Source organism: Vigna unguiculata, chromosome 7 (assembly GCF_004118075.2).
Source record: "Vigna unguiculata cultivar IT97K-499-35 chromosome 7, ASM411807v1, whole genome shotgun sequence".
NCBI lineage: Eukaryota > Viridiplantae > Streptophyta > Magnoliopsida > Fabales > Fabaceae > Vigna > Vigna unguiculata.
The window spans coordinates 1,615,661-1,687,749 of record NC_040285.1 but is presented as its reverse complement, the minus strand read 5'-3'; the positions used below and the strand labels follow the sequence as shown (position 1 = coordinate 1,687,749).

General features: G+C 29.7%; 7 protein-coding genes and 1 non-coding gene across 15 annotated transcripts in view; 5 read left to right on the top strand and 3 right to left on the bottom strand.

Moving 5' to 3' along the window:
- The window catches only part of LOC114191812 (calcium-dependent protein kinase 20-like), a 6,470-nt gene extending 4,484 nt beyond the window's left edge, over positions 1–1,986 (bottom strand). The window contains exon 1 of the mRNA XM_028081216.1: positions 667–1,986. Coding sequence (XP_027937017.1) covers positions 667–1,513 — 847 coding nt within the window. The 5' untranslated portion in view covers positions 1,514–1,986. The remainder of the gene's footprint in view (positions 1–666) is intronic.
- Positions 1,987–3,568: 1,582 nt separating this feature from the next.
- LOC114190210 (APO protein 3, mitochondrial-like) lies at positions 3,569–6,371 on the top strand. The gene is made up of 5 exons (XM_028079006.1): positions 3,569–3,731; positions 3,825–3,920; positions 4,351–4,752; positions 5,058–5,488; positions 5,582–6,371. The coding sequence occupies exons 3-5, from the start codon at positions 4,379–4,381 to the stop codon at positions 5,989–5,991; spliced, it is 1,215 nt and encodes a 404-aa protein (XP_027934807.1). The 5' UTR covers positions 3,569–3,731; positions 3,825–3,920; positions 4,351–4,378; the 3' UTR covers positions 5,992–6,371.
- An 11,104-nt stretch (positions 6,372–17,475) lies between these two features.
- LOC114189657 (ABC transporter G family member 22-like) lies at positions 17,476–26,849 on the top strand. 3 transcript variants are annotated; one of them, XR_003605713.1, is made up of 12 exons: positions 17,476–17,584; positions 18,140–18,538; positions 22,113–22,180; positions 22,610–22,845; positions 23,034–23,189; positions 23,363–23,546; positions 23,757–24,065; positions 24,358–24,645; positions 24,945–25,229; positions 25,594–25,701; positions 25,895–26,179; positions 26,593–26,849. XR_003605713.1 is itself a non-coding variant. In XM_028078288.1 (11 exons), the coding sequence occupies exons 2-11, from the start codon at positions 18,154–18,156 to the stop codon at positions 26,114–26,116; spliced, it is 2,241 nt and encodes a 746-aa protein (XP_027934089.1). In that variant the 5' UTR covers positions 17,476–17,584; positions 18,140–18,153; the 3' UTR covers positions 26,117–26,408. The 3 variants fall into 3 exon arrangements, 2 of the variants coding, with proteins under 2 accessions (XP_027934089.1, XP_027934090.1); XM_028078288.1 differs by lacking the exon at positions 26,593–26,849 and having other exon boundaries at positions 25,895–26,408; XM_028078289.1 differs by lacking the exons at positions 24,358–24,645; positions 26,593–26,849 and having other exon boundaries at positions 25,895–26,408.
- Positions 26,850–28,731: 1,882 nt separating this feature from the next.
- Positions 28,732–34,615, bottom strand: LOC114192437 (prolycopene isomerase, chloroplastic). 3 transcript variants are annotated; one of them, XM_028082152.1, is made up of 13 exons: positions 34,018–34,615; positions 33,285–33,491; positions 33,092–33,191; positions 32,151–32,233; positions 31,766–31,822; positions 31,128–31,280; positions 30,966–31,044; positions 30,689–30,837; positions 30,460–30,594; positions 30,237–30,350; positions 30,020–30,130; positions 29,804–29,912; positions 28,732–29,143 (listed from the first exon to the last, which is right to left on the bottom strand). In XM_028082152.1, the coding sequence occupies exons 1-13, from the start codon at positions 34,465–34,467 to the stop codon at positions 29,070–29,072; spliced, it is 1,821 nt and encodes a 606-aa protein (XP_027937953.1). In that variant the 5' UTR covers positions 34,468–34,615; the 3' UTR covers positions 28,732–29,069. The 3 variants fall into 3 exon arrangements, with proteins under 3 accessions (XP_027937953.1, XP_027937954.1, XP_027937956.1); XM_028082153.1 differs by having other exon boundaries at positions 33,269–33,491; positions 34,018–34,292; XM_028082155.1 differs by having other exon boundaries at positions 34,014–34,070.
- Positions 34,616–43,432: 8,817 nt separating this feature from the next.
- LOC114192146 (sucrose-phosphatase 1-like) lies at positions 43,433–47,690 on the top strand. 4 transcript variants are annotated; one of them, XM_028081766.1, is made up of 10 exons: positions 43,453–43,548; positions 43,920–44,074; positions 44,189–44,271; positions 44,465–44,764; positions 44,886–44,987; positions 45,143–45,337; positions 45,437–45,718; positions 46,506–46,692; positions 46,866–46,912; positions 47,387–47,690. In XM_028081766.1, the coding sequence occupies exons 3-10, from the start codon at positions 44,212–44,214 to the stop codon at positions 47,462–47,464; spliced, it is 1,251 nt and encodes a 416-aa protein (XP_027937567.1). In that variant the 5' UTR covers positions 43,453–43,548; positions 43,920–44,074; positions 44,189–44,211; the 3' UTR covers positions 47,465–47,690. The 4 variants fall into 4 exon arrangements, with proteins under 4 accessions (XP_027937565.1, XP_027937567.1, XP_027937568.1 ...); XM_028081765.1 differs by lacking the exon at positions 43,453–43,548 and adding an exon at positions 43,583–43,756; XM_028081764.1 differs by lacking the exon at positions 43,920–44,074 and having other exon boundaries at positions 43,433–43,548.
- A 1,395-nt stretch (positions 47,691–49,085) lies between these two features.
- Positions 49,086–49,157, bottom strand: TRNAC-GCA. Its single transcript has one exon. It is a non-coding gene; the product is annotated as a tRNA-Cys (tRNA).
- Positions 49,158–52,006: 2,849 nt separating this feature from the next.
- On the top strand, positions 52,007–53,158 carry LOC114189984 (F-box/kelch-repeat protein At3g23880-like). Its single transcript, XM_028078716.1, has one exon. The coding sequence runs from the start codon at positions 52,007–52,009 to the stop codon at positions 53,156–53,158; it is 1,152 nt and encodes a 383-aa protein (XP_027934517.1).
- A 10,210-nt stretch (positions 53,159–63,368) lies between these two features.
- Positions 63,369–64,043, top strand: LOC114189507. The gene is made up of 2 exons (XM_028078087.1): positions 63,369–63,658; positions 63,758–64,043. The coding sequence occupies exons 1-2, from the start codon at positions 63,526–63,528 to the stop codon at positions 64,009–64,011; spliced, it is 387 nt and encodes a 128-aa protein (XP_027933888.1). The 5' UTR covers positions 63,369–63,525; the 3' UTR covers positions 64,012–64,043.
- Positions 64,044–72,089: the final 8,046 nt, after the last annotated feature.

Sequence of the window (72,089 nt, the reverse complement as noted above, 5' to 3'; positions counted from 1 at the left end):
TGTTTCGATAGAATAAACATAGTTGAGCAGGGAGACTCTGCTAAAAATGGTAAGTCGAGTTCTCCCTTAGAGATTAGTCATTTTCAAAACCAGTTGATACATCATATCATTAACAGAATTACCCAAAAAAAATCAACTTACAGACTTGAACTTTGTTAAATGCTTTAGGATTATTGTACTTCTCTTCAAAGTCAAGGTTCATAAGTTGATCTTAGCTCATACAAAAAGTTTAATATATTTTACTTATTTCTTTAATAACTATTTATTGAGGAATTTATCCAAAACTAAACTGAAGCTATTACATAATAAGTTCTTACGGACTTTAGTTTAACTATTTCCGCTTAAGGACAAAACTTAGATATTTTTAGTATTGATCTCTGATAAAGATTGGAGTTTCAATAACCTTCGTAAATTATCATGATTTGATGCGAATAATCCACTAGATATATCAGTTACTAATATCTACTAGAAAATTTGACTGAGCATGTAAAACAGGATCTAACAAATCATAATTTTTTTCATCTATGTTAACATTTAAGTTAGACCTTCATTATACCAACATGAAACTAACTTTAATAAAATAAACACACTTCCTAGATGTAAATTTTGTCCCTAAAACTGTGATTCTTAACACCAAGGATCCACTTAGAAAAAGGGGGGGAATACCTGGTCTAAAGAACACGGAGAGTCCAAAATCAATGGTCTTAAGGGGAGATTCTTCCTGCTGATTCATGAACAAAAAATTCTCGGGCTTCAAGTCCCTGTGCATGACCCCAAGAGAGTGACAAGCCTCCACCACACTAACAATCAACCTAGAAAGATCCGCGGCCTTCCTCTCGGTGTAATGCCCCCTCTGTATGATCCTGTCAAAGAGCTCCCCTCCTGCGCAGAGCTCCATCACGAGGTGAACCGCAACGGCGTCCTCGTATGCCCCAACGATCTGAACCACGTTGGGGTGCCCCGCCAAGTGGTGCATGATCTGAATCTCCCTCCTCACATCCTCCACATCCTCTTGCGTCGTCAACTTCCGCTTCGCGATGGACTTGCAGGCGAACTCCTTGTTCGTCCCCTTTTGCACGCACATAAACGTCGTCCCGAATTGCCCCTGCCCTAGCTTCCTCCCCAAGCTGAAGAACTCTTTCATATTCTCTGTTTTTCGACCCAGCACCGAATCCACTTGTAGTCCCATACTGGAATTCCGTTTCACGTGCGTGGGTTTCTTAGCCTTGTCAGGGGTCGACTCCGGGTGGCTTGACGCCGGCTTCTCGTGGTCCAGGGGCTCGGGCATTTTGACCGGCTCGGGCGGCGTGTTCTGCACCCGGTTCGGGGGATCCGACGGTTTTGAAGGCGCGGGTTCCGAGGCTTTCTGGGCGTTTGCTACCGGAGTCGAGGTTTTGGAATCGGCGGAAGGCGGTGGAAGGCGGGACTCCGGCGGGCGCGTTTTCCACACCGCCGCCGTAACGGACTGGAGGAAGCCGTTACCGACGTTCGGTCCCACGCAGTTGTTGCCCATCGGAGTAAAGAGTTCTTTCACCAACGCGCGAGATTCCACTCTCGCCCCGACGACGCCATCAGCGATGTTGCAATCGCGAGGGAAACCATAGCGTTTTGTATTCAAACTCCGAGATCTATCTCCTAGCTAATGCGAAACCCTAACTTCTGCTCTATTCAAACTCCAAGATCTATCTCCCACGGAAAACGATCCTCGAGGTTGAAGATTTTCCAATTTCGGATTTCCACATTCGAGATCGCCGTTGGCGCGTGGATCGAATATACCAAATGCGAATGGTGAGGTTAATTTGTTGAATCGGAATTCAGAATGGCGAGAATGATGTTTGTTTAGTGATGAGTCGAAGATGAAAATGGCCGTGAGATTGTGATGTTATTGTTGTTGTTGTTCAGAGATTGGAATTCAGAAAAAGGAGAATTCAAATCAGAACGTGGTCATCACGTACCTTGGTGAGAATGAAGAGAAAAACCAGATCGCATGCATGCATGCATGTAATAATCAACAATGCATGCTTGCTTTTGAGTTTTTCCTTTTCTTTCTTTTGTTTCAAGTGTAAAATAATCATTTTAATAGTGCAAGCCAAATTTTTTCTTTAATAATAAAATTATTTGTTGTAGGTAAATTTAAGTATGATATAACAACGGGTATCATAATATATGTTTTATATTTTAATAAATGGGAACCGAATATAGCACCTCAATTAATCCTTCTTGTTATGTAAAATTTTTATGTATTTCGATAAAGATTTTTTAAATAGTATTGATTTTTTAAAGAGGATTTAAAATATTTTACCATAAAATATATTTAATTTGAATAAGGAATTTATGAACTGAAGTTCAATAAATTTATGGATTATTTTGACCAATTAAATTGAATATACCTAAATTTTGTCAAAAAAAAAATTGAAATGTTCATAATTTCTCTTTTTTTAATATATTCATTTTTTTTTGTTCATAGATTTTTTTTCTCAGAAGAATCATTTGATGTTAATTAATATTTTTTGTATTCATACTTAGTTAAAGTTTTTTAGTTAACACTTAAGAGTATTTTAATAATGTAATAATTTTTTTTAATAGTACAATAGTTTATTGTGGATAATATATTTAAGCGTAATATAAAGCATAACAAAATATATTTTTAATGTATTAAATGCGGACTTATAATAGTTCGTGAATGAATCCTTTTCATGAAAGTAAAACTTTTAAATATTTGGATGAAGAATTTTTAGATAGTATTGATATTTTTTGAGAGTTTTTGAAATCTTTTATCATAAAATATATAGTTTGAATAGAGAATATTACAAATTAAAATTCAATAAATTTAAAGAGTATTTAAAATTAGGTAATTTTAATTTTTTAATAAAATATAAGAATCCAAATTTTTTATAATATTTGATTTTTTATATTTATTTTCCTTTTTCACGTTTTTTTTCTTATATTTGAGCAATTTAGGTCAATTAATTTTTTAAGATTGATATTGATTAAAGTTCTTTTTATGTTAAAGTTGATTTTTTTTTTCCAATTGTCGTTGCTTGTCAATATAGTTTAGTGTTATTTTTGAGTGGTTGTTACTTAAAGTTATTTTGTTAACACGAAAAGTGTGTTTACAAATAATGTTAAACACAATTTTTTACTTGACACTGTTAATTAATTTTTTCTATTGACACCAATACATTTATTTGTTGATATAATTTTTCTTTTATATTTATATTTGTCTTTTTTTCATTAATGTATTTTTTTTTATTTTTTTTCAAAAATATCATCTTCAATATGTGAATTTTGAGCTTATAGTCTCAGAATTACCATTATCTGATCAGTTTCAAATGTGAAAGGTTCTTTAAAACCAGGAAATATTAAAACATATGTTGTAGTTATAAAAATGGCGCATTGCCAGCAACAAAATCAAATACATAAGGGATGTGGGGTTAACAATTATGGAAGTGAATAAAGTAAAATAAAAATAGACGGGAGGTGTGGGATGAAACCAGGTGGTGCAAGGAGCCATAAATTGGGTTGGGCTGGCCCAAACCCTATCTTCATCTTCTCAACGTGTTTTCTCCTCCATCAGGAGGTTTCTTCTTCTTTTCTCCCCTGTACAGGTCCAGGGACACCGCTCCTTCCGCCGCGTTGCCGGTTGATGCCGCCCCCGACCTCGCCAGCGCCGGTGCCGCCGCAACGCACTAACAGGATCGACGCCGGCGCCACATGCTTCTTTCTCCCACGTGAGGATTTCACGCTGCCTCTTGCCTTCCATAGTCACTCACGCTTTCCCCTTTGTTTTTCTCTCACCATTTTTAATTTGATTGGGCTCACAGGGCATCAATGTTCGTGCAATTGGAGAACGCAACATCAGCACCAAAACGACAGAAACTTGCAAGAGTGAACCAGTGAGCCACGCAATTGTTACCTAGGTGCGTTTTGCATAAATAGTGACCTAGAAATAAGAGAATGTTGGTGCCACAAAAGCCGCGTGAGTAAATGGTTTCGATCCAAGCATGTGAATAATAATTGCTTGTTGATTGAGTTTACAATTTTTATGAGAAACTGAACTAAGTAGGTTATATGTATGAAGTTAACTGCTCAAATTCATATTTGTGTGGGTGTTGTGGGTGTTTTTTCGAGTGCAGTCATGAGTATGTTCCATGTGTAACTTCAGCCGTAAAGATTGGATTTAACAACCTTCTGTTTTGTTGGAAAACCAACATGAAAACGTTAAATCATAATGCATTTTTTTTCCAACGAATTGGATTATGCTCATAAAAACATAACATAAATAATTACCACAAATTTTCAGTTTGCATACAATATATCTAAATTTGTCCATGAAAATGTTGCAAACAGTGTGGGTATCCTCTTCTAATGAGCAGTGATGCTTCCAAGACATGCTCAAACTCTTGGTAATCTCCTAGAGAGAGTTAAACTAGTTCATTTTTCAACACTCAGAGGTATACATGGACATTTTTGTCTTTGGTACTCGACTTTGTCGACGTGCAATGAGATGCCGAAAAAGCTCAACAAGTTTGAGCGGAAACCGCTAGTGACAAGTTTTAACGAGCTTAAGCGAGAAGCTAGACTGAAGAAAAAGGAGAGACAAAAGGTGCATGAGATTGTATTACAACCTCCTGAAAATGGCTTGCTGGTTAAGAATCTGATTCCTGTTGCTCATGAAGTTTTTGCTGCCAGACGTGAACTATTATCCTGTGTTTCAAGACTTGTCAACTATACTGCTATTTATGTGTGCAGGTAATACTGTAACTCTGGTATTTTTCATTATTGTTGTTTAAGCATTCAGCATTTTGCCTACAGAACTTCCATTCAAGTACGATACAGTTCCAATCAGAGTTTTTTTTTTTTTTTTTGTGGTATTTTTGGAATTGACTTGCATTTTGAACTTGTCAACTAAGTGATATTATACCATTTTTCAATGCATTATGGGTTTTAGAAGAGTTCATAATGTGAACAAGATTTATAACATGAATAGTGTTAAAATGTCTTATCACTTGGTTTAAATGTGCATTATTGTTGCTTTAATGTTAGATGCTTTGCAGCTTATGTGGAGAAGTTCATGTTGGTCACCCGCCACATAAAATTAGAACATGTGATGTCAGAGGAAGCCCATCAAGCAAAGAACATAGTTGGGTCAAAGGTGGTGTTGAACATGTTATGCCTCTTGTAGAATCATTTCATCTGTATGATAGAATGGGGAGGGCTGTTTCACATAATGAAATGCTTGAAGTTGACCGAATTCCAGCTATTGTGGAATTGTGTGTCCAGGCAGGTTTTGACATACCAGAGTACCCTACCAGGAGAAGGACCTTCCCTGTTTACTCTGTTGCTGGTAGGATTATAGATTTTGAGAAAAGATTTCCGAAAGAAATTTCTCTTGGGGAAGATATAGAAGCACATGGATTTTGGTGTAAGAAAAAAAAGTTCAATAAAGACACAAATTCCATGGTGATGCATTCTGATGATATCCAAGGTTGTTGGAAACAAATACTTTTTTCTTCTCTCAGACATTACTCACGTTATGTCCTTTGTTAACTATATTGACTATGTGCCTGCTTCTGTGCAGCTATTGCTGTTTTAGGCATGAAAGCCTGGGAAAAAATGTGCACAGGAGCTTCAAAACTTATGGAGAAGTATGGTGTCCAAACTTGTGGATATTGTCCAGAGGTACAAGTGGGGCCCAAAGGCCATAGAGTTCGAAATTGTCAAGCTTTCAAACACCAGATGAGGGATGGACAACATGCATGGCAGAAGGCAACAATTAATGATCTGGCACCTCCAGTGTGTGTCTATCACATTCGAGATCAGCAAGCAAAGAAACCTTTGGTAAATGAGTTGAAAAGGTACTACGGTATGCTGCCTGCAGTGGTTGAGCTATTTGCTCAGGCTGGTGCACCAGTTGGAAAGAATTATGCAGGTATGATGAGGGAAGATGTTGTAATCCCTGAAATGGATGAGGAAAAGTTGGTTGTTTAAATCATTGGATTCAATGATTTCTTCTGCATGGAGGAAGCATTTGGGTGCCAGAGGAGTCTAAATATGAAAAATTAAGGTTTACCCAGCCCGCCGGCTCATCGTAAGAGGATGGATCGTAATTTTTGACCTGTTTTTGTGACGGACTAGCCCGGTTCTGGTGATGGGTGTGATGGACTAACCCGGTTCGGCTCGATTTTTTTGAGTCAAAGACGAATTGGACCAAAACGGTCGCAGCGAGACGATACAGGGAGAATAGGAATAACAATTTGAAATTTGTTTTTCCACTAACTTAAACTATTTTGTATTAATTATTTGTGAGATTTTTCTTACACAGTTTCTTTAATTTTTTTGACCTATACATAAACTAATTTTAATTTGTGAAAAAGTGTATTTCATTTTTTTTATTTCTTTTTAAAAATGTTTATACATAAAATTTCCCAATTATATCCTTAATTTTTTATCTCTAATTTTATGTACGTGATCTTAATCTACAAAGTTTAACGAGGTTTGAATCAATGTTCTTTCATCGTTTGTGTCGCACATTGCGAACCACACAATAGAACATTTCTTAATCCTGTTTTACTACACTTTTTGTAAGAATTGAGACATGAGTTGGTGATATAGTCCTACTCTTGAAGTAAATGTTGCTTTGTCCTAAGTGTGTGTAGTAGATTGAAGGCTATAAACACTTTTAATTAAGTCAATAAGAACTCTATTAATGTAATAGATTAATTGTAAGAATTTTAATAAGCACTACAATTATAAGTACTTTAGTGCTATCCTTTCTTATCTTATCATTTGGATTTTAGTTCTAAGAGCATGGTTTTATATTTTCAAAGTATTTTCTATCAAGACACCTAATATAATATGTCAAGCTAAACCAAATCAATCTTGTATATTGAGGGTTCAATTTGTTTAGTCTATAGGCTTATTTCTCTTTTTCTTTTCTCTTCTAATCTAAATATTAAATAACTAACTTCCACATTAAGGATGTGTTCCTTTGGGGGTGGATATAGGAAGAGTGTGAAGATGAATTTGTGTAAATCTGAGTGAATGAATTTTTGTGCTTTTTTAGTAGACTTAGAGGGTAAAGTGAGTGGATTTGGAAATAAGTTTTATGAAAGTTAGTGAAAGATTTGATTGATATGATTGATAAAATAAATTGTAAAAATAGATAGAATTAGAAAGTTATCAACTTGTAAATTTATCTTTTGTAATTTATGCTTTAGTAATTTCTTCTTATGCGAACACAAGCTAAGTTAGCCTAACTATGTTACAACTCAAAATAAATAAAAAAAATAATGTATAAAAGTTTTGTAATTATCCACATAAATGCTATAGATGGAAGTTGAATACTAGAAATACACAGCAGAACACTCTCACAAGACATATCTTTTTTAATACGTGTGTATGTCACTATGTCAAAGCTTTATCTTTTGCTTCTCATTTGTAATTATTTTCTGATCAATAAATATTTTTTCTTGATAATCATACAAACATCGCTTTCGCGATTAAGTGTGAAACTATCACGGTCCTTCATGCTTTAAGAATTATGACCTCTTCATTTATATTGTGAAAAGATTGTAGTATTAAATATAAGTCCAACTGATAAAAAAAAATTCCAACAAATTTCTACATGCTACCACATTTAGTCAAATTCGTTGAATTTTTCTCTGATGTTGTTGGTATTATTTCCAACTTTTGAAAAGACTTTTCTCATGTTAAGCTTCTAGACAAGTTTTGTAAAATTAATCTAAATGAAATGTAAGTTTTAAAATTAATTTGATTTAAACAATAGAGTATTCGCATTCATCGTCTATACATATGAATAAATTATAATATATAGATAAGTTTAAATTACCTTGCAAAGTTGAAATTATGCAAGATTTAATTAAATTTAAAATTTGTTACTTTAATATACTATTAAGGTGTTTTTTAGAATAGTATTAGAGAAGTTTAACCTAATCTACATTATTTGAGTTTATTGTATTCGAATGAGCAGAAGTAATGTTATTTTATTTTTTTTTAATAATTATTTTATAGAACATAACTCAAAATTATTTACATTGAAATTAAACATATACAACTAAAATTAATCCGATTCAATTTAGGTTAATTTTTTTGATCTAATATAATATTTGTGTTTTTTAACTTTAATGTAGGAAGGCCATTTTTATATCTATAGGGTAGTAATAAAAATAAGAGAGGCTAAAACCTAAAAAGCAAGTTATATTAATAAGAGGTAACACGTGGAAGCAAAAATGGAAAACTGTTGTGCCATGTGTCAGATTTTAAGGTGGTGGCTTCTGCATTATTTAATGACAACTTAAGTTGTCCACACATTTTCTTTAAACTTATAACATTTTTTAAAACACTTATAACTTCATATTTTGGCCATTAATAATAATAATATTATTAAAAATAAATAAATAATGATACCCACATGCTTTAAATAAAATATTTTATTCGGTTCACTAAAATATCACGAAAGTAATCATTTGGTGGAAGTTATAAAAAAATTAATAAATACTTTTCCATAATTAATCGACTGTTCTGAATATTGTTGACTTTATTATAATAAATATTACTTGAAGTTTTTATATTTATTATAGTAAAACCTAATTAGTTCTATGTCATACAATTTTGATTTCTCTATTTTATTCGGTTCGAGCGATTTTGATTATAATTTTAAATAATAATTAGTCACCTATGTCATACAATTTTAAATAATAAAGACATTTAGTCACCTATTTCATAGAATTCATAATTTTGGTCAAATCCCAAATTTTTCCTACATATTAAATGAGTATCCGGGTTCCAAATTTAATTAATTGAAAATGAAATAACTATTTTCTTTTACAATTTGAACACAAAAAATTAAATACCTTTATTTAGAATAAATACAATAAAATTACAAACCCGAAATAGAAAATACGAATGTATTTGAATAAATTGTCATGTAAAAACTTTTACTAGAGACAAAATAAGAAAAATAAAATAAAATATATTCTTTTGTACTCAACTTAAATCAAAATTATTTTAGACATGTTGGATATATGAGAAAACTTTTACAAATTAGTCTTTATGATAACATAATTCTGAAAAGTTTATTTATTTATTCTTAAAACCAAAAAACAAAATCCAAATTTTATATATAAAAAATTTAACATAAACATGCTCATATAACATAATGAAAGTCTTAAATTTAAATTTTAGAATATTGTATTAGAGATGATGTTATGAATAAGCTTGAGCAAGTAATTTGTATGAAAGAAATATAAATTTTCATTATATATAAATTAGAATAAAATATAGTTTGGTATTTAAATGGAGTGGACAAGAATGGAGTGATTATGAGTCTGAGCATGAGACCTTTTATGAGTCAACATCATCTTCATCTTCATCTTCCATCACTTTCCCTCTTACTTAGGGCACCGCCCCTTTCAACTTTTCATTTCATTGTTCTTATTATTATTATTTTTTATTATTTTTCTATAAACCACCACTCTTGCCATTTATGAGATTTCAGATAACTCACATTAATACCTTTTTGTACTATTTTCAGAATAATTTCACCTTTTCAAACAATGCCTATGTTATACTTTTATGGTTTTTCTCTTCGGTATATTAGTTAGAGCAGGAAATAATTGAAGTAGAAGTTAGAGTAAATAGAAGACAAAAGATGAAAAAATAGGAAATATCATTCCCTTTTTTTGGTATATATATATATATATATATATATATATATATATATATATATATATATATATATATATATATATATATATATATATATATATAATCTAAGAGGAAAATAATGAAAAATGATTGAATTTATGTAGTTAATATTTTAAATTAATTTAAAAGAATATTAAATAAGACATCAATATAACTCATGTGGTAGGATCATTCAAAAAGATAAGATCAATAAGATATCAGTTCAACTCACACTCACACAAAATTGATTGACATTATTTTTGACTCAAAATTTTAAAGTAATGGATTTATGGATCTTCATTTTGATATGATGTTCAACTTTCATATTTTTTTATCAATGTAGAAGCAGTGGTGAATCTTGACCAAAAGTTTTGGAGGGGCCAGAATAATATAATTTTTTGATCATTTGATTGAACCATTAGTATAACACTTTAAAAAATGACTCTTCTATAAAACAATTGGATCCTTAGATTAGATTATTAGTATAATGTTTTAAATACTTTAAAAGATGTGAAGAAATATAATTTAACTTGTTTTCATCTTTACGTGTAGCTTCTTTCCTTTTACTACTTCTACAAAATAAATTCATTATTTTATTCTTCATCAATATGTTTTTTTTAAATATATTAAAAAATAATTTATCATAATCTAATAAAATATTGAGAGACATAAGTATTAGAAGAAAAATATATTATAATCAAGTCACAATTAAAAATCGGTTATAAAAAAACACATAATACATTATTTTTTTTCTTCTATAATCATAAAAAGTAAGTATACAAAAGGCTCATGAGATAAAAAATAATTTTAATAACTATTAAAGTAATATTTCATCATCAAGTAAGACAAGAGAGAGTACATTTTTTTTTCGAAAAATGAAGGAAACAGGTGAGAAATGAGAGCAAACATAATGAGTATGTGTCTAACTTTATTTTTCTTCAAAAAAAAACATATGATAGTGAGAGATGAGTACAATTTTGTCAAAATTTAAAAAGGCAATGACAGAAAAAAATAAAAAATATTTTAATAAATGTTTGGTTTAATTACTCTTTTGATTATTGTTTCCAAAAATGTAAGTTGATCTTCCAGTTCTTTTAGTTTCAATTTAGTGGCAATTTGATATTTTTAGACGAAAATAGATACTAGAAGACTAATTAAACCTAATTTTTTTTTATTATTTTGGATTTTATGTTTTATTATTTATTAACATTAAATGTTGTATTTTATAAAAGAAATAAAGAAACACAATTTAATTATCATCAATTTCTAAAATATACTATTTAAAATTTTAAAATTTTCAAAATTTTTAAAAATTAAAGAAATGGATATATAATTTTGAAACAAATCAAAAATATTGGAGGACCTAGGTTCCTCCCTGCTCCTATAATGCTCCGTCCCTGTGTAGGAGTTAAAGCGACACCTAAATTTCTAACACAAATTTATAATAAATACAGTTTTAATTTATCAAAACATATATACATATTAATATATAAAGATATTCAAAGTATTTAAAGATTTACTATTTTATATATAATATTATAAATACTAAGATTTAAATTTAAAACTTTATAGAAACTATCTAAAATTTTCATTATTAAACTTATCTACTTGTACATTTTTAAACTATGAAACAATCATTTTGTAGTGAAATAGTATGGATTTTGACTTTTGACATTTAAGTTGGAATCTTTTCGTTAATGATGATGTTGAAATAGTTGAATCCTTGGATAACTAATTCAGACTTGAGAGTAATGACAATTATCTCTAAGAATTGGACTAGGACCTTGAGATTTGTATTATTAGACTTACTAAATATAATTTGAGTAATTATTTATAAGGTTAAATATATTTTTTTCTCTTAATTTAATTTTTAATTTTTGGTGAAAATTAAAAATAGTTTTTCATCGAAATATTAGACTAATTTAATCTCTTAATGTTGAAAATGCGTGTATTTAATTTCTTTAACCCAGTTTTTTTTAAGTTTATTTAACATTTTAAACGTATTTCATGATAGTAGTTAAGTTGTTTATATCGTTTAATTCATTTTTGCTTCAATGTTTACTTGGAAATTAATGTCAAATAAATTTAACAAAATTTGGTTAAAAGGATTAAATTCATCTATTTATTAAAAAATGAGAGACTAAATTGGTCTAAAGTTTCAAAAGAAAATAATTATAATTTCCAGTAAAAGTTAAAGATTGAAACATATTTAAGTCTTATAAGTAATTCTCATTAATTACAAGTGAAAAATTAAGCTTGATTAATATTATATTAATACAACTAGGACACCTGAAGAAGCTCTAGAAATAAATAATTGTACTTCTACCCTGGTACCACGGAAATATCAGACACTACTTTTAATAATTTATATTATGATACTAATGACTATGCATACCTTATCCTCATAGTGCATTATTAACTCCAATAACTTGTGATTCTTAATTATTCCTTTTTTCACATTAAAATAATATAATACCATTATTTGATTAGACATTCAACTTAGCTTCAAATCATAGTTTAATGTATAGGTACATATAATTAAGATTCTCATTGACGAAAAAAGAAAAAAAATATCAGTTAGTTTATGGCTACATTTTTTACACTTATATTTTTTTTATTAATATTAAAAAAGTATATTAATCGAGAACATTTGAAGTGTTCGATTTCTTTAAAAAAAAAGTCTAAAATGAAGTTTCAAACAATAGAATTACACACAGAGAAGTTTAGGATAGAAAAAACAAATAATCGATAAACACACTTTTATGATAATCAACTAAAAATGTTAAACCTTTTAGATTTTGTTTCTTATTTGATTTTCTTTTTTCCATTTCTATTATGCTTCATATTTGCATATTAAAACCTTAAATAAATCTCACTTAATCAAATTGAATGTGAGCCGCTGTATCAAAAAAAAACATTCTAGACTAATAGTCTTTAAGTCCAATAAAATCGTACAATCAATTGATATTCATTACTTTTATAATATTTTTGTCTTTTCTCTATAAAACAAATAATATTTTCACAATCTAATAAAATTATATAACTAATTAGTCTCGATTATGGTGTCACTTTTTCTTTCTTTTCTTTATAATTGTAAAAAAAAAAGTAAATTAATGACTATAATGCCCTTAAGAATAAGTTAAATAAGTTGTTAAGTGATTGCTTGAATGTTAAAATATCATTTATAATTATAAAGAAAAGATAGAAAAAATGACATAAATAATGAATGTCAACTTATTGTGTAATATTATTTTATTGTCAAAATATCATTTCTCTTTATATCTATATCTATAAGAATATATAAAGATATATTTTTTTGTATACACATTTGTTATTTCAGTTTTATTTTAATTATTATTTTAAAAATTAATTATTTTATAAATATTTTATTTTTAACCATTATTTTAAAAATCCCTTTTTTTTTAATCATTATTTTAAATTTTTTTTATACATATTCTATTTTTCTAATTTTACATTTAACAATTATTTTAATAATTAATTATATACTTTTTATTAATCTTGACATGAAAATAAAAAATACGAACACACAAATGTATGTTTTTGTTAGTATATATAAACCAATTAAATGTGATGTGATTTTAACCATACATGATTATCAGAGTGATGTATTTATCCAAATTAGTTACTAAAATAACTAACTTTCATGACGGAGATATCATAATAATTCAATATTAAATATTTGTAGAAAAATGTATCTAAAATATTACCATATCATCTAAAATCTTGAAACAATAAATTAATAGATATATATTTTTAATTTTTTTTGTCAACTTTTATCCAATACAAAATTCAACTCACTGAAATTCAATTATACAAAAATATTTTGTTATCGTCGAATATTAGTGGTTAATATTACGTTAGCAAAAGGAATTAAACCTATAGTCTCTCTTATATTTTTCAAGTCTTTCAAACCGAGAGATATTAGTGTTTGATAATTGAAGTTGAAAGTGATTTTAAAAAAAAGAAGATATAAAATATAAAAGAAAGAGAAAATAGAAAAATTAGGATTGGAACAAGTGTAAGGGTTGAAATGGAGAATTGGGGTATTACGTGGCGATGTGTCGTTGATCGAACAATGCCAAACATAAAGACAGTTTGTAAATCGTCATCATCCACCAATCCAAACAACTCCTTTTTGGCTCACTCTTCTTCTTCTCCACAAACCACAAACTTCGAAATTTTCTCTTTTACCCTTTTCTCTCTACTCAAATTACTTCTATACCCATCATTTTTTCTTCATTTTCTTTCTCTTTTTTTCTTACCAACCTTATCCTCCTTCTACAACAAGTTCACACAATATGATCAAATTATTGTGTTCATCATTCACAATTTAATCATTACATCTCTAATATTATGTTTCAATATTTGTGTTGTAAATGTACTTTATATAATGAATATCTTAGTTATGTTAATGGATTCCCAAACCTATTTATGAAAAAAAAAAGAGGAGAGAATTAAAGAAAATTCTAAGTTAAGAAAAAATATCTAAGTTTTTGTGACAAAAAATGTAACATAATTTGGTACTTCAAGACTTATATCCATTAAAATGTATTTTTGTGACAAAAAATGCATACCTTTATTTATTTGCAACTTTTTTGAAAAAAATTACAAATCCTCTTATACAACTTCTATGGTAAAAATTGAAAACCCTCATCTTATAACACAACTACCAAAATCTCTCATACACCTAGTATAGACTTATTTTGTAATAACAACACTTAAATCAACTCCTAACTATTATAATAATTTTCTAATTTTTCCTTCTTTATATTTGATATGAAATTTTGATAATTACTTGAGAAGTCCATATTAAAATTATGTTTGATGACATTTTTTGTTGACGAAAAAGAATAAAATAAATAATATAAATGTCCTAACCCCATATATAGAGTTTCAACATACTAAAAAAATACTTACAAACCTAAAAAAATAGTACACTATAGATTATATAACACATTCAAATGAATAATATGATAATAAAGTTCATTGTCAATCCATTTCTAATTGGGATACACATCACGTGATTTGCAGACACGTTTTACAACTTTATGCATTGAATATATTTTTGTCTTTACGCTTAAATTTTCTACTATTATTGAGTGATTTGTATTGTATGATTTTCATGAATAATAACCTACTATACCTAAGCAAGTGAGTGACCCAGTTCAATATTTTAGAATTTTGTACTTAATAACTTATTTTATTTAAGGGCAACCATGTATATACATGTTAGAGAGAGTGTACTTTAAATTTAACTCAACTTTACAAAATCGGTTTGTAAGATAAGGTTTACACTACACTTATATATTGTGAATTAATCTTATCTCTAGTCGATGTAAGATTTCTAACAATACAACATAAGAAATCAATTTATAAACGTAAAGAAATTTTGGCATATTGTAAGTCTATGTCTATACATAAACCTATTCTATAACTTTTTTCATGAAAATGTTCTTTCTTTTTTCCCACAAGTTTCAATATCAGAAAGTTTTTTGCGGTAACCCGTGGAGATTTGTACTGCAATTCTTGAAGGTACGAGAACGACAATGAAATTTGTTGAAGGTACAAGAGTGTAATGACAATGAAAATTTAATTTTTGACAAAGTACATGCCACCAATATATTCGAAGGAAGCTTCGTAGAAACTTCATAAAACACAGAGTACAAGTGAAACTGATCCATAATGATAATAATTTGTCCTTAATACACTTACTTTTTCGCTCACTAAAAACAAGTTAGGGTTTTCGCTTCTTTTGCTCTATTCTTTCTATCAATCAGACGTATCATAAACAAGGTAAAAAACAGATGAACAAGAATTATATATGTGAAAATTTGTATAATTTTTTTTTCTTATATTTGAGCGTTTATAACTTCTGGTATTTGTAAAACAAAAAAGGTAAATTCACACACACACACACACACACATATATATATATATATATATATATATATATATATTTATAAATATGGCAAAAAAGAAATTAAAAAGATGTTAATAAAATATTTGCAGGGTTGAAAATTTGATATATTTAGAGATTGGGAAAAAGACAAAAGTAGTATTTAAATAAATATATATATGTAGATGTAGTCTGCATCAACATGGTTGAATTTCAGAATGAAAAGGTACTAGACATGATATCTTTCCAGCATAGAAAACTCCAAAAACCCTACACTTCCCTCTTCTGCAGGTAATCTCTCATGAAAGCAAGATCTCAAATAGTTAGCTACAGGTCCCTCTCTAACCCAGCAAACACCACTTTTTTACTAAACATCATGCTTTCAATTTAAATTGCCATCCTCAACTGCAATTCCTACCTATCACACTACTGTTACCGTTACAAACTCATTATAACTAATTGCAACTTTAGCACGTAAATTTTTAAACTTAACTCAGTCTCACAGACTCAGAGTCTGTTTGTAAAGTAAAATTTGCACTCACTCGTATATCGTGAATTAATCTTAGATTTAACAGATAAATTTTTTTACTAAAATAGACTTTAATTCATGATTCTGATATACCATATTAAGAAATAAACTTTTAAATCTAGCTCATCTCTACATAATCAACTTATAAAGTGAAATTTGCACTTATTTATCTATTATTGTTGAAAGTCTCATATCGACGACTAGAGATAAGGCCAATTCACAATACATAAGTGAGTTCAATTCTCACCTTAAAAGTCGGTTTTGTGGGGTTGAGATAGATTTAAAGCTCACTTCTAACATGGTATCAGAGTCAAGTTAGAGTCTTTCTTGGACATTTTGTTCCACGCACAAGATGAATATACCTCGGCGTGAGGGGGTGTGTTGGAAGTCCGAATGATCTAAAATAATCTAAATAAAGTAGAAATATTGAATCACCGTACCGTTGTTCTATTTCACTTTTTATAGACATTCATGTTTCATTTTAACTTTATGGATCCACTGTCGAACGTGACTGCATCAGATGTTGAAAGAGCTTGTATTACTGAACTTGTATGAAGAGTGACTCTTACTTAGAATAAACTATGATTATTATATCTGTAAAATGAATTGTAGACAGAACCCTACAAAATACATACATGATTACATGATTATGCTATTATCATATAATGAAAGTTTTGTCCTCATTAGAAGCACTTAATTAGCCGGCACATGAGCCATGAGTTGCCACCCTCACTCCTTTCATCACAACAAATATGGCTAAACAGCTTCATTAATACCAAAACCCTGATCTTTGACACCATTTTCAACCTCCACCCAACTAGTTGACACAACCCTCCAAACTCTGAGGAATTTGCATGAACAATAATCATAATCAGAAAAATAATAAAATAAAATAAAAGGGTTTGTTAGGGTTACAGAGAAAATTTCATTGGGAAGATACAACATTAATAAGACCTGAGTCCAACTATATAAGACATCGACACTACTTTTAATCCAAAATCTTAAGACAATGAATTTATGGGTCTTTATATATAATACTCTGTTTTTTTATTTCTAAACGATGTAGAACTTAAACTCACACTTAAATTTCTAATAGAGTTGTATTAGCATTACATGTTTGACGCGTGCAGGACAATCATGGCCTTACCTAGCGTGCATGGAAGCTCCATAACGTGCAATCATATCTTGAGGTCTAGTTCTTATCTAAAAAGATGGAAAACAAAACACATTGATATTTGCAGTGAAGGGAAAGGGTAGTTTCGTAACTTCATCGTTAGGGTCTTAATTGCCCTTTATAAGAGTGTGAGTCCTCTGCATGATTGGATGTGTTAATTCATCGATTGTGTTGTTTTTCTGAGTTGAGTTTTGGTCTCCTTTTCCATTTTGGGATCATCATCACCACTAAAAACAACTCTTTATTCTGCTTTCAGGTATTTTTTTCTGCTTTCACTTCTTAAACAACAAAAATAAAATTATACCTATTCCTGTACTATATAACATGTTTTCTTGTCTTCAATTATTACTCCTTCTACTCTTTGACTACTTTGCTACTATTACCCGATTCCCCTCCAAAATTTTCAGCTTTCAAAACAAAAAAACATACCAATATTTCTGTTATATACTATGCCTCTCCACTGTTAACATATATAGTTTTCATGAACTATATATATATATATATATATATATATTATAAAATTTCATTTATATACTGATAAATAAACTGTATTTGCTTTGCTACCAGAGAAATCTAAGGGTTTTATTTGATCAACTTGAATCAATACAGAGAAAGAAGATATAATTAATTTCTAAGAAGATATATTAAAAACTCTTGTGTTAGGGCAAATGGGGATATCTGTGTAAAACTTTGTTGTTTATGAGAAATCTGAAAACTGTGCTGCGGTTAAAAAACATCAGACATAGGTTATACCAAACAAATTTCTCTTAAAATATTGTCTGTTTAAAAACACAATTTTTTTGGCAAACAGTGGTGACTGAGAACATGGAGAAAGCAAACAACACATCATTAGTGAGAACAAAATCTGATCAGTTAGTGGAGTCTATGGTGGCGGCGATGAAGTCGCCGCCGTCGAGCGACCACTCTGCGAACGGGGTGGTGGAAGGTGGCGGCACCCTGTCGAGGAAGTCGAGCCGGCGGCTGACCGGCGCGTCACCGGGACGCGGCGGCGGAGGGAAGAACACTCACATAAGAAAGTCTAGAAGTGCTCAAATAAGCCAAATGAAGTTGGATTTTGATGATCTGAGCAGTGGTGCAGCACTTAGCAGAGCCTCAAGTGCTAGCTTGGGACTCTCTTTCTCCTTCACTGGCTTCACCATGCCTCCTGAAGAAATCGCTGACTCCAAACCCTTCAGCGATGATGATATTCGTAAGTTTCGATCATAATCATCTTTCTGCATCATGCATTTTCATACTCCAATGTTCTTTCAAAACCATGATTCAAGTTACATTTTTATTTTATCTTATGTTTTATATCATGTTTTAATAAAGGGTAATCTAAGAACATCTTTTTTCTTAATTTAATACTTATTTATGTAAAGTATATAATAAATAAAAACCAAATGAAATGAATTCAGCTTTTTTTGTTGTCTAGGTTGATCCTTCTGGAGTCAATCATTCAATGATGCTGAACTCTTAGGTAGTTGAAAATGATGTCACTTTTTATTTTTTATATTCAATGGATAAATAAATAAATAATTACAATAACAATTCAAATCATTTTCCATTTGTAAAATTAAGAACATGTCTGCATAAAGTTAAATTGAAAGAACAATTTTATATTATATACCTCTGGTTTAGGTTTGTGTCGTGCAGCTATAGTAACCACAGAACATAGATGGTGTGTTGTGTGATGCAGATTGAATTTAGAGATCTGAGAGTAGATTTCCTTTTTGTGATAAATAATAATGCAGAAGCATCTGCATTTATCAGAACGACCTTTTGGGTAGGGCAAAGAGAACAGAAAGTGAAGTACATGTGAAAAGTTAAAATCTCAAAATCTCATCACTTTCCTGTTAACTGCTATATTATCCAAACAAGTACAATCCCTATTGGTACCTTTCCGTAATCCACACCATGTGGCTAAGCACCACTCATACCTATGCTTCCAATAACCGACCTTTTTTACAGTAAAATCACATTTCTCGAAAATAGTTAATATGTGAATCAAAAAGTTTTATATTAGATATAGAATAGATAAAATTAAATATTATATAAAATAAAAATTCATAACATCATTATCTTAAAGTTTTAAAATTAAAAATGGTGTCTTAAAGTTTTAAAATTAAAAATGGTGTCAAAAATGTGTAAGATTTATATATATATATATATATATATATATATATATATATATATATATATATATAAAAGTTGATTCTCTTAAAATAAAAAGCGAGTGAAACAATATCATACTTAAAAATATAATACAATTAAAGTTTACACAATAGGGTTTATTTGAAAACACTCATCTTTAAGTAGAAATAAATAAAGGAAAAAAAAAGATCTTTTACAAGCTAAAATTAATTTGTGTTGTTAATATATAAATTATTTTTGGATGTTTTCTATAATTTTTTTTAATATATATATATATATATATAATTTGATTTTAGTTTATAGAAAAAAAATATTTAAATTTTTAATATGAAACTTTCTTTAATTATTATCAGTATGAACTTTCTTTAATTATTATGATTAAATATGATGAGATTAGAAAACAAATTTTGTGAGCACTTTTAAAAAGAGAATTAATATTTTTAAATTAAAATTATTATTTTTGGTATAAAAATATGTCTATTTGTATTAATCGTAATTTTTTTAGAAATAAATTTGAATTATCTAAATATAATATTTTTATTGCATGAGTTTCTGGTGTCGTTTATCGTATTGTTTGTGTTTATTTTAATTTATTTTTTATATCCTCAAAAAGCATACTATTATTAAGAGATGTGATTCTATATTGTTAAATTGTCCTTTTCTCATAACGATACTATCTTGAACGATGTATAATTTTGAAAAAAAAAATCAATTTATTTTTCGTATTTTTCTTATAAAAACTTATGAATTAAAAAGCATGTAATAATAAAAATAAAATTGGATAGATTTACCATGAAATAGGTTGTGGTAGATCTGAAAGATGGGTCCAATCTAAGCAACCACTTCTAACCACAAAGCCCGTGATTCACGATCCAAACAAACCCAACGCACTCTAGTGGGCCCCACATAACTGTCTCTTTCATTACACCAATCATACTTCTTCTCATTAATAATTTCATCATCATTTTCAGACACATATCAATATTTCTTTTTTTCTTGTCACATTGCTAACCTTTATACTTATATTAAACATTGATTAACATCATCCATTTACACTAATTATGTCGTTTGATGACTTTTTTTTAGATAAACAAACCAATTCAATCATTGAATTGGATTTTCTGTATAATGGATCAATTTTGTGAAAAGAAAAACCAATTGGTATTTCATTGGTCTGCTTTTTTTTTGTGTACAATATATTGAGTATAAATAAAAGTGGCTAAATAAAATATTAATTACGTGAAATTTGATATACGTAATTTAAAAAAACAAAATTGTTTAATATTGGTCAAACTCATGCTAACAAAACCCTATAAAAAGTGCAAGAGTAAAAACTTATATATAAATTGACGGTGACAGTAAAATAAGTTTATACAAGTGTACGAGAAAAATTAAACTTGATAATTTTATCACCTAAATACGCCTTTGTTATTAGTAACCAATTTTATTGACTAAAAATTAATAATTATATAATAATCAATTTAGATACTAATTTATAAAATAAAATTATTAATTATTAAAATAATTATTATTATAAATAAAGAATTATAATTGATTTTTAAATTAACAACTAAAGTTTAATTATCAAGATTTTGACTATCACAAAAATAAATTTATAAATTGGTCGCTAAATATTAACTATAATGATTTTAGCTATAAAAAGGTAGTTTTTAATTAATTATTAATCAATTATAATTTTTTTATTCATTACAATAACTATTTTAATAAATAATATATTTTTTTATTTTGTAAATTAGTATCTAAACTTTTGTGATCGTAATAAATAATATTTTTTTATCAATAAAATGGGTTATTAAAGATGGACAAAGGTACAAAGTAAGCTTAATTATTGTTATGAGATTATTAGAAGCATATTTATGGAAGATGAAAGTACAAAGTAAGTTCAGTTATATATTGTACTAATTATCTTGTCATATATTCATGCATGCACAGTTTTCTGATGTGATTCATGGGGTGGCTTTTCATTTTATTGGAGAAACTTCAAACTCAAGTTTTTGGTTTCTTTTTCCATGTTACATCCTCTCATATAAAGTTTCAAACATTTTTTTTCTTGAGGTACTATTATGCGGGGAACATGACACATTTTGTTGACTAATGTCTTTGAAAGACAATTTAGCTGTTAATTATGTCGTACCTGTGGCTCCACACACAAGTGAATCTGTCTCTTTCTGTGTTTTTTTCCCCTTCTTCCTTTTTTCTGGGAGAGCAAATTGCCTCATGTTTGGGTCCCTCGATTAAATTCAGGTTGACTTTTTCACTTTCACCACCATGAGGATGCAACTTCACTGGTTCATGTCAGTGCCTAATCATGGTCCATGCTACCCCACATGAGTTTTCATCACCAGCAAATGTTGCACCCTTTTAATGGATCATGTAGTGTCACTGACATGCTGACATGAGAAGCATCCATGCATAGTTTATATTCCGAATCACTTTAAAGATATTTACCCTCTCATGATAACACCACCACCACACACTTGGTCAAGATCAAGAACAACCATTTTTATTCATTTCTTTAGAGGTGAAACTGTAACAGTTGCATGCCTGGTGTTGCCTTCTGACTGAAGGAGCTTCTTTTTAAAAAGGGTTGTTAACTATGTGTGTTGCAGCTGAAGATATCGAAGCTGGACCTAGGACAAAGTTTCAAACGGAACCTACTCTACCCATATTTCTCAAGGTAATGCACATTTATTACTTGTATAAATGTTTCCATCTCTACACCAACCTCTGCCAGGATTCAAAGCTTCAAACTAAGTTTCTATTCATTAATAATAGAACATGACTTTGATCTGGTCCTGTGTATTTCACCAGGCATGAATCAAGCTTCCTTTAACAATCAACTTAACCAATAGAACATGGCTTATATAGCATGATCATCAGGTTCAGTCTTGTACTAAGTTTCATTTCATGCAGCATCAATGCACAGTGCTACCCCTTCTTCAAGTTAACCAGACAAATAAATTAGCAGTACTACTTACTTAACTATATCTTGAGCTTTATAACACGGCTATGTATATATTGTGGTGCATTGAGCATAGTTGTGATGATGTGTTAGTCAGGGAACACACACATATAATGAGTTTTGTTCTTACTGTGGAATGTGCAGTTCACAGATGTGAGCTACAAGGTAGTGATCAAAGGCATGACAACAACTGAGGAGAAGGATATCTTGAATGGGATAACTGGTTCTGTAAATCCAGGGGAAGTTTTGGCATTGATGGGTCCCTCAGGAAGTGGAAAAACAACCCTTTTAAACCTTCTTGGAGGCAGGTTATGCCATCCTATAAGTGGTGGATCTATCACTTACAATGATCAACCATACTCTAAGTTCCTTAAGAGCAGGTAAAACATAGAACTATAATAGCCAGATTTACTCTTATATGGTGGAGACCACCATCTTACTAAGTGCATCTGCAACAAACATGTTCAAAAGTGAAAATTAATAGGGTACTTAAAATTAAACTAAAGAAATTATCTTTAAGGTAATTATTCTAAGAGTTAACCAACTTATCATATATAACATGTGGCAGGATAGGATTTGTGACACAAGATGATGTTCTGTTTCCTCACTTAACTGTGAAAGAGACTTTGACATACGCAGCCAGGCTAAGGCTTCCAAAGACATTCACAAAGGAGCAGAAGGAAAAACGAGCTTTGGATGTAATCTATGAGCTTGGCTTGGAGAGGTAAATGGTTCCATTCCATCCTTAACAATGAATGTCTAAATTATTATGAGCACAAAGTCACATTGATAGAGAAAGTCATGGCAAGGACTGAAGAGTAGAGTAGTATAACCATTTTACATGTTATTGGTACTTAAATATGGAAGCCAATAGTTTATATTTTATGTATGAAAAAGGTGCCAAGACACTATGATTGGAGGTTCCTTTGTGCGTGGAGTATCTGGTGGTGAGAGGAAGAGAGTTTGTATTGGAAATGAGATCATAATCAACCCTTCTCTTCTTTTTCTTGATGAACCAACATCTGGTTTGGATTCCACAACAGCCTTGAGGATCGTTCAGATGCTACAAGACATAGCAGAGGTATTTGTTATATATATCATATCCTAAGATTTTAGACCACACCTAATATCTCATGAGAAATACTGGCAGACCCTCTTTAGTTTAAGATCTTTTGAGTGTATTTATTTATTTACATGCATGAACCATTAAGTTTATGCTTTGGTGATGAACCTGCAAGATATCTTAGCCATGACTAAACCTTTATCACTAGCTTGTTAATTGCAATTGTAGGCTGGTAAAACAGTGGTGACGACAATTCACCAACCATCAAGCAGACTCTTTCACAAATTTGACAAGTTGATCCTTCTTGGAAAAGGGAGCTTGCTTTACTTTGGAAAAGCATCAGAAGCAATGACTTACTTCCAGTCTATTGGATGCTCACCACTTATTTCCATGAACCCAGCAGAGTTTTTGCTAGACCTTGCCAATGGAAACATAAATGATGTTTCCCTACCCTCAGAGTTGGAAGATAGAGTACACATGGAAAATGCAGAAGCAGAAACACCAAATGGGAAACCATCACCAGCAGTTGTACACGAGGTAACCGTCACAGCTCTTTGCAGTATATCATTTGTAAAGAACAGGCACTCTAAAATTAGAAATTGGTCATGGTAGATATGAGATTTAAAGTGTTACTGTAGAAGTTATCAAACTTATCATGCATGCCAATTCTTGATTAAATGATACTGTACAAAAATTCTTTACATTAGTATGTAGGTTTTCATGACAGAAGCAAATTTTAAGTAGTTTAGTCTTGAGTTTTAACATCATTCAAGTATAAAGAATCTCAAGATGAGAAAACATTGATCTCATCAAAGATGAATTTTAACAGTATCTGGTGGAGGCATATGAAACTCGAGTTGCAGAAACAGAAAAGAAAAGACTAATGGTTCCTATACCTCTTGATGAAGCAGTGAAGTCTAAAGTGTGTTCTCATAAGAGACAATGGGGAGCAAGTTGGGATGAGCAATATTCCATATTATTTTGGAGAGGAATCAAAGAACGTAGACATGATTATTTTAGCTGGTTAAGAATCACTCAAGTTTTATCTACTGCTGTCATTTTAGGATTACTCTGGTGGCAATCAGACACTAAGAACCCAAAAGATCTGCAAGATCAGGTAAGCTATTTCTGCTAGTCCTAAAATGGTGACAAAAGTCATAAAAACAAAGGAAAAGAAAGAAAGTACAAATACACATCTAGAATATTGGAAACATCCCTTTTCTGACATATTCTCTATTATTAATTAGAATTCATTGAAACTTATATTTAAAGACATTTGTGAGTCTTAAGAAATTTTAGTCAATGATAACACCTTAGAAAAAATGTACCATAGAATGTGTTAGCTTGTATTTTTCTTTATCAGACATGCTATTACAAGCATGAACATTGTAAGATACTGATCTTTGTGGATTGCAGGCAGGATTGCTATTCTTCATTGCCGTTTTCTGGGGATTTTTTCCTGTTTTCACTGCAATATTCACATTTCCTCAAGAAAGAGCCATGTTGAGTAAGGAGAGAGCAGCAGATATGTACAGACTAAGTGCATACTTCTTGGCTAGAACCACCAGTGACCTTCCACTTGACCTCATTTTACCAGTGCTTTTTCTACTTGTTGTTTATTTCATGGCCGGTCTCAGACTCAGTGTTGCACCATTTTTCCTCACCATTCTCACTGTCTTCCTCTGCATAGTGGCTGCTCAGGTATTCATTTAGTTTCCAATCAATTAGGAAACACAACAAACATGAATGACAATGCAAAAAACTTCCATAGTATCCATATTATTTTCAAACATTTGAAAACAAACAAGAAATGTTCTGACTATTTTTCATGCCTTTGAATAAAAGAAGTAAAATCAAAATAAGGAATTGCTTATAAAAAATCAGTGTTTCACACCAAATTGACTCTAAATACAGTTTTCAGTTCTTACTTTAAGAGTCTCACATTGACTAGAGATAAGATCAATTTATAATATATAAGTGAATTGAAACTCACCTAACAATTTGGGTTTGTAAGGTTGAGTTAAGCTAAAGGTTCACTTCTTAACACATGACTTATGTGAATCAGGGACTTGGACTTGCTATTGGAGCCACATTAATGGACTTGAAAAGAGCAACAACTTTAGCTTCAGTTACTGTGATGACTTTCATGCTGGCTGGAGGATTTTTTGTACAGGTAAACAAACATTCCAGTCCTTATTTTTCATATAAAACATCAAACCAACCAAGGTGTTTTGACTAGTACAATAGAGCTTGAACTAAAGAAAATTGACACAATTTTAAATGTCAAATTCAATTTGTTTGTACTAGTTACTGATTTTATTGTTCAGAAGAATGTTTAACTTGTGATACTAAATTAACTTTGGCAGAGAGTCCCCATATTTTTTTCATGGATCCGGTACATGTCTTTCAACTACCACACCTACAAACTTCTGCTGAAGGTGCAATATGAACACATTTCACCAATCATAAATGGTATCAGAATTGATAGTGGTGCAACAGAGGTAGCTGCTCTAATAGTCATGGTTTTTGGCTACCGTTTCTTGGCATATCTTTCTCTCAGGAGAATGAAACTTCAATCAGGGGCTTAACTTAAACTTCACTCTTTGCATTGCATGAATGAAGAAGACTCAAACACCAAATGGTGCACCTAGGTAGCTAGAGCTTCTGGCTTTTTTGATTTAGTCTTGTGAATATTGTATTTCACTTAGCATTAGCATGGTGAAACACATTAATAGTGCAAGCAACCACATGTTATGATCATAGGCACAGTTTTATCTGGAGAATTCAGATATTTGTTTTGGAGAGATTCTTAACTCTGCAGCAATGTTTAATTGACTCAAGTTTATCCATTTGCTACGAATCTAGCGTAGTTAAGTTGCTTAAGCCTTTCTGAAATCACAATTCTCCAGAAAGACATAACTTGACATCAACAAAAGTTACAACTTGCATTAAACCTACTGTGTATTGTGGTAGGAAATTCATTGTCAATTTTAATGTAATCAACTTTAGAATAGACATCAAATTTTGCAATAAATATCATATTTCATGGTTTATCATGTTGCAGGCTTGATCAGGCTTTGGAAAAGGAAGAAAGAGAAAAGGCAAATGATGTATGCAAATGATGGATATATAACTATTAGAAACCCCTTTAGACTTAATAAAAATGTGATAAGTAGAAATGATTTTTGGGAAGATTAAGGAGGTAACTTAAGTTACTATATTGAGGGCTTAAAGATGCTAATAGTATAATGTGCATCAAAATATATCACAGCATAAGAAGAAAAACATAACGAGGGTACAATGTGATAGTTATGTACAATCTCAGATACAAGTTCAATGCAGATATTAGCCATTCAAAACTAAGCATATATAATAAAGTATATAATAAAGGATACTACCAAAAATAAAGTATTTATGATTTTGACATATTTGTCCTAATCGTTTGACTTGATATAATTCATTCGATTATTCCTGTCTATATAAAAATAATTGAAAAACATGTAAGATGAAACAGATTTTGTATTTTATCACTACTTTGAAGTAGAATTCTAATAGGAATGTACCTAGTATGAATTCATAGTTTTCAAAGCTAAAAAAATTTATATTTTTTATCAATTTTGTTTTGAAATTTTTTTATACAAAATATTTATAAATTTTATTATGAAAAAAAAATTACAGAAAATTGCTGTCAATTTTTTTTTAAAATATTTTTTATAAAACATTTTTTCAAATCAAATTTTGTAGAAAATACTTACAGATTTTATAATTTTTAAAAAAATAATTATCTACGAAAAAATTACCTACTAATTAAGATCCTTAAAAGAAAATAGCATAAAAAATTTTTTTGCAAATTTTTTTAACAAATTTACAAGAAAATTTTCATATAATATGAGAATTTTTAGTAGTATTTTTTTATTTCTTCATTCAATAGAAAAAAAAAGTGTTGTTAATGATTAAAAGTAATACAATTTGTTTGAAACTTTTGTTAATAAATAATGAGAAGTGCACTACACATGTGAGAGGAAGAAACTTCGCTCAAGCCACCTTACAATATGAGTAGAATAAATTCTGATAAATTTTTATAAACATGAGACATTGAAATTATACTTTAATTTATAAAAATTATTTTATCTTCTAAAATTATTAATTAAGATCAACCACTAATCTGAAATATATGTGAAACTATTTAAGAAAATATACATGTTCAAAAGAGTTTTGTATTGCAATGATCAATAAGCACCAAATAATATATATATATATATATATATATATATATATATATATATATATATATATTCAATTGAAATGGTCAACTTTCTTTTAGAATTTACAAATTTAGATAATTTTTAAAATAAATTACGGTCATTCACTATAGAAAAGTCATCATGTGTAAGATGAATTTTTTTTAAACAAAAATTCCCATGTATATGACTCGTCAACTTAAATTAAGTGAGTTTTTTATCGTTAATAATTCTTTTAATTTAAATTTAAGAATTAAATTTTATAGTTAAAATTATATTTTTCAAAATATACGTTAGGTGTTTATATTTTTGAGATTTAATTTTTTTAGATAATAAATTTTGAATAAAATTTGTGTAAATCAGGCTAAATTGAGTTTTTGTTTATTGAAAAATGAACAATAATAAAATTAGTTATGATAAATATTTAAATTGAAGTATACATTTTGTACTTTATACAAATAAATTAAGATTTTAAACTAAAGGATATACGAAATGTTAAATCGTCACATGGCAGACTTCACTTAAAAAAATTTAGTCCTCATATGCTTGGATACTTGCATTTGTCAAGATATAGACGAGTTTCTATATAATAAAATAATTCATTTCCAAAGTATTTTTTATGAGAAAACCTACAAAATATAACTTGAAATTATAGGTTTTCGTTGCAAGCCTATGAGTGTGTTCCTGAAATTATGCACAAATTGTTCCAACTCTGATAAAATTTTGATTATTTTCTTAAATTCATTGGAAAAAATCATTACTTTTTACTTTTTGCATATTTTCATACATATTTCGCTTTTTATATAAAAAAAAAATTGAGGTCTCTTAAGAAAAACTAATAAATAAAAAGTGTAGATAAGTTCTACATTAACATTTATTTCGTGGCAAATAAAGTGGTAAAGTTGTAAGGAGTATTACTACTAATAAAGTAAAAAAATATATTTGTATATCATAAAAGACTATTACTTCAAAAAATAATCAGTATTAAATATTACGAATAGTTACTTGAAACACTTAAAATCTAAGTATCCAATTGAGATTTTCGAACAAAAATAACGACCAATTGAGAATTTAAATCAATAAATTATTGTCAAAACCGCCAGATTTGATTTATACATTCTAAGCTTATTTATTTTGCACCCTCCAAATTACTTTTTTTTCCAAGCCATGGCACTGCATGGATTGAGTTGCAACTGATACCACCTATCTTCTGTGGCAAATTGCTGAGTCTTGAACATTGAGGAGGAAATCTGCAGTGAAACAATGGTGTGATCAAACAAATGGTGCTATGTATTAAATCTCATGCCATTGTTCTTATCCAACCAAGCAACCGAAGCAGCATGGCATCCAACACAGGTGACTTCTTCTCCAGCCCTATTTCAAAGAACAGCAAAATAACATAAGGGTAAGAAAGATTAAATGAAATTATGTCCACCATTCTCAGCAAGAGCAGTTCACTGTTATATACTATGAGACAAGCACATGTTCAATACCATTGGTACTAGAATCAAAATTTCACCTAAGTAATATGCATTGATATTTAATAGAATCCTTCATTATGCAACTTATTACACTGACTCTAGATATGATCAGCGTTGAAAATTTCATATCAACTAGAGATAAGATTAATTTACAATATATAAATAAAACCATACTTTACAAGTTGGTTTTGCGGAGATGAGTTAAACTTAAAATTCATTTTTTAACATGCATCAGAGTCATGGATTAGAGTCTAGCATACAAACTAAAGATAAGGTCAATCTACAGTTTAAGCTTGAAGTTTACTTCTTAACAATTACAAAACAATACTAATACGGCTTCTTGTAGAAACAACAACTCTATGCATTTAAAGGAATGCTTACAAATGTCTGCTATTACCATTTTGAGGAACAACACAATAGCATTCCTTCACACTATCTGTGGGTTGGCCACAATTTCGGAATGCTTAAACTTTTTGCACATGAAGCATTATGTAAGGGTTTGCCAGAATTTGGAGGACTGTTTGCTATTATTTAAAGGAATGCTTTATCTTACCAATATCTGCAGCTACTCTGTGAGCACACATAACTCCGGAGAAAGCTACAGCAATAACACCTTGTCCAGGGAAGCAGCTGTCACCAACACAGTAAAGACCATCTATGCCCTGCAAGTTTTATATGTTTGTGACTTGCTTTAAGCAGAGCATTATAAAAGCATAGCAGAATATTTTCTATAACTGAACCAGTTATTCGTTTAAGGAAGTAGACCTACAGTGGTATTGAATGGCATTCCCAATAACCCCTTCGGTGTTCCACGTGGCATTGGACCGTATGTCCCTTTGTCACGAGCTAGGTATCGCCGGTGTGTCTTTGGTGTCCCTACCTATTGGAAAGCTTAAGATTTCAGAAAGCATACTCATGATAAAAAAGCACAAGAATCAAAAGCTAATACCATTCAGTATTATGAGGTCTGAGGTTATAGCCAATACCTCGATAAAATCGATGGATGATCTAAGACCTGGAAACAATTTATTCTCTAATCTGTTTATGATTTCATCTGCTACAAGCTGCTTCTTTGCCTCATAGTCTACTCTTGAGAGACCCTAGTACAGAAAACAGTGACACCAGAAATTTTAAAGACAAAAACAGATTCTGAAGTCATAGAAGCATGCAATGTGAAAGTTTTGAACTTTGTTTATCAGTATTGCCTACCTCCCAGTCCTCCATGGAAGAAGTTGTGAATATATGAAGGATATGTCGACCTTCGGGAGCCAATGATGAATCAAGAACAGTTGGTATACTTAAAAAGATACTTCCATATGGCACCTCCAATTTGGACCAGTTGTTCTAGAGAAGTGCCGATGAAATGCATTTAGCTAATTATTCATTTTAAGGCACAAGGACTATTAAGAAATTTCAAGTTGAGCAAAGTTCCAACTACCTCAAGTACAAAATGGTGACAGTCTGTATCTGGTGGTAAAATCTCTGCTTTAACCCCCATGTGAATTGAAAGAAAAGATGGAGCTTTAACATAAACTTTCTGGAAGTTCTCTTCTTCTTTTGGGAGTGGAACACCCTTCAGCAACTTTCCTGCAGTGTAACATTATGTGATTTAACTAACTAAGAACTAATGAAGGCAGAGAAACATCGCGGAGATCATCAGTAAAATATTCACACAAAAAATCTTATAGAAGTTCTCATTTGAATTTGAAACCAACCAAATGTATCCCATCTGGTAGCATTTGATATTATGGTTTTGGCAAAGAACTCTCTTCCATCAGCAAGCCTCACACCTACCTGCAAAGAGCATAGTCAGTTCTTGAAGAAAAAATGCTTCTTTCCAAAATGTCATCTTGTTTCTATTCTGAAGTCTCACTTACAGCTTTGCCCTGCTCAATTATAATACCAGTGACATTTGCTTTGTAAACTATCTCACTACCCTGATCAATAAGACCTTTTGCTAAGGACTTTGCAATCCCACCAACACCCCCAAGAGGGTAGTTGATCCCACCAAAGTGTCTGTCACATAGAACCTGGAGGGAAAAAAAGAGTCAGGCCATGCAGGAAATGTAGAGCATGTGAGGCCAAGGTGAGCTATATAGTACTGGCCACCATAAGTGCTTTTACTTTTCACTGTTTTGAATGGTATAACATGAATGTCTAACTCAAACACTAAAACATATTTAACCCTTTCATCTTTTTATAGTCAGTTATGAGGTAGAAAAATAACAGGTCTAACAAACATGACAGATACTTCATATGAATGTAAGGATGACCTTTACATTTTAAAATTTACATGCTTAACATTTCAAATAAAAAAGATACTAAAATATGTGTACATTGTTAGGACTAAAAGCAGTCAATGTTGGGTCAAATTCCAGCTAGTTTTATTTTTTGCAATCTAATTCTCTATTCATTTGAAGCAGAAGCTATGAATGCAAGCATGAAACCTCCTCTCCTAGACAATTTAGTAATGTAATACAAAATTTAATGAACTGAAAGAATGAAAAAAGGTTACCATGCTAGCATTGATCATTGGTGTCTGTATACCGTTGACTGTGCTCACTATAAAACACTGCAACAACATGGATACAAATTACCAATCACGTACCAACAATTGAATAATTAATCAAAGTGTAAATGAGTAGTAATATGACTGCTATCTCACTTGAAAATAGGTTACAGAAAGATACAAACATGTGGCATATTACGACTCAAATTCTATGATGAGACCAACAACAATTGTCCTCAACCTCTTCTATGAGATCCACTAGAATGGATTCCACACTTATTTAGTTACCTGTTGTCACTCTTAACACATTGCACCGAGTAACTATTCAAGACACATTTTCCTTAATAAATTCATGAAACTTCAAGCTGAATCAAAAAGTTATCACACCTACCTCTGCATCTATGAAAGACAGCAAGTTTGGATCTTTAATGTACTTCCGAGCTATGGCTCCAGCATTTTGAGGCAAATAATAGGCTGTCAAAAGATATGTCAAAAAGGTTAATGCTGAAAACATATGAAAAGGCTGATAAAAAGCCCAAATATGGAGGGAGCTGCAAATGGATCTTCAATAATGACCCCTATCAATATGTACTATATACTGTTATTAGGAAATAGGCATGTAACGCTTATTGGTTATTAGAGATAGTCTACCACAAGAAGGTTGTAATACACACACATCAAGAATGATTAGGGTTGATCACATTCTTTGCTCTGTTCCTCTTGACATAGCAAAAGTTAATCAGATGCTCACATTGATTGAAATCTTCATATAGAATTTTTCATATATAAACCATCACAACTTGGTATTGCAATAATTGATGCATTTCAAAGATTTGAGCAAATTAATCAGAAATGCTGAGACCCCCCTTGGGAATTAGGAGACCAATATAGGTTTTCTAAAATGTTTGTTGAGTCCAAATTCTCCACCCAGAAAAAAGAACTAGACTACGTACATGAGATGTGATTCTCTAGGTCTAGGGTTTCACTACTTGAAAGATAAAAAACTAATTGAATTGCATAAGCATGTCTTACTCAAACCTTGCTCTGATCTTCATGGTTAGGGTAAAATTTGTTGAGTCAACTAGTTATATGCAGTAGCATTAAGCAACAAACTACAGATAACATATAGTTGAGTGATGTATTTGTTCACTTTTTCACCCTTTGCTTCCTTCAACAATTCTTTTAACTCAAAGTTAAAACATAACTCCTCCAATCAATCAAAACACCGAAAAGATAAACCAAGTGGAACTAAAAAACAATATTAACCTTATAATTAAAGTTAAGAGTTCAAATTTGAAGCCTTGCAGTTTAAAATAAACAAGATGAAAATACCTAGTGTCAAGCATTCCTGGGGCTTCTGAAAAAACTGTCCAAAAAGGTAGAGTGGCTCTTCCAGTGACTTCAGTTCCAAGGAGTTCAGTGCATTGAAAATCTAGCCATAACACATATAAAATCTTAAAAGGTAAACTTCAAGGAGAGGCAAAAATGCCTTAAGGGGGCTGCAATCACCTCAATTAAGACAAACCTTCCAGCATTCACTGTAGAATTTAAGAATACCCTCCTTTTCATGGGGAAAGTAACTGGTCAGTTCATCAATGAATTTATCATATTCTTTGTGCACTCGAACAGAAAGGTTATTTGGTAGATGGAAGTGAACGGTTGTTGGATCAGGTACCACTTGCATCTGACAACCAACTGCCTCCAAAGCTTGTGTTATCAAATTGAGATTACCCTACACAAATTTAAGGTACATGGTTTTCATGATCCTGGGAAGCATACCATTCAACATAAAGAACAATTACAAGTGCTCGAATCTACTATTGGCTAATGTATTATCAGAAGATGAGCAAATTACACCTATTTGGAGCTTAATTGATAAAAAATCAAGCTTCACATAATGAACCAAATCTTTCTTAATATTAAACTAACCAAAAGAGCAAACTAGACGGAATCATTTTGTTCATGAACACCAGGCACCAGCTAAGCACAATAACACTGATCGCAACACGAAATAGAGTGTTGTTTTACAAATGAATATGTCTCCAAAAAAAAAAAAAACGAATGCATTACAACCAGAGAGAAACAGAAAGTCCCTCTCACAAACAAAGCATCCATATTCCTTCAGTGTAACATTCAGCTCTTGAGCTCACCCCTAAGTTTCTATACCATCCACATTTCACCACATCACTAATGAAATTAAAGTAAATGATTACACACAAAAAATGGCATGCACCCAATTAAATAAATAAATAACTGACCTTATCACTGAAACCAAACATGACAGAAGAACCCACATCAAAAGTATAGCCATCCCTCTGGTAAAATCCAGAGCTTCCACCAGGAATCACATACTTCTCCAAAACCAAAACTCTGGCACCCTTCACTGCCAACTGTGTTCCCGCAACCAATCCTCCAATTCCAGACCCTATAACAATTGCATCAAACTCTTCACCCTTACCCTTCACTCCCCTCTCTGCCACTTCTTCCACAGTCAGAGTTGACTTTGAGCACACCACGGAGACCCTTTTTCTTCTGAGAGCATTGGAGCAAGACCCAGATGGAAATTCACTCCCTGCATGGTTTCCAAAAGCAAAAGATTGAAACTTTGGCAGAAAGATTGAACTTTGAGAAGCAGCCCCTGTTGGGAAATGATGGGAAGTGTGGGAAAAGGGGTGTCGAGAAAGGGAGAGGAAAGGGGAAGTGATCATGATTAGAAGGAGGAGAAGGTTGTGGTCTGGTGGAAAGTGGAGGTGCGACAAAGTGGCATTTGCCTTGGCATGGATGCCGGTAATGTTTTGTAATGGTGTTGAAGTGTGTGGATTCCACTCACATGTAAATTTGATTCCAGCCGAACACACACAATGTTTGGTTTGTCATTACTAGTTTATCCAAAAACTGACAAATTATTAAATTTAATTAATTGAAATGAGAAAAAATCATTCAATTGTTATAAATATTTAATTTAATAAGTGCATGTGTGGATATTCATTATACATTATCACAGTTTATATTTTACATTTAATGTTATTGAATTATGCTAATGGTGTACTTACTGTATGTAATTTATAAATTAATAAAGAACTTAAATATGTAATTGTTTCCTATTACCATTTACATTTTCTGATTTTTGCTTTCATTATAGGTAGTAATAGACCAGCAAGCTATCAGATTTCTATAGTTAGGCTTAGCTTATTTATTTACAGTGACATGTTGAGGTTTTTAAAAAATTCATTATTTAAGCGAAGAGTCAACTTCATACTTCTATGTTGAATTTAACAACTTATCATCCTTTTAATCTAATTTAGTTTTCATATTTAAATTTATGATTTATTTTGATTTCTACGTTCTTTTTAACTCAATTGAGTTTAAATGTTTATTATATAGATCTAATTTGGTCCTTTATTAAATTGGCAATAATTTAGTTTAGAAGGTGTTATGTGTTAGTATATATAATAAGTGTCAATTTTATATTAAAAATTTACTTATTCTTGATATTTATTAATTATACACAAAAATGAATTAATTTTGATGCATGACATATGGTAATTGTTCAAGGACATTGACTAATATCAGTGTGGCTACTATTAGTGTAGGGTGTGTGGTGATTATACACAAGCATTGATTAGTTTTGATGCATGTGTGGAGTGAAACAAAATTCTTGAGATGGTTTAATTTAAAATGAGTGTACTCTTTATGGTAGAACATGATTGTTGTTATGAGCAATGAAGATGTGTGTATTTTAATCAGAGTGGAGATTGTTGGGTTAATGAAAATAATACATTTTGGAAAGTCTCATCTCACATAGGATAAGTAAGGGAGTGAATAATAGTAGATATATAATGAACTATAAGTCTATGATATTTCTCATCTTAGTAAAAAACACTTTAAGTTTGTATTTGACTTTTTTTATAATCTTGTATTAGAGTGCTGTGAGGTCTAGGTTCAATTCTTGCTTTGGAGAGTGTGTACTTCGGGTCAAAGGGCATGATAGATTGGTTTGTCTGTTGTACAAATTTTCACATAATGTTATTCTTTGGTTGTCTTTAGACAACGATCATGGGTTTTCTCTAGTTTTGAAGCTTTCGTGTTATCTCTTGTGTATCCTTGTGTTGTTAATCTTATTTATCTATTAGTAGGATGATTGTCTAGGATAAAGACGACAATGTTCTTCATTAATAGTATATTATTTTTCCAACAATTTTCAAATGTTATCTTTGTTGACATGGTTTTAGAGTAGGAAGAGTTTACATTGCAATAAGTTAAAGATAATGCTACAAAAATTAATTGGACCTTGTACAACATTCCATATACTTATTCACCTTTCTTTATTCAGCACATCCTATTAAATAAAAAAGAAAGGTTGCTCCACCATGAAAATATGTTAGATTTAAATTCATTTAAAAATATTGTAGATAAAAAACTAGAATTGCATACATATTATTTTGTACTTTTGCCTTAATAAAATTATAAAGAACTTTATAAATAAAAATAAAAATATTTGTTTTTAATAATAATAATTATTATAAGCCCCTTTTTCTGTCCCAAAAAGGGTTGGGCCTGGCCTTTTCGTAGGCCCAAGGCCAGCCCAACTGTAGGACCCCCAATACCCCTTTCAGCTCACTCAGTATGCTCTTGTCTCCTTTTTCAGAAAATAGTTTCCTCTCCTCTCTTGTCTTCTGCTAGGAGCTCTGCTAGGGCACGATCTTCATCCACATTCGAGCTAACGAAACCCATTTAGCACCTTCTGGTAAGTTGAACTTCAGAGTTCTCTGGTCTATTCCCTCCTCATTTCGCTGTTTGAGCATTTGGTTAGGTAGGGTTCCAAGTATTTACCTCGTTTTGTCCTGGTTTTCACGTTTCAGCTCATTACTCGAGTTCTTGGAGCTGTGGTACCCCCTTAGTTAGGATTTGTTTGCTTTTGGTACTCAAAACAGAGGTAAGGGAAGCTAGTATTTGTTTTTTTACCGTTTAAAATATTTCTCCTGTTGTTTTTGGGTTGTTGAATGCTTTTGGAATGATGAATGAGGTTTTTTGTGGTATGAGACTTGTCTTGTTTGCGTCTGGTATGTTCCCTTGTGTGTGCGTTCCTGCTGCATGCGTGAAACAGTGGTGAGTACTGTCAATCTCACCTAAGCGAGATCGTCTCGCCTAGGCGAGAGTGTTTAAGACTCGTTCAGGTTCTGCTCGAGCAACTGGCTCAGACGAAGGGCCCTTGTCTTTGAGCGACGCGTTGTCTCGCTCAGGCGAGAGTGACTCGCCCAAGCGAGTTCTCGAAAAAAAATATGGTGTGCTCTGCTCGCATCCTCGTCCAGGCGAGGGGTTTTATTTTTGGGCGAATGGCGATCTCGCCCAGGCGAGCTGGTCTCGCCCAAGCGAGAGCTAGCAGAGTGCCACTGTTACAGGCCTCGCCTAGGCGAGAATGCCTAGCCTAAGCGAGACAGTTGTTGTAGCTTAGGCGAGGACTTCTAGCCTAGGCGAGAATAGTGCAGATTTGTGTTTTTTTTTATCTCTATTTACCTTGCGTGTGGCTATTTATCTCGAACGCGCATGATTATGGTGTGATTGCATGAGTGGTATGAGTTGTATGCACTGAATTTGTATGTTAGTATGAGTAACACAAGGGATTTTGTTTGGTTGGTTGAGAACGTGCATAAGAATTCAATGTTGAGATAACAAGTGGTGGTTATGGTATGAGGATCATGAAATTTGTATGTGATAGGCGTAATTCCATGAGTCTCATGGGGAGGTCTCATGGTGGCGCGTAGTGTATATATTAAGATATGGATTCAAGTAAGGACCGCATCTCGAAACTCTGATGGGTCAATGAGTCTTAGGTAGAGCATACTGACCCAAGTGGTGAGAGTGGTGGGAGGCCTTAGTCTTTGGCAGGATAATGGCCTTAGATGCTTGAAGGTTAACCTTGTGTGTGGTAGGGTGAAACCCATTGGCAATGACTCTGCAGAGCAGTAGAGGCCACCACAAGTGCAAGCGTCCAGTGAATCCGATCTTAGTATATGTATCCGGATAATTGAGTCATAGTGTCATGCTTGTCTGCTATATCATGATTCTTGTGCTCACTGTGTTACATGCTTGAATTGTTTAAATACTTGTCTGTTATACCGTATTAACTCTAAATTACACTAGCTTACCCTTTCATTTTCGTGTGTGTTCTTGCCTTGATTCTTCTCCTTTTGCAATGATCACCTTATGGTGGGAGCAGATGAGAAGAATTCTGGAGGTGGATCTGTTGGTGGTAGCGGGGCTGTGTAGTCGGGGACTAGTTATATGTAGCAAAGCAGTTTTTATGGTTGTAATGCCCTTCTTGTTTTGTATTTCCTTGCTCTAGGAGCGACCTTTCTGCAAACTGTTAAACTCCTTTTATGTTTGTTCATGGCATGGTGGTATGCCTAAGTTCACTTTCACAGTACACTTTTGGATGACTGTAATAGTACCTTTCTTATATTCTATGTTCATCTGATTGCTTCTTATTATTATAATCATATAATATTTTATTGAGTAGATTATTTTATTTAAATGGGATGTCGCAATTATTATTATTATAAAAGTAATAAAATTGTACAGAACAACTTGTACTATATAAAATTAAACAAAATAATTTTTTATATATGACCAAATTAAGTCGGAATTCTCCAAAATAACATTGATTATAGAGTTTGAAATAAGTGTGAAGGTAGTTTGTGTAATATTTTTTACTCAAAGCAACAAGATTATTCTAAAAATCTAAAGACTTAAACAAAAATATTTAAATGTAATCAAATCTCAATAAGAACTTAACTAAGTCAAGAAAAATACTTTTTTTTTCGATTGACCAATCAAAATTAATAACAAAATTATAAAAAGAAGAAGAAAAGAACAACAAATCTTTAAAATAACAAAAACTTGCTCTCTTTGAAACTTTTATTAGGTAGAATTGATCCGTCCTTACTATATGACCAGATGTAATCATATTTTGAAAAAAAGTGAAGTGTAGAGAAAGAAAATTATAGAAAAGGAAAAAGAGATTTGTTGAGAGAGATAAAGAGAAAAAAAAAAATTGAACGGAGAGAGGTTCACAATTACTATAAATTAAAAAATCTTTTTTCAATAATGATTTTCAATACTTAATGCCACAATCATAAACTAAGCTAAATTATCATCCCAAATATCTATCATTTCTCAATCAAATCATATAAGACACTTATCTCATTAATCCACATTTTAGTTCAAAACATTTCTCAATATTTTTTTGTTACGTTCATGTTCAATTATTATAATACACCCGCTTCTCATCCAACAATAACATATTTAAGCATATTTGACACGGAACCAAGAAGAAAAAAATACATTTATAAAAATTATAATCCAAGACGTTATCTTCACTTAAAATGTAAGACTTAAGTTAGAATTGCTTCACGAAAAAAAAAAATCAATTTATTACAAGTAAAGCAAAAAAAAATAAAAAATTCCTCCTTATTTTAAATATAGTTCATTACTACAAAATTTTGTAATCTTGCGATTTTTGCTACCTTACCTAAAAGATAGATTATTCATCTTTTTACCTATAAACCTATCTATCGCTACCTTTTATTTGTTCCCTTCCCCACCAAAACTTTCAGTCACCTTTTTCTTCACAGTGAATATATATATATATATATGGTTAAATATATTTTTAGTCATTTAACTTTTTAATGAAAATTGGAATTAGTCATTTGTCAAAATTTTAGACCAATTTAGTCTATCATCTTTAATAAATGAGTAAATTTAGTCTTTTTAACAAAAATTTGTTAAGTTTATTTGACGTTTTAAACACGTTTTGAAGTAAACATTGAAACTAAAATGAGTTAAACAATGTACACAACTCAAATATTATCATGAAATACGTTTAAAACATCAAATAAACTTAAAAAAATTGATTAAAATGACTAAATACACGTATTTCTAAAGTTGAGGAACTAAATTAGTCTAAAATTTCGAGAAAGAACTATTTCCAATTTCCACCGAAAGTTAAGAGACCAAAAATATATTTAACCCGTATATATATATATATATATATATATATATATATATATATATATATATATATATATATATATATATATATATATATATATATATATATATATATATATATATATATATATATATATATATATATATATATATATACACACACATGAGAACATTTAAAAAATCTAAAATATAACATAATAATATTTTAAAATTGATTGCTAAGATATTCCCCAGGAATATGCTGTATTACCAAATTCCACCGAATGTGGCATTACTCATCAAAGCTACCTACATCTTCTTTAACCGAAATACGAAAAGGAAAATGAAAAAAGAGACTTTTAAAATTGTGCCTATAAAAAATTGCCAAACCCAATTCATGATAATTGATGGAATCCAATCCCAATTGGTAAACCTAAATTGAACGGTGGCCCCTTCTTTCATTATCTCCTGCCTACTACTCATTTTGTGTGAAGGAAGTTGTTTTGGTAAGAGACATGCATCTATAACGTTTTTGTTTGCATTCTATAATTTCAGTTTTTCAACCTAAATTTCTTTCACATAGCATTGGTAGACATTTTAGAGTTTTATCCTTCCAAAAATGATTGGACAGTTAAAAGAGGTAAATGTAATTAAATTTGTTGAGAATTTAAGATTGAGTAGAAAGTTTTATACTTAATCAAAAAATTGATTCATACATAAAAAAGATATACAAATATTGAGTTTACTAATAACTTTTATATATATATATATATATATATATATATATATATATATATATATATATCATTAACTTATTAAGTAATTATACATGTGGAAACTTCTTTTTATATGTATCCTAAATCAATTCATAAAACTTGTGTGTGTAGTTTGTTTTTGTATATATAATTTTTTAAAATATATTTTATTTTAAAATATTTTATATTATTTTACTTAAAGTGATTTACTACTAAAGACAAAATTTTATTGTGAAATTCCTCCACTGTTCTCTCAACACCATATTTATTATATAAACCCCATGATTAATGCATTATGTCATAATCACCCATGAGATAAGTTCCACTTGAACTTATTACAACTCAAACATTTTACATTTTACTATATATCTTATGTTAAATATATAAGAATATGTAAGTTTCAAAAGAGTTTGTGTATTATAATTCTTCATGTTGAATATGGTTTTATATTTTTACAGAAATTTTATATTCACACTACTATCTTGTCTTCATTTTATATCTCAAATTTTTTTATTTCATAATTAAATATAATTAAACATAAATGGCACTTTCTAACATTTTAAAATTAAAACTTAAAAAATATTTATCATAAAGATTTTATTTTGTTATAACACTTATGTTTAAAAAATAGACTTTAAATCTAATTCATCATTACAAAATTAATTTATAAAATGAAGTTTACATCTACATCTATTTATATACTTTAAATTGATATTATTTTTAACCAACTTTTTTACTTTATTTCAAAACATTTTTCTAACTTTTGTAAAATTTCACTAGACTAAACTATGTCTAATAATAATATCATTATAATTGAATAATTCATAATAAATAAAAAATATATTATTTATTAATAATAAAATATGTTAAGAATTAACTTTAAACTTAACTGTATAAATTTTTAAAGTAAAATTTGAATTCACTTATATAATAAAAAATTGTCTCCATATACAAATTCTAAGAAACTACCATTGACCTTGTAAAATTAATTTTACATCAACTTATATATAAATAAATTTTATTTATAATAGAGGTCATAAATAAATATATATATATATATATATATATATATATATATATATATATATATATATCTATAACTATATATAAAGGGGATTCCCTCTTTTGTGTCCACATTTCATAATTCCAACTTTACCCTTTATAATTTAATTATTTATTAAATTTTTAAAAATTAACGGTTACTTTTACAAGTTTTTATAAAATTATTTACTTATCTCCTTTTTCTTTTTTTCTCTTACTATTCATCAACAGTTATTTTTCTCTTATTTTCTCCGTACATTTTATTTTATTTTTTATAAATATACTTTTATTTTGTTATTTTGTTTATTAAATTAATAACATTACAATATCATCAATTATTAATATAATTCAAAAAATGCGTACACACAGGCGCGATAGCGCCTGTGTTTACACTAGTAACAATAAATGAGATTCCCCTTTTTGTGTCCACATTTCATAATATCCGTTTTACCCTTAGTTATTTTAAAAATTTATTATTTTATAAATAATTTACTTTTAATCATTTTTTTACATATCTTATTTTTTCTTTTAATCATTCCTCTCTTTTGTGTTAAATCATTATTTAAATTTTCTTTTTACATATCTTTTTTTTTAATTTTATATTTAACAACTATTTTAAAAATTATATATTTGTTATTGATTTTAAATTTTTTGAAAATTAAAAAATGTGAATACACAGGCGCGACAGTGCCTGTGTGTTCGCTAGTAATTATATAATGATATTATTATATATTAATCTATAATAAAGGGGATTCTTCTTTTTGTGTCCATATTTCATAATACCCGTTTTACCCTTAGTTATTTTAAAAATTAATTATTTTATAAATAATTTACTCTTAATCATCTATTCTTCTTTCTATAATAAAGGAGATTCTTCTTTTTGTGTCCACATTTCATAATGCCCGTTTTATCCTTAGTTATTTTAAAAATTAATTATTTTATAAATAATTTACTCTTAATCATCTATTCTATGACAATAAAGGGGATTCTTCTTTTTGTGTCCACAGTTCATAATACCCGTTTTACCCTTAGTTATTTTAAAAATTAATTATTTTATAAATAATTTACTTTTAATCATTTTTCTACAAATCTTTTTTGTTTTAAATTAACCTATCTATATCTATATCTATATCTATATATCTATCTATAACAATAAAGGGAATTCTTCTTTTTGTGTCCACATTTCATAATACCCGTTTTATCCTTAGTTATTTTAAAAATTAATTATTTTATAAATAATTTACTTTTAATCATTTTCTACAAATCTCTTTTGTTTTAATTTTTTTTTACATATCTTATTTTTTTTTATTTTTTTTTAAATTATTTTTATTATTGATCTTAAATTTCTAAAAAATTATATATTTAAATTTCTTGAAAATTAAAAAAATGCGAATACACAGGTGCTGTCGCGCCTGTGTGTTCGCTAGTAACAATAAAGGGGATTCCTCTTTTTGTGTTCACATTTCATAATACCCGTTTTACTCTTAGTTATTTTAAAAATTTATTATTTTATAAATAATTTACTTTTAATCATTTTTTTATATATCTTATTTTTTCTTTTAATCATTCATCGCTTTTGTGTTAAATCATTATTTAAATTTTTTTTTACATATTTTTTTTAAAAAATTTTATATTTAATAACTATTTTAAAATTTATATATTTGTTATTAATTTTAAATTTTTTAAAAATTAAAAAATGCGAATACACCGACACGACAGTCTGCCTGTGTGTTCGCTGGTATATATAATAAAATTAAAACTTATATCTTATCGTATCACTCTAACTATCATTACATATTTTATTACAGTCATATTAAAAGAGCCTTTAAAAAATACGTCTGTTAAATAATTTAGCAGTGTAATTTATTTTACACTAAAACCGCACCAATGAAACTCTTTACGAAACTAGTCTTGTTTGTATTACTTTTAAAAGGTGACAATGGATACCCGGTGTGTGACGCGTGCGTGAGCAGAGAGTTCAGAATTACAGGTGCAGAGGAAGAGGTAATCGGTTTGGATCCATTTCTTCTCTTTCGTTCTCATCACTCACTGCAATCTCTTCTTCCATCATTATATTATATAATAATATTTATTTTAAATATTATTATCTCTATATAATCACTCGCAATCTCTACTCATTCTCTCAAACCTCTTCTCATCACTCTCACCTTAGTCCTTTTCGCACAATTTCCATATCACCTTTCTCCAATTGGTACTCTTTTTATGTTTATTTTATTTTCTTATATTTCAGATGTTTGATGCTTGTGAGTACGATGCATGTATTGTAATGAGAATTTTTTGTTTTGTTTAAATTATATGAAAATTTGTTAGTAGAATTGGTTTTTGATTCTTACCTGGTTGATTTTGGTGAGCAGAATTAATTTCTGATCTTCTTGACTCGGCGAATTTGGAAAAATCGGTGACAGGAAAAGAAACTGTTTGATACATTAATAGATAGATAGTTCTCGCTTTCGTCATCATCAGAATTTGTGTTGAGTTGAGGGAGCTCATGCACACGGATACATAAATAGTTACTTGTTGCTTATCATTTTGGTTTATTTGTTAATTTACTTTCGGAAATTATTGTTCTGCATAATTTTTTTTTTGTACGGTAATCTTTTTCTCTTTGAATCTGTGTTTGCAGGATTGAATTGGGGATTGAACATCATGGATCGACTAAATTCTTCTCCGCGGCTGATGCTTGTTTCGGATCTCGATCACACAATGGTATTATTCAGGATTTTAAACCGCGGTCATGGTTTCGTTTCATTTCTTGATATTATGATGGAGCCGCAATTGCAGTCTCAGACACCCTAAAAATCTTGACATTCCGCCTGAATTGCAGGCGTTGTTATTTAAAACCTCGTTATTAGTGTTGTTGGTGGTCGTGATTTGAATGGTTGATGTGTTTTGGTTGCAGGTTGATCATCATGACCCTGAGAATAGTTCACTTTTAAGGTTCAATGCGCTTTGGGAAGCTTATTATCGCCAAGATTCTCTGCTGGTGTTTTCAACTGGGAGGTCACCTACACTCTACAAACAACTGAGGAAAGAGAAGCCTATGATAACTCCTGATATAGCTATTATGTCTGTGGGGACTGAGATTACTTATGGAAGATCAATGGTGCCTGATGATGGATGGGTTCAGTTTTTGAACCAGAAATGGGATAAGAACATAGTCATTGAGGAAACAAGCAAATTTCCTGAACTTAAGCCTCAGGTATGGTTTATTGGTGGTGATGGTGACTGGGATGATTTGTTTCTAGATTGTATTATTTGATTCGGGTATATAATTTGCCTTGTTTGATTCTGTGGCAATTCCTTAATGACTGATGGTGCAGGCCGAAACAGAACAACGGCCGCACAAGGTCAGCTTTTATGTTGAGAAAGACAAGGCTCAGAGTGTAACAAAGGCTCTTTCTAAGGTTTTGGAAGAGCGTGGGGTAAGCTATAATACGTTTATATTCATTGCTTTTTTTTCATGTAAAGTTTCAACATGTTTAGTTTAGTTTGAGTGTGTAAATTGGATTTTTTGACATCTTACTTGGCGTGATTGATATTGTATATAGTTCCATAACATAGCCTAATTTTTGGCCAGTTGAATGTTAAAATAATATACAGTGGAGGAATTGATTTGGATGTATTACCAAATGGTGCTGGCAAAGGTCAAGCTCTTGCCTATCTGCTCAAAAAGTTTGAGACTGAGGGAAAGCCACCTCTTAACACTCTTGCTTGTGGTGATTCTGGAAATGATGCCGAGCTGTTCAGCATTCCAGGAGTTTATGGAGTCATGGTTGGTGTGGTTTAGCATGTGTTTATTGCCATATTGTGCCTTGGTGGTAAAATATTGAGATTGACTTGCGTATTGCCTTTGTGTGTGTTCGTTGTGTAGGTAAGCAATGCCCAAGAGGAGTTGTTGCAGTGGCATTCAGAAAATGCAAAAGATAACCCCAAGATTCTCCATGCCTCAGAGCGTTGTGCATCTGGCATAATACAAGCCATAGGTCATTTTAAGTTAGGCCTAAACCTGTCCCCAAGAGATGTTTCAGACACTGGAGAAGAAGTTTCATCTCCACATCTTGAAATAGTGAATTTTGCTTTGTTAGTTGAAAAGTGGAGGCGTGCAGAAGTTGAGAGTTCCGAGCTGTTTATTGCCGGTTTAAAGGCAACCGTTGTATGTCTGATATCCTTTATCTTTTACAGATTACCAATTGTGTGTTCTATTTGTGTTCGCAGACTACCGAGCATGTGAAAAGCTATCCAAATTAACTCCATATTAGCAAATCATTTTCTTTTCAAATGAAGTGTATACTTTTATCCTTTTCGCTGCATTATTTCTATATTCATATTTCATGGACTAACAAGTTCTGGGATTTACCAACGGGAAATTAAATAGTGAAGTAGAACTTTTTCTAATCCATAATACCATATCTGGGGAGATTTTAACAATGTTTTTACATGTTCTAAGCTTTTTGGTACGTGTTCACTTTGTTTTGGTATAATTTTCTATTTCCCTTTTTCTCAGTGCATGTTGTCTATGAAGAAGAATGTATTTTGACACATATTTTTCTTTCTTGAACATCTTCCTTCAATATAAGCTCTTTCCTATAAAAACATTGAGTTTTATCATTATCACATATGACCATACTAAATTTTGTAATGTATTCCAAATTCTGACTAAACTGTTTAACCATGTCAACCACTTGAATAAGACATTTCCATGGTTGATTTCCAAGAACGACTATCTTAAGTCATTGCAAAAGCTTCATTCTCTCTCTCACTCTCTCTTACTCACTCTACCTTCACACCATAATTAGTTGGATTTCCCCTTTTTCATTTTCTTGATCTGAGGGCTCTATTTTTCCACTGATGCACTTGGACCTGAATTTTGATTGTCAAGTCTTTACGTAAATGTTTATTTCTAAAGAAGTATGTAAGTTGTTCCTTTTTTCAATATGCAGCTCGCATCTGCTATTCTCATCCATCCTTCTGGTTCGGTCTATAATATGAAGGAGTATTTAAATACGTTTCGGAAGGTGTATGGTGACAAAAAGGGTAAACAGTATAGGATTTGGGTGGATGATGTATTGGCTACAGAGTTAGCTCCAGGTATATGGCTTGTGAAGTTTGACAAGTGGGAGTTATGTGGTATGTATGAGTTTTGTTGTTTATGCTCTTCTCACCCCTTTGTCTCTCTGAAAATAAACAATTGTTTAATCTTGTTTTTTATGAATAATTATGGTAGTACATCTGCAATGTCGAAAAATTTTGCATTGCATATTTTTGCCTTTTTACTTACTGCTAACTTGCCAACATTGCAGGTGAAGAGCGGAAGGGTTGTGCCTTCACCTCAATACTAAGCAATAAGGTATGTTTTAATACTTCAACTATCATATTTTTGGCTTAAATATGTTTTTAGTTGTTTAACTTTTAGTAAAAATTAGAATTAGTCTCTCTTTGAAACTTTGGTTTAATTTAGTTCTTCAATTTTAAAAATACATGGATTTAGTCGTTTTAACAAAATTTTATTAAATTTATTTGATGTTTCATACATGTTTCATGATATCATTTGAATTGTTTACACAATTCGACACATATTCGTTTTATTTTAGCTGAGAAACGTGTTTGAAATATCAAATAAACTTAATAAAATTTGGTTAAAATGATGAAATCCACGCATTTCTCTAAAAATGTGGATACTAAATTGGTCCAAAGTTTCAAATAGAGAACTAATTCCAATTTTCATCGAAAAGCTAAGGACAAAAAACATATTTAATATGATATTTTTTATGTGATGTCTTTAATCTTTTCTTTACTGAAAAGAAAGAAATTCGAATTTCAGGATTCGGATTGGTTCAATTTGGTGCACGCGCACCAGACCTGGTTGGAAGACTCAGCCCAAGGTGAATGGTTTATTTAGATGGTTCCTATAGCTTATCTAAGTTCCCTTGTTGTGATACCTTCTGCAATAAATGTATTGTGATCAATCCAAGGACAAAACTAATTTTTACATCGCATATTTTAAAAGTTAAAAGACCTTTCATCATTTGAAGATGTCTTATATCACATGTATTTGAAATTTACTGTATAACTCTGATCATTCTAACATCTCGGCCTGACTAAGATCATTTCATCCTTTCTTCGGACTGGGATTCATCATTTCGATCCAATTGAGTTAGGAAAAAATGTAGGCTTTTGTAAAATTTTAAATTCTAACCATTGTTAAACATTTTTGTAATTATTATGAGAAGCTTTCGCTCATCTAAACTCATTGGTATTATTATGTGATTATTATATTACGTATTACATTAGAATGTATTTTTTAATACGAAATAAACTTTTATGATCTTATAAGTTGAGTTTACAAAGCTCTTACAAATTTATATAATCTATTAAGTTTTATAATTTTAATTATACATTTGATGGATATGACACCTAAGATATGAATAACCAAAAATAAAATAAAATTATCCAATTTGGAAGGGATTGGACCCTTCTATACCCTAATGTTGTGTTAAGCAAATTATTCAAATACAATTGATATATATTTAGAAACTATAAGATGGACGATGTCAACTAAGTTTGAAAAAGTAACAAAAGCTATCAATAACACAAAATAATGTATTTGGAATAAGATAACCAAACGAAATAGAAGATAAAACACACGAATGAAAGTGTGTCTATAAAGGAAAAAAAATATGTTTTGGTTTAGAAGTTTGACAACATAGTTAAAACTTGATTACTATTTAATTTATGTATTTTCAAAATTATTAATTTTTATCTCTATTTCTAAACGACTTAATTACTATTTAGTTTATGTATTTTCAAAATGATTAATTTTTATCAGGAGGGATTAACTATATTCGAGGATATTTAAAGAATGAGTTGTCTATATAAAAAAAATAAAATTATTGATACCTTTTTAATATAAAACTTTAAAATGTGATGTTTATGAGTTTTTTTTTTCTTACATACCAATTAATTATCGCATTTCTACTGATATAAAACTTATTTTGAATGAAGAGTTTCCAATACCAGTTATAATCGTTGTGATGCAGTATGGTTAAACAATAAATTTTCAATATTGGGGATAATAAATAAAAGTAGAAGCATTATAAAAGAAAGGAAAAGAATTGTGGGCTTCAAAATCTAATTCTAAAATGATGAGACATGAGGAAGAAAATCCCTGAGGTATATTTATTATATAAAGCATATGAATGATAAAGTTTTGACTATACATGGATTAAAAACACCTCTCAATGATGAGTTATCTCATACAAAAATCACATCAGAAATGTTGGATGCAACAAATAAGACCCTCTTTAAATATATACTCTAAATGTTTTTAACACACTATTTTGAAATACATTTTTGTGTTCCAAAAAGCCTATTTTAAGATGAATAAAAGATTCTCAAAAAGAAATATAAAGATAAGAGTTAAGAAAAAAGAAAACATACATATAATTGAAGATTAATAGTATGTAAACACTAAGAAAAAATATTATATAAGGAGATAAGTGTTATAAATAAAAATAAATTAGAGGGCCCAACCGGGTTCGAACCGGTGACCTCTTGATCTGCAGTCAAATGCTCTACCACTGAGCTATGGACCCCGTTTAATAAACAAATTCCTACGTGCATATTTATACATAATTATCTGTGGTTTCTCCTCGAAATGCACATTATAATTTCTTTAAGTCTCTGTTTTTTTATCAAATGTAGTTTTGATATATCAATTTTAGAATCAATGAATAAGTTCTTTATAATTGCGTGAACTTCATATTTGGTGATAAAATTTATTGTCATAATATTGGAAAAAAATAACTTTAAATGTTTCTATTTAAAGACTTTGGAACGAAAACCAAAATCAGTTTTGTCTAAAAATAAGAACTAAAATCATAAATTTCCCTAAATTTAATTATCCGTATAATTTTTCTAAGCAGTTCATAACCTTGGTTTTTTACGTACAATTCCCTAATTGCATTAGTGTAGTTTACGAGTGAAATTTATCTATCATTAACTTAATTGTGAAAAAAAGTACGTTTTTTGTATGTTAGTGCATATAATATTGATTTATCATTAATCCAGAAATAAAATGGGAAAAAAAAATAATTCAAAATTTCTCCAGAGATAATTATAAAATTTTAAAAGGTATATTTACACAATTATATGTCTAATTAATCATTATTTTATTCATCTCGATTTAGTAGCTTCTTGATTATTTTCAATGTTATAACATTCTCAATTTCTTTTGAAGGTGATGCTTCTAGACACATGCATTCTCAAATAATCTCTTGCTATATTCTTAGTTCTTCTTGTTGATCTTAAAATTTTACTTTGTATTTGTCGAAATTAGATTATAATAATATATAAATTTAACTTTTAATAATATTAAATATTTTGTTTTCATTAATTTATTATTCAATATATTTATTAGATTTTTTAGTAGCATATTTTTTTTATTATATTTCAATTTAAAAGATGAAAAGAAAGAATAAATATTTAAACATAGCATATGATATATATAATACATTAACACACACATATACATACACATACACATAAAATTAGTACACATATACCAATACATATTTCTAGTTACCATGTTGCATCAATAAAATAAATATATCCTCTTAATACTATTAACTAAAACAATATCATGATATTGAAATCTTTAGTCATATTAAGAAAGACATATAATAGTTATCCATGTACTTGTGCAAAATTGTTGTACTAAATCACCTTTTAGACAAAAATTTAACTCAGTAAATATGGGGTGGAATCTTCATAAATCATTGAATAAGTATAACATAAATTAATATAGTTTAACATAATAATTCAGCATATTTATGACATCTCTAAATTATTTCAGAATTATATAAAATATATACAAAATTGATTATTTAATTTTATAGAGTATAAATGAATTTGGCTAATATGAGTGTGAAAATAAATATAAGATTTATTTTGGATAACCAATTTTTTACTAAGAGCAAGAGATATTATTATATCAATGATTCCTTTAATAAGAAGTTGGTTATTGATAATTTAAAAAATCATTTGATACTGTTTTCAATGGAAGAGTAATCAGAATACATATATCAAATTAGTCTTAAGTGTTTAAAGTAAATTTTTTCCTTTAAAAGAAGACGAAATTGTTTCTTGATATTAGTAAATGTACTTTTTAATAGGAATAACTACAGTCATAAATTGTATATGAGAATTAAACTTATTCAAAATTACAGTCGTTTAGTCAGTTAAAATATATTTTAAAAAATAAATCTATACCTTTATAATAACAATAAAAAAATTAATACAATTAAACAAACACTTATCAGAACATTATCAATATTTATCTCTTTTTAAAATACCTATTCTCTATCTTTACTCTTTTTCGAATACACGCATTTTTTTTTCTAATAACTAAAAACAGTCAATACAATTAAAAGATAATTATCATAACTATTATCAGTTGTTATATTCCTTTACAATTTTTTTCCAAACACAATATACATAATAGTAACAGCAAAATACAAATATTTATCAGAATTTAAAAGCAAAATTATAAAAATAGACGTAAAATATTAGTTTTAAAATGTATTTTTATTAACTGTTGTAGAATATACATCTATTGATATAGCAAATAGCTTATAGTTAAAACTTGACAAAAAATTTATAATATTTCCATAGTAATGCTCTTACTTTCTCTTCTTTATTTTCTTTTTAATAGTTTCTGATCCCGTTTCCAATCATATTATATTCTTTTTACTTTCTTTTTTATCCCTCTTATTATTATTATTATTATATATACTAGCATAACACGAAGTATCTGTGTGTACGTATTTTTTAATATACATGATATTATATTAGTAATAGATGATATTGTAATGTTATTAAGTTAATAAACAAAATAAAATTATATTTATAAAAAATAAAATAAAATGTATGAAAAAAAGATGAGAAAATAACAGTTGATGAATAAGAGAAAAAAAAAGAAATAAGTAAATAATTTTATAAAAATTTATAAAAATAACCGTTAATTTTTAAAAATTTATCAAATAATTATATCATAAAGAATAAAGTTGAAATTATAAAATGTGAACACTGATAAAATTTTCTTTATATATATTAACGAATACACAGGCGCTATCACGCTTGTGTATCCGCATTTTTTAATTTTTATAAGATTAATAATATTTACTTTTAAAATATATATAATACATTTTAAAATAATTATTAAATAAAATAACTGTTTAAAAAAGTTATTAAAATAACTTAAGAAAATAATTAAAAAAAATAATTATAAAGTAATTAATTTTTAAAATAATAATTAAGGATAAAATTAAAAAATGAAAAGTTGACAAAGAGAAGTTCCTTTTATATATCGTTATATATATAGTTATAGATATATTCTCCTTTTACCAACGTTTTTTTTTCTTCATATAGAGAATAAAAACACTATATGGATAAAGAAACATCGCTCCAAGAATTCAAGAGAGTGTGCATACACAAGTCTTCTTCACGTTCTTCGTTGCAAGATTTACCAGAAGAACTCATCCAGAATATTCTTCTTAGGGTTTCAATCAAAACCCTTCTGCAACTCAAGCTTCTCTGCAAATCATGGAACTCCATCATCTCCCACCCGCAATTCGCCAAACACCACCTTCTTGCCTCAACCACCCACCACCAATTTCTCTCTTCCGCAACCGCCGCCGCCGACACCAAAATCCACATTTTCTCCATCAACTCCTTCTTCCAGAAACCACCAACCCCTTTAGGATTCTGCACCATCACTGCCCACAACCTCATTCTAGGTTCCTGCAATGGCATAGTGTGTCTCTGTCACGTTCACCAGTGTCACATCACCTTGTTCAACCCTTCCACCGGATTCGCATCCCCACCATTGCCAACACATTTATCCCCCGGCGAGGTTTTCAGCACTTTCCATGGCTTTGGCTACGATCACGTGAATGACAAGTACAAGGTGTTACTAGTCACCAGAGTTTTCAGTGAAACTGTGACCAAAGTTTACACCTTTGGTGAAAATTGTCGCATTAGGGTTGTTGAGAATGCCCCATTAGATCCTCATCCAAGTGGGTTTCTGGGAAAATGCGTGAGTGGCACTCTGAACTGGATGGCACCAAAACTAGGTCAAAACGATAGCATTGATCAATGGGTCATTCTTTCGTTTGATTTGGCATCTGAGACATTCAGTGAAGTGATGCTGCCAGACAGAAACATTGACAACAACATTTGCAAGCCTATGATAAACGTGGTGCGTAGCTGTCTCTGTGTTTGTTTCTTTGAGCGCAAGAAAGGTTGTTGGGGTGTTTGGGTGATGAAAGAGTATGGTGTCCAAGATTCTTGGACCATGTTGATGATGGTTCCTCGCTTTGTTACAGATCATTGGCCATGCACTCGCAATGAGCTTTGTGCTTGCAGAGGGTGTCCACCACTTGATCCTCTGTGTGTTTCAGAAGATGGTGTTGCTCTCTTCAAAACCACATCTTCTAAGCTCCTTCTCTATCACTCAAAACATGGTACCTTTAATTGTTTTAGGTTTAGGGGTGACATCTGGAGTTACCATGAAAGTTTGGTTTCACCATCATCATAAAATGCCTTTCTTATTTTTTATTCAGGACAAATTTGTTCACAAATTATCAAAATGGGCAAGTTAGAAAATTTTCAGATCTTTTTTACCAACTGAAGTTGTGTGGAGTTCACACTATTTAGTCTATTTTGCAACAAATGACTGTTTATGCAAAGTTTCTAAAGGACATGCTTACTTGAAAGCTTTGTCAGGAAGACTTTCAATATTAAGATCATATTGCACTCGTCTGAATCGATTTTAACCATCGGCTCGGATACTACTTGCTGGAAAGACATAAATATCAATGAGACCTGAGCTCAATCACATAAGACATTGACACCACTCTCAACCCAAAACCTCCTTAAGACAATGGGTTTATGAATCTTTATCTTTATATAGTACTCTACTTTTTCATTTCTAACCAATGTAGGACTTAAACTCACACTTAGATTCTTAACAACATGCCATTACAACCCATTAATATGTCATAACAATTGCTATATGGATCTATCCAACATATTGTGCAAATTATAGAAGAGATTCATATTAACTCATTCAATTATAGTTAAGCTAATCATTTAAAAAGCATCCTATGCCCTTTCACTTTCTATATAGATAATCTAATAATTTCAACATGTATAAATGCTCTATATAGAAACAATCGATACATAATGGATCTTTAGTGCTTGTAATATAAAAAAGTGATAATATATATTATGTATGTTTCATTAATTTGTTTCTATTTTAATAACTCATGTTTAAAAGAGGGAAACACAACCTTCTATGATGAGACACATATCATAGTGAGAAAGCTAATTTGAAGTAACTTTACACATCATGTTACATTATTAGAATTATAAATAACAATATCAAGAAAAAATTACTCAAGGAACAAACATATATGTAACAAGCTATAAATATAAAAGATATAGCCATGAGAAGACAAAAAAAAAATGAAGAAATTACAATACTCTTTACAATCTTTATATAAAGTTTGTATTACTTTTTGTATCATTCTTATTAATAGTAGGAGTGTGATAATTGTTATTCTTCCCTCCTTGAAGTAACTCACTTATAAAGAAGCCTAATATATGTATCCCTATCCAAGGAAAACTCTTATTTGCTAAGAATGATGTTAACATATAAGTACAAGGAATGACAAACTTTCTTTAATTGTAAGTGAGAATAAAATTGAATTTGATTTACTTAAGTCTAACGATCACCTTATGTTAAGAATTTTTCTTGCAAGATTTCACCTTGTTTTTTTTTTTTATCAGCAAAGAATATTAATATATATATATATATATATATATATATATATATATATATATATATATATATATATATATATATATATATATATATACTTTAAGGGTGTCTCAATCCTTATACAGATCCTGATTTTACATTGACGTTCTTAGATAAACTAAAATAACCTAATAGATGTGTATAACAAAATGATTAAAAGCAAACAGAGGATCTTACATATTCAAAATGCAACTAAAAAGTACCACCTTAAGAATATCCCCTCATAGGTACTTGTTCAAGTTGGTAACCATTGGCAGTTATTGAATTCATTCCTTTTAATCCGGTGGTAGATTCAAATTCGTTCATGATCTATTTGAGAGTTTTCTCGTTAGTAAATAGATATGTGTATATGTTTTCAAGATGAATAGGTGAACTTAAAAGAATATTAAAAATGAAGAATACTAAAAGAGAAAAAAAGGGTGAGATAAAAAAAAGTGAAAATAAAGTAAAAGGGCAAAAGAGTTTGAATGCATAAGGAAATTAATGGAAATAGAAGAAGAAAAAAATTAACAGAAATACCCTTATTTCTATAATTATTGTTCAATACATTTTACGTACAGATGTATTGAGATAGTCGTTAAGCCATTTACATTATCCCTTACCCCTTTCTTGTTAATTCATTATCTTACATTTTTACTTTCATGTATAAAACATTATCCCGTGATTAAGTTTCTAACTCTGGCTAGATTTAATTAATTCTCTTAGGTGATGGAATTTGTGATCAATGTTGTAACCAAAATTTAGTTTAAATATTAAAGAATCTTCATGTTTTCGATCGAATTAAAGTGGTCCTTAAATATGTCAGATCTAACTATCCAATTACACATTGATAGTACATAACCATATTTGATAGCTAAATTGGTCGGAGTATATTTAAGCAACAAAAACATTGGTGACTACATTTTTTTTGGTAGTTAATAATATTATCATAAGTTAGCATTTTGGCTTTTAAACATAGAAAGTAGATTAATAATTTGTCATCATTTAATAATTATTCAAATAAAACAAAAATTAATAATAATAGAATGAAAAAATTAATAATAATAAAATAAAGAAGATAATTTTTTTATATTACCTAATAAATGAAATATTTATATTATTGAACACTTCAATTGAAAGTGTTAATCATTCTTATATAAAAGAAGATATGCAATAAATAAAATATCAAAAAAGAAGTAAAAATATTCAAATTGAGAAATAAAAAATATTTAATTAACATACATTATTTGAACATAATTGCAATATTTCGGAGAAGTGCATGAATTTCATGACAAGTCAAATAATTAGAAGAAATAAAAAATATAAACTATATATTATGTATTTTAATAATTTAAAACAGGGATAAAAATATGACGAGATGAGTATTATGACTGATATGGAGACAAGGACGTACGGGACGAGGCAGATATGTATATCCTCATCTTATTCTCATACTTAATTGAAAAAGTTGGGTATTTTTCATACCCATACTCATTATCGATGTGAGGATTATCTGTCAAAAGAGGGACATGTTTAGACAATACCTACTCTGGTGAATTTATTTTTCATCTCTACTTATGCATATAAATAGTATAGTTATTTTGAGATGTTAAGTATTACATGTTAGAATTAATTGACGAATTAATTCTATTAGTGACTCATTTGAAATATTATGATGGGCCCAATTGTGATTTAATAAATATAGAGACTTATTGGTTATTATTATGGGAAGTGATAATAAAATAAAATAAAGATAAAGATAAAATAAAAACCAACTTGATGGACGTTGGTATAAAAAGGAATTGGGGTTCTGTCTCTGGCCATAAGGTTCTTTTCACTGTAACCCATCAAGTACGTAAGAGAAAGAAAGGCAAAGAGATAGATTGAGAAAAGGTGGTTGAAGAGCACACAAGATTATAAATTTGAAGAACGCATATTCACAAGATCTCTCATGGATCAAGGTTAGTGCTCTATTATGTTTTATCGAGTGAGAATCATAAATCTTAAAGATCCTTAATTAAGTTTTACATGTGGTATCAGAGCAAGATTGTAGGATTTATGATTCTCCTATTATGTGATGTTTCTCCCTTATTATGTTTTTCTCTAATGTTATAAACCCTAATTTAATTTTATGAATGATGATGCTATGGATCAAGTGCATCCGCTGCTGCCATTAAAATGCCATTAATTAGAATTTATGCGTGCGCGTGCTTTACTGTAATGGAGTTTTGTTTTTAATTGGAATAAAGGAATGAATGAAAGTTAAGAACTGTTACCTGTGCAAGTAATATGGCAGTGATTGAAAAAAAAAAAAAAACCGTTACTGTTTGAAATGAAGCAAAGTGAATGGCATAATGTTAATGTGTGAACGTGTGCTGCCATCCTGTGAACGTGCCTAAATGAAAGTTTAAAAACTGCTGAACGTGCATTGTGCTTAAATTAAGATGAGTAATTTTTTTTTATTGGTTTACGTTTTAATTATTTTATTTATATAAATAATATTAATTATTTTATTTATATAAATAATTAATAATTTTATTTTAATTTGTAATAATATTTATGTTTAATATTGTTAAATTAAAATTAATAAGGATGCTATATAAAGTTTATAGCAATTAAATGTGTATTTATTTATTTGAAATTAAGTATGATAAATTTTGTTAGTCACCAAAGTGGCCAAAATTTTAAAGTTTATATGATTTCAAATTATTAATGTTTTTTATTTTAATTACCCATAGTATGGATGCTAAATTATGAATAATTAAATTTATGGGTTAATTAAAATTCATTAATTATAAGACATTTAAGGATCGCCCAAAGGTTGATTAATTGTTCTCATAATTAATGAACATGATTGTAGATAATTTTGTATGCGTCACTAGTTTTATTTATATACCCAAAGGTAGTAGGTGATTCTAGTTGATGCATATTTTAATTATCAATAATGTTATAATGTGATTAGCATCATTATGTTTATGTTTGTGTATTAGTGGATCTCCCAAAGGAGAACATTAGTATGCATAGAATGATTGTTTATATCTGAATCTGTTTTTACGTTTAGTTTTAAGACTCAAAGCATTAATGTTAGGCATGTGTTAATTGCAGTCTCTATTCCGGTATCTTTTCACGCGCTTGCTTCGTCTGTTCCAGTCTTTAATGGGTTGATTTTCCCTGACTTGAGTGAGCAAGTCCAATTTCACTTAGGTGTGTTGGATCTTGATCTAGCTCTTCTAGTTGAAAAGCCGGCTGCTATCACGGATGCTAGTAGCAATGAAGAGAAAGCCCATTACAAAGCCTGGGTAAGATCAAACAGACTTAGCTTAATGTTTATGAGAATGAGCATAGCAAGTAATATAAAGTCAGCTCTTCCCAAAACTGATGACGCAAAAGAATTTATGAAATTTGTGGAAGAGCGCTCCCAAACTGCTGATAAGTCTCTCGCTGGGACACTGATGAGTACGTTGACCACTATGAAGTTTGACGGTTCGCGTACTATGCATGAGCATGTGATCGAGATGACAAATATCGCAGCAAGACTTAAGTCTTTAGGAATGGTAGTGGATGAAGGTTTTCTCGTGCAGTTCATTCTGAACTCATTACCGTCTGAGTATGGTCCGTTCCAGATGAACTATAACACCATGAAAGACAAGTGGAATGTGCATGAATTGCACAGTATGCTAGTTCAGGAGGAGACCCGACTGAAGAACTTAGGAAGCCACTCTATTCAATATGTGAAGAATCAAGGAGCTGTTGGAAAGAAAGTTGCTAAGAAACATGGAAAGGGTAAAGGACCACTGAAGATTGACGAGTCCTCAACCAAAATCCAGAAGAAAAATGACAAATGTCATTTCTGCGGGAAGTCTGGACATTTCCAGAAGGACTGCATAAAGCGTAAGGCTTGGTTCGAAAAGAAAGGTGAGCATAATGCTTATGTATGTTTTGAATCAAACTTAACTGAAGTTCCCCATAATACGTGGTGGATTGATTCTGGATGTACGACTCATGTTTCTAATGTGATGCAGGGATTTCTTACAACCCGAACCATAAACCCAAATGAGAAGTTTGTCTTCATGGGCAATAAAGAGAAAGTTCCAGTGGAAGCGGTCGGGACTTATCGTCTAATCCTCGACACTAGATATCACTTAGACCTTATGGATACTTTTTATGTACCTAGTATCACTAAGAATTTAATTTCTTTGTCTAAGCTTGATATTGCTGGATATTCTTTTAAGTTTGGGAATGGTTGTTTCAGTTTGTTTAAGCGTACTTTTATGATTGGATCTGGTACACTTTATGATGGTTTATATAAATTGAATTTGGATAATTTATATGCTGAAACTCTTATGACTTTGCATCACAATGTTGGCACTAAACGTAGTTTAGTGGATGAACGATCTGCTTTCTTGTGGCATAAACGTTTGGGACATATTTCCAAAGAAAGAATGCAAAGATTAGTAAAGAATGAATTTCTTCCGGATTTAGATTTTACTGATCTGAATGTGTGTGTGGATTGTATTAAAGGCAAACAAACTAAACACACAAAGAAAGGAGCCACAAGAAGCACTCAGCTTCTTGAAATCATACACACCGATATATGTGGTCCGTTTGATGTAAATTCTTTCAATAAAGAGAAGTATTTCATCACCTTTATTGATGATTTTTCGCGTTATGGACATGTCTATCTACTGCATGAGAAATCTCAGTCAGTAAATGCCTTGGAAGTTTATATAAATGAAGTGGAAAGGCAATTAGACAGAAAGGTGAAAATCGTAAGGTCTGATAGAGGTGGTGAGTATTATGGAAGATATGATGAAAGTGGACAACACCCTGGTCCGTTTGCTAAGTTCCTTGAGAAACGTGGTATTTGTGCTCAATACACAATGTCAGGCACACCACAACAAAATGGTGTATCAGAAAGGCGTAATCGAACCTTAATGGATATGGTTAGGAGTATGTTAAGTAATTCATGTTTACCCGTATCATTGTGGATGTATGCTTTAAAGACTGCCATGTATTTGTTGAACAGGGTTCCTAGTAAAGCTGTTCAAAAGACTCCTTTTGAGTTATGGACGAATAGGAAACCCAGTTTGAGACACCTGCATGTTTGGGGTTGTCAGGCAGAAGTAAGGATATACAATCCGCAAGAAAAGAAACTGGATGAAAGAACAATCAGTGGATTTTTCATTGGTTATCCAGAAAAATCAAAGGGGTACATGTTTTATTGTCCTACCCATAGTACTAGAATCGTTGAAACTGGAAATACTCGGTTCATTGAAAATGGCGAAACCAGTGGGAGTGAAGCTTCACGAAATGTGGAGATTAAGGAAGTTAGAGTACAAGTTCCTATAACTAGTACTTCTTTATCAAGAGTTGTTCCACATGTTGTAGAAACTCACAACAATCAAGAAGAACAACAAATTAATGATCCCGAGGTTAACAATGAACCGATAATAGAACAACCACAAGAAATAGTATTAAGAAGATCTCACAGAGATAGAAAGTCTGCTATTTCGAATGATTATGTGGTTTATCTACAAGAGTCAGAAAATGACTTAAGTATTGATAATGATCCAATTTCTTTTTCAGAAGCCATTAATGGTGATAATTCTGATAAGTGGTTAGATGTCATGAAAGATGAGCTTAAATCAATGGCACATAATGACGTATGGGACCTTGTGGAATTGCCAGAAGGATGCAAGAGAGTTGGGTGTAAATGGGTCTTTAAGACTAAGCGTGACTCTCAAGGCAATATTGAACGTTACAAGGCCCGTCTTGTTGCCAAAGGTTTTACTCAGAAAGATGGCATTGACTATAAGGAAACATTTTCGCCTGTTTCTAAGAAAGATTCTTTTAGAATTATCATGGCATTAGTAGCTCATTATGATCTTGAGTTGCATCAAATGGATGTTAAAACTGCTTTTCTGAATGGGGATTTAGAAGAGGATGTCTATATGGACCAACCGGTGGGGTTCGCTGAAGAAGGAAAGGAGCACATGGTGTGTAAACTTAAGAGATCGATATATGGACTTAAACAAGCTTCTCGACAATGGTATCTTAAGTTCAATGATACTATTGTGTCCTTTGGATTTAAGGAAAACACCGTTGATCGGTGTATATATCTGAAGGTCAGTGGGAGTAAGTTTATATTTCTGATTCTGTATGTTGATGATATCTTGCTTGCGACGAATGATCTTGGTCTATTAAGTGAGACTAAGAGGTTTCTCTCTAATAACTTTGAAATGAAAGATATGGGTGAGGCATACTATGTGATAGGAATAGAAATATTTCGTGACAGATCACAAGGATTGTTAGGTTTGTCTCAGAATGCATATATTAATAAAGTTTTAGAGAGATTCAGAATGGATAAATGTTCAGCATCTCCTGTTCCAATACAGAAAGGAGACAAGTTTAGTCTCATGCAATGTCCAAAGAATGATTTGGAACGGAAACAGATGGAAAATATCCCTTATGCATCTGTTGTTGGGAGTTTGATGTATGCTCAAACCTGTACGAGGCCAGATATTAGCTTTGCAGTTGGTATGCTTGGTAGATACCAAAGTAATCCAGGTCTGGAGCATTGGAAAGCTGCAACGAAAGTTTTAAGATACCTACAAGGAACAAAGAATCACATGCTTACTTATAGAAAAACTGATCACCTTGAGGTGATAGGTTATACAGATTCAGATTTTGCCGGCTGTGTGGATACAAGAAAGTCTACATTTGGTTATGTGTATCTTTTAGCCGGAGGAGCGATTTCATGGAAAAGTGCGAAGCAGTCTGTCATTGCTGCATCCACCATGGAAGCTGAATTTGTGGCATGCTTTGAGGCCACAGTTCAGGCTAATTGGTTGCGAAACTTTATTTCAGGACTTGGAGTAGTCGACAGTATTTCCAAGCCGCTGAAAATTTATTGTGATAATTTCGCAGCAGTCTTCTTTTCTAAAAACGACAAGTATTCTAAAGGTGCTAAACATATGGAGTTGAAATACTTTGCCGTTAAAGAAGAAGTTCAGAAACGTAAAGTGTCAATAGAACATATTAGCACAGATCTTATGATTGCTGACCCTTTAACAAAAGGGTTACCGCCCAAATTGTATGCTGGTCATGTAAAGAATATGGGCATTATGTCTACTAGTGAATGTTAAATGTTTTGAATGTTTATGTGACACTTTGAGCTCCCTAATGTATAAATTTCTGAAATCTGTGTTTTCTTCTTTATGTTTATGCATGCAAATTATGATGAAGAAAACAAATTATATTATGTTATTGCTTTGTAAAATGACATTATGTTTGAACCCATTATTGACTTCTCGTTTTTAAGATCATATTAAGGAGAAAGGGATGATATAGTAGTACATGGAAGGGATCATGTCGATCAAATGATGTGTGACCGCCATGACTCTTATTATGTCTGTATCTTTAATTATGAATAATGATGGAACCAATTTATGCAAGGTCTTTTATTGCGCATTATGTTTATGTATTAAATCACATAATGTTATGACATCGTATGAGTCAAGTGGGAGAATGTTAGAATTAATTGACGAATTAATTCTATTAGTGACTCATTTGAAATATTATGATGGGCCCAATTGTGATTTAATAAATATAGAGACTTATTGGTTATTATTATGGGAAGTGATAATAAAATAAAATAAAGATAAAGATAAAATAAAAACCAACTTGATAGACGTTGGTATAAAAAGGAATTGGGGTTCTGTCTCTGGCCATAAGGTTCTTTTCACTGTAACCCATCAAGTACGTGTGAGAAGAGAAAGAAAGGCAAAGAGATAGATTGGGAAAAGGTGGTTGAAGAGCACACAAGATTATAAATTTGAAGAACGCATATTCACAGGATCTCTCATGGATCAAGGTTAGTGCTCTATTATGTTTTATCGAGTGAGAATCATAAATCTTAAAGATCCTTAATTAAGTTTTACATTACAATTATATTATATTTATTTAATGTTTGTTATAAGTTATTTAATTGTTATTATTGTTTTACAAATATTTTTTTGAAGCGTTAAATTTGAATTATTTAAATGACGTTTATTAAACCGTCAATATAACAAAATTGAAGGATTGTTTTTATTTTATTTTGTTAAGTGGATATTTAATGCAATAAATGTTTAGTTTATATATTAATTGTCCTAATTTCAAAACTATAAGAAAACTTTAATGCACCCATGTGCATACATATGCTGGCAAGAGACTCTAATCAATATTTTCATATGCAAAATACAGAAGGATGAAGAAAATATACTTAATGTAACAGGAAAAAAAAATATATTATAAAAAAGTAGGATGACTATTTTCATGTGAAATAGCAGAAAAAAGTGAATAAAGGATAATTAATTTAATAATTTAGATTAATTAAATTAATATTAAATGAAATATTAAAAGAAGTGTATTAATGCCTCATTAATATTTATTTTTTCAAAATGGTATTACATGATGAAACGTTTGAACCATATCAAAGCAATGAAATTCTCACATCAACAATTGTGAAAATCAAATTGAAGTTCTAAGGAGATAATATATCATATATGAACTCATTCTCTACCAACTGGATCCAGGTTAGTTGCCATTTTTACATATATTTTTATCTACACACCACAAAAAAGAAATAGAAAATAATCTTTACTTTTTTTAAAAATCTTTTGAAGAATCCATTTAGGTGCATGAAAGACATGTGTGATTCATGAACCCTAAAAGATCCTTCTAAAATCTAACTGCCAAAGTGTGGACCTCAAAACATTATAGGAGAGTTCCACTTTTTCTTTGTTTTTGTCTATTTGAGGTCTTTTTCTTAAGTTGTCATTGACCCTTTGGATTCTTATGGTTAAAAATGGCAAAAAAAATGAAACTTTTTTCTTTGGGAGAGGCGTTGATTTCGTAACCTATCTTTTCCCAACTCCTTATTTAATATTCCTTTATCTTCTTCATCTTCATAAATAAATTTTATTGATCTCTTTCCTTTCATTGAGTAATTTGGTTCAAGTTCTTTGTCTTTGGGGCAATGATCCTTATATATAAAACCCAACATATGATGAGGACTATGTGAACCAAAACCAAAACTTGTCCAACAACAAACACAAAGAAAGATGGAGAGTTCAATGAGACTTGAATACTTGATGACTGTCTTTGCTGTTTCCGGAGGCATGGTCCTTTTGTTTCACCAAGCCAATAAGCATTTGTGCAACAAATTCTTGAAGAAATTTGAGTATGAAATTAGAGGTAAATCACTTTTTTTTTTCTTTCTTTCTTTCTTTCTTTTTGGTGTCAACAACGTTTAACAATTCAATCCCTTTTGCTTTGTTGAATTTTTCATTGAAGGTTCAACAAAACATGAAGCAAAGAAGAAGGTGAGGTTTGCGAAAGACATGGTGGAACAGATTCCTAAAGAGAATAATTCTGATAGTGATAGCATAAACTTTGCAAAGGAACAAGATGTGATTGCTAAGGTTATGGATTTGGATGATGCTGAGAATTGGAAGCATGACGAGAAATTTAAGGATGTCATGCCTCCAAACAGGGTAGTTCTATATAGGGGGTTGATGAATAATAGGAAGGAGAGGTTTGATGTTTGATAATTTCACCCCCACAAGAAAAAAAAAAAAAATCTACATTTGGGCATCTAGTTCTATTGAAGAGTTTATCGAATAAAAGATTGATTGAGGGTTCTTGAATGGATTTAGCAAATTACCTTCTTTTTTTTATTCTTTTTTTGTTGAAATTGGGTTAGGGTTTGGAGGGATGGGTTTCTGAAAAGAGTTGCAAGTAAGCACGTGATTTTGTGTAATGTGAATATACTAGCTACTTTGGTTTGGAATAATATTAATTCATTCCCAAAATGAAGCTATATCAACATTTTTGTCCACATTAAACCTTGCGAATTCAAGTAAAAGGTATACTATATACATGTAATTGTTAATCTATCATATGCAACAATCGACAAAGAATATACGTGTGCACATGTTCTTGTTAGAACAAAATGGTTTGATCCAAAGTTTGAGTCTTTTCGTGTAAAATAACATTACGTCTTAGAATATGTTATTTGTTTGAGTTTATGTTAAACCAATTTAAGTTTCTTGAAAAGAAACCTTTAAGTTAATGAGGGTTTTTTTTTTTATCGATAAATGTTAACCCTGCTTTCCAAATCTAAAAAACCAATCTTATAATCCTCAAATGTTAGGAGGAGGGTGTTGAACTGTCAATCTCTTTCACCATTTTTTTCTAATAAAGAGGTTAAAAGTATGTAGTCACACAAATAACGTTTTTCATTACAACTTTATCAATTGTATGTAGCATTCTTACACATATTGAAAGAAGAAAAGTATTAAAATGAGGACAAAACCATAACCCGATAATAGTAATCTCAATTGCATACTGTATGCTTCAAAGGTTAAATGTATATGTAAAGGTGTTGCAAAACAACATTATAAAGAGAAATAGCTAATAAATGTTTTTGAGTAAGTTGAACACCTTTTACCAACATTTATGCCTACATTTTTTGGAACATCTAAATGGATATGCATTGTTTTAAATAAGATGACAGATTTCTTTTATCAAAATTTGAAAATTCTTCTCATTTACACCTTTTTCTTTTGATAAATTTAAGGAACTTTTTCATTACATGACCCATGACCCTTTTGAAATGACCTTTTATGAGGTTCTATATGATGTTTTTATTTCTTTAAGAGGACCTTTTATGTAAAGTGTATAGCTCATGAATGTGCACCGACATTAATATATAAGTGGGCACAAACCTCACATTATAAGTCGGTTTTGAAAATTTTAGTTAAACTCACTTCTTAATCTGTTGGAAATCCCATATCGATTAAAGATAAGATCAGTTTAATTATAATATATAAGTGGGTGCAAATCTCATTTTACAAGTCAATTTTGTAAGATTAACTTAAGCTTAAAGTTCACTTCTTAACATGATATTAGAGTCATAAGTTAAAATCTATCCTAACATAGTTTGTTGTTTGTTGGGTCTATTGTTTCACCTGTTATTAGGTTGATATCAAACCACCTATTAATGCTTAATCTCACACTCAAAATGTATATGCCTAGACGTGAGGGAGTGTGTTAGAGCTAAAGTTAATAATTTATAGTATATAAGTGGGTGAAAACCTCACCTTACAAGTCAATTTTGTAAAATTGAATTAAACTTAGAATCTACTTTTTAACATGGATAAAAACAATTGTTTAAATGAAGAGAGAAAGACGGGACAAGTTTAAGACATGAAGCATCGGAGAAGTAAAGGACTAAAATGAATAATGGTAATTGATCTAAACTCTAAGTACTTTCATTTGATGACTAATTGGAGGAGATCAATGGATGTTATTAAGATGTGTAAGAATTCATGGAGCAACCAAAAGAGGTTAAAACATTCTATAACAATAATTTGAATGAGATATCACCGATTAATATTAGGCTAGATGATATAGAATTCTCTTCAATATTTTTACAAAATAATATGATATTGACAAGTGTATTTATAACAGAATTATGAGACTTGTAAAATGGAAGCATAATGAATAATGTAGTAATTTAGTCTAATAAAATCAAACAAGACAATGAATAGCTTGGGTTGCTCTTTTGTGAAGTTATTAAATTAGTTTCCCACTAAGGACTACATGGATTTTGGATATTTTTTTGTTGTAAGTGGGTGCATTTACACTTGCAATGAAAATATGGTGTACAACTCCATAATTCTTTAAAAATTTTGAAGGAAAAATTAACTGGAAAAATAACATCAATAAGATACAAGTCTAACTCACATAAATGATTCACATCATCTCTAATCCAAAATCTTAAGTCAACGAGTTTATAAATTTTTATTTTTATATATGTTGTTCAACTTTCTCATATGAACCCAATGTAAAGTATCGCATCTTGTCTTCGAGTTTTTACGTAGTGCCTCCACTAATCAAACATTAAATTACTTTCAAAAAAGATATAATTTTATCATGCACATATGTTTGACTCTTGACTACCTTCACAAAAAATACATCATAAGTGAGATTATCTTGAACTAGGATAGGATATCACATGAAGAATCTGGAATGTATTTTCTATATTGGGATACATGAAAAACAAAATGTAAACCAAGACCCTGAAGAATGAATATGTTTATGCAAAGTTGGAATGCGTCTAGGATGTCTAATCTCTGGTAATTTGATGAATTGAGAATATGCAATAATTTATTTTTTATTATATTATATTTTATGTGCTTTGTTGATATCTTTTTTATTTTACGATACTCAAATTATAACTATTGATGGTGGATTTTTGTTGTAAAAAGTTTGATGATTTATATCATTAATACTATAATGGTATGATGTATTTGTGATATGATGGTATAATGTGAATGTGACTCCACGATGATATATGTATGTATTTTGGATTGGAATGATACGATGTAAAAGTTTGAGCTCTATCAACACATTTTACTAATCTATGAACACATTTTACAAATGATAACACATATTATAAATGATTTGATTAAATTTCGAATAAACATAAAAATTTAGTAATTAACATTGTTTTTTGTATTATACAAAAAAAAAAATAGTGTTATGGTTTTCCTACCTTTCAAATTCTCAAAACATCAAAAAATTGTAGATATTTTTCTATTATTTAATCTTTGGATTTTCGTGTTCTTTGCCAATATTCAATTTCAAACTGCTTTAATTTCAACGAAAGGATTGATTTAGGTATAATTACTCATTTTTGGTATCCCAACTTTTTCGTTAAGTTTAATTTGGTACCCAAACTTTTGGTTTGTTCAATTTAGTATCCCAATTTTTTAAAAAAAATTAATTTGTTCATTTCCGTTAAGTTGGAGTTAATACTGTGTGTCCGTACAGGACACGTGTCAAGCCATGAAATTTTTTATTTTAAAAAAAAATTCAATTTTTTTTTTCAAAAAAATTTAAAACTGCCATGTGTCAGTTTATCATTATGCCACGTGGCAGTTTACAATCATGACATGTGGCAGTGGTAATAGTTGTTTTCAATTTAGTACCCCAATTTAAATTTTTTGTTCAATTTAGTACCCCAATTTTTTAAAATGATCTAATTTTGTCCTCTTCAATTTGAGACCAAATTAGTAAATAAGCTTAATTACAACCTATATATACATGTTCCAATAACTTTTTCTAATATATACATCAAATCATTCCACCTAAATACTTAAATTATTTTATTTTTTACATTTTAACCTTTGTAATTTTTTACACATGAAATTTTTACACTTGTAAAAAATAAAATAATTTGAATATTTAGGTGTAGTGATTTGATGTATAAATTCAAAACAATTATTTTAACATGTATATATAAGTTATAATTAAACTTAGTTACTAATTTGGTCTCAAATGGGAAAGGACGAAATTATATCATTTTAAAAACTTGGAGTACTAAATTGAATCAAAAATTTAAATTGGGTACTAAATTGAAAACAACTATTACCACTGTCACATGTCATGATTATAAGCTGCCACGTGTCCTGTACGGACACGGTGTTAACTCCAACTTAACGGTCACGACCAAATTGAATCTTTTTAGAATATTTGGTACTAAATTGAACAAATCAAAAATTTGGATACTAAATTAAACTTAACGAAAAAGTTGGGATGTCAAATCAATAATTAAACCTTTAATTTATTTTAAACCTGCAACAATCAAATAATCACGTTTTTACTTTACGTATTTTAAATCCTGTAGTTTATAAAAAGTCGAATTTGAACGGAATTCGAATTTGGTCCCACTTTCCCGTTTTCCATCCACGGAATATATTTTATATGATACTAGTGTAAACACAGGCGCGATAGCGCCTGTGTGTACGCATTTTTTGAATTATATTAATAATTGATGATATTGTAATGTTATTAATTTAATAAACAAAATAACAAAATAAAAGTATATTTATAAAAAATAAAATAAAATGTACGGAGAAAATAAGAGAAAAATAACTGTTGATGAATAGTAAGAGAAAAAAAGAAAAAGGAGATAAGTAAATAATTTTATAAAAACTTGTAAAAGTAACCGTTAATTTTTAAAAATTTAATAAATAATTAAATTATAAAGGGTAAAGTTGGAATTATGAAATGTGGACACAAAAGAGGGAATCCCCTTTATATATAGTTATAGATGATGCTGACTTTTGATGTATAATATCTCTAATTTTCTTTTGGCCATCTCTAACTCCTTATATGCATACATATTATGATTTTTTTTTAATATCTTACTTTCATGTATGAGATTCGAACGAGATTTTTTTAAATAATTTGATTCTATTTCTTGAACTAGTATAATGTTAATTATGAATTATAATATTAATTAGTGAATTAACATACTTAAAAGGTTACAAAATTTGAACGTCGTATTATTATAGTTTATCAAAAACCGTTATTATTAGCTTTTTCATTTTAAATTTTAAAATTAATTTTGTTCATGAAACGTTTTTAAAAATTAAATAAAATTTTCCAAAGATAAATATATTGATAATTTTTCTTTGCTTTTACATTTCAACCAATTAGTCGATATAGCAAAACAAATTATATAATTCAAATTAATATAAAGTAAAAACCTTTAAAACAAAAATAGTGGCAGTTTTGTAAGAAATGTTAAACTGTTAAAATTTTAATGATGAACATTTGTACATATATATTACGTTTTTCTTGTAATAATAATATTATAGTGACAATAATAACAACGTAATGATAGTAATTAATTCGAGGGAAATAATTGTTTTTAACTTTTTCATAAAGAATTAACTCAAAATACACAACAAAATCAAATTAAAAATTATTTATGTTTCATAGTCTACGTAAAATCTTAAAATTAAAAATTTATTAAAGATTATCTATTACAAGTGGATCAACTATGTTGTTATTAAATTTAATCAAACCTTGATAGTTAAATCGATAATACCTCGTTCGAGAGAGTTCTCTTTAATCATATAGATTTATTGACTTGAAATGTTGATGTTAGAAACTAGTTAACTTGAATTAAATTATTATAAAGGCAGCATTTCATATGTAATAAAATGTTGCTACGTTTTGAAGTCCATGTTGTAATAATATGTAATAACGTTTCACTCTCTCATCTATTCAAAGCCAGAAGCATTATAGTAGAAGGTCAAACATTGTATTTAATAGTTTACAGCATTTTCCTAGCTACCACTACTTTGTTTGGATATATATATATATATATATATATATATATATATATATATATATATATATATATATATATATATATATATATATATATATATATATATATATATATATATATATATATATATATATATATATATATATATATATGAATCTAAGTTTCATATTAAGTGAAAAAGAAAAAGTGGAGCACCATATAAAATAAAAACTCATAAACTTATTGTCTTAAAATTTTGGAGTTTAGGGTTTAGGATCTAAGTCTCACATTGGGTAGAAAAGAAAAAGTGGAGCATCATATAAATATGAAAACTCATAAACTCATTGTCTTAAAATTTTGAGTTAAAAGTAATATCAATCTCTTATATGGTTGAACTCAAATCTCATTAATGTTCTATCTTTCCGGTGAATGAGTTATTGATCTACAAGTCAATTTTCTAAAAACTTATAATCATTATATATTTTTTTATATCTCAAAATATATCTATTAGTTATCCGAATGAGTATTTATAATATTAATTTTATTTCTAGATTGTTCAAATGCTTTAGAATTTGAGTCAAAAAGAGGAAAATAGCTTAATATAAACATCTTCTTTACTTTAATTCATAAGTGTTAAAGAGGAGTCCAGATTCTTTACTGATTTTTTATGTGTTGTTATCTGCTGAACATTAAAAATGCATTATATTGGTACTTTATCAATGTTTTATAAAGATGTAATAAAGGAACAACACAACAAAAATTCAGTAGAAAATCCAAATTCTGTCAAAGAGTCGTATCATCTTTTATTTATATATATATATATATATATATATATATATATATATATATATATATATATATATATATATATATATATATATGGCTGTCATTTGAGTTTAATTATTTCTTTGGCTACAAACTAATATATATTAATATTGGTACGAGAAGAAACTTCTATACACATAAAATAGAAAAAACTTCATTATATAAAATATGGGCATTTATTATTTAATAATATAGTTTGTAATTAGCATATAACCACAAATCTAAGTTTATTTAGAAGCATTTGTTCCCCATCACAAACTTCATGAGATTGAAACACGAGACTAAACATTGAACTTGATTTTGACGGGGATAGTTACAGGATATCAATGAAGAATATCAATATAAAAAAAAAAAAAAAAAAAAAAAACTCAAAAATTTTAAGGTATACAAATATCGATCTATTGAATTTGAATTGTTGTCATTTAAAATTAATTCATAACTTTGGATAAAAATTTTAATTTTATTAAATTTTAATTTTATTAAATTTTAATTTTATTTTTTAAATAGAGTATTTAAATTCATTTATGAAAACTTATTTTGACATTAAAAAATGTTTAATAATTCAAAAATTTTAATCGATAATGTTTTTTAGTTGATGTTATTTGAAGTTATCTTTTATTATTAAAGTTCATAAGATTTTTCAATTATTGTCAACAATAGTTTTTTTCGATTGATATCGATCGAAGTTACTTTTAACTGGAGACATGAGCAAAAACAATCGGTCGAAATTGACCAAAAGTTTATCGTTGAAAATATATTATTTATACCAACTTCAAACAAAAACAAAAATAGCACTTGTGATATGAATAAAATAAAAAAAATCTTTGGTGTTTATAAATAAATAAAGAAAGAAACATCATTTATGCTGATTAAGAAAATTTCAACTAACGTCAGTTGATAAATAATAATAAAAGTAATCGTGATTGACCTGAAAAAGAATATCGTTTACACCAGTAATATCAAATTAATGGTATATAACTTCAGTCAAGTAGATGATATCTTAATTAATATAATATGTCTCAATCTTGACAAAATTACGGATATATGATCAAAGATAAATAAAGAAGAAGATAATAAACATAATTTGTAATTTGTAAATTTTTTTCAAAATTTTCTAACCTAAATATGAATTTATGACAAGTTAAGTCAGTTCAAGTTCAACTCAAGTTGAATTAATCTAAATTCAAGTTAAGTTGAATTGACATGAATCCACTTCAAGCTCTCTAAAGGCAGTCTCATGTCTGAGTGAGTTGGATGAGACTCAAGCAGTGACAGATGTTAAGAGGGACGGAAAGTGGTCATGGTGCCCAAAAAATTTTATGTAACCAAAAGTTATAAATTTTTTTTAATTTTATATAGTGGTCAAAAATTTTGATTTTTTATAAAAATTATATGCAGGCAAAAAATTTAAATTTTTAAAATTATATGTAATATATTGAAAATTGACGAGAATTAAATAAACATTTTTATTTTTTTATAAAATACAACATTTAATTTTAATAAATAAAAAATTAAAAAATCAAATATAATAAAGAATAAAAAATTTTATTAAGATATTTTTTATTTTGTCTCTCATTGTTTCTTAAGTTTTCTACATATTGTTCTCGTCTTTCATTCTTATGTTTTCTTTTGTTTTTGAAAAGATACATACTCATCATTCACGCTCTCATTTCT

What these genes read in the sequence shown, in the direction of transcription:
- LOC114190210 (XM_028079006.1), top strand. Translation starts at nt 4,379, where the DNA reads ATGCTTCCAAGACATGCTCAAACTCTTGGTAATCTCCTAGAGAGAGTT. An exon ending in ACTGCTATTTATGTGTGCAG is followed by an intron (nt 4,753 to 5,057) that starts GTAATACTGTAA and finishes GATGCTTTGCAG; the next exon opens with CTTATGTGGAGAAGTTCATG. An exon ending in GCATTCTGATGATATCCAAG is followed by an intron (nt 5,489 to 5,581) that starts GTTGTTGGAAAC and finishes GCTTCTGTGCAG; the next exon opens with CTATTGCTGTTTTAGGCATG.
- LOC114192146 (XM_028081764.1), top strand. Translation starts at nt 44,212, where the DNA reads ATGGATCGACTAAATTCTTCTCCGCGGCTGATGCTTGTTTCGGATCTC. An exon ending in AGGTTTTGGAAGAGCGTGGG is followed by an intron (nt 44,988 to 45,142) that starts GTAAGCTATAAT and finishes ATTTTTGGCCAG; the next exon opens with TTGAATGTTAAAATAATATA. An exon ending in TGACAAGTGGGAGTTATGTG is followed by an intron (nt 46,693 to 46,865) that starts GTATGTATGAGT and finishes CCAACATTGCAG; the next exon opens with GTGAAGAGCGGAAGGGTTGT.
- LOC114189507 (XM_028078087.1), top strand. Translation starts at nt 63,526, where the DNA reads ATGGAGAGTTCAATGAGACTTGAATACTTGATGACTGTCTTTGCTGTT. An exon ending in ATTTGAGTATGAAATTAGAG is followed by an intron (nt 63,659 to 63,757) that starts GTAAATCACTTT and finishes TTTTCATTGAAG; the next exon opens with GTTCAACAAAACATGAAGCA.
- LOC114189657 (XM_028078288.1), top strand. Translation starts at nt 18,154, where the DNA reads ATGGAGAAAGCAAACAACACATCATTAGTGAGAACAAAATCTGATCAG. An exon ending in CACCAGCAGTTGTACACGAG is followed by an intron (nt 24,066 to 24,357) that starts GTAACCGTCACA and finishes GAATTTTAACAG; the next exon opens with TATCTGGTGGAGGCATATGA. An exon ending in TCTGCATAGTGGCTGCTCAG is followed by an intron (nt 25,230 to 25,593) that starts GTATTCATTTAG and finishes TATGTGAATCAG; the next exon opens with GGACTTGGACTTGCTATTGG.
- LOC114189984 (XM_028078716.1), top strand. Translation starts at nt 52,007, where the DNA reads ATGGATAAAGAAACATCGCTCCAAGAATTCAAGAGAGTGTGCATACAC.
- LOC114192437 (XM_028082152.1), bottom strand. Translation starts at nt 34,467, where the DNA reads ATGATCACTTCCCCTTTCCTCTCCCTTTCTCGACACCCCTTTTCCCAC. An exon ending in CTTCCATGGAGGACTGGGAG is followed by an intron (nt 30,351 to 30,459) that starts GTAGGCAATACT and finishes TTTCTGTACTAG; the next exon opens with GGTCTCTCAAGAGTAGACTA. An exon ending in CAGAGTAGCTGCAGATATTG is followed by an intron (nt 29,144 to 29,803) that starts GTAAGATAAAGC and finishes TCTTTGAAATAG; the next exon opens with GGCTGGAGAAGAAGTCACCT.